This window comes from Phalacrocorax aristotelis, chromosome 3 (assembly GCF_949628215.1).
Source record: "Phalacrocorax aristotelis chromosome 3, bGulAri2.1, whole genome shotgun sequence".
In the NCBI taxonomy this organism is placed as follows: Eukaryota; Metazoa; Chordata; class Aves; order Suliformes; family Phalacrocoracidae; genus Phalacrocorax; species Phalacrocorax aristotelis.
Genome location: NC_134278.1, coordinates 29,496,824 through 29,568,912, shown reverse-complemented (window position 1 = coordinate 29,568,912; position 72,089 = coordinate 29,496,824). Strand labels below are relative to the sequence as shown.

Sequence of the window (72,089 nt, the reverse complement as noted above, 5' to 3'; positions counted from 1 at the left end):
AGTCAAAGCAGATTTGTGGAGTCCTATGGGCAGCTCCAGGTCCTAAGATCCAAGAACCCTCACATTTCAAATCCAGATCTGAATCTTTTGCAGTGCAGACCCAGGCTAATATAGCAATCTTCAGTTTAATGCAGTCAAACCAATCTTGGAATCCACCTTTTTTTTTTTAGTTTTTTTTTTTTTTGTCAAACAGAAAAGAGGTTTATACAACTGTATGTGCTGATGTTACTCGCATATATGGTGATATTCTGAATCCTCCCTAATAACTGGAAAGTCCTGACTTATTTCTATTACATTTGGCAAAATGGTAGAGATCTCAAAAATAATTAAGCTCCAAGTTTTATGCAAAGCAATGAACAGTTAGAGGAAAGCAAGTCTGTTAATTAAAGTCCGCAGTAGAAATTTATAATCTATTAGAATGTGCATGAAAAAGAAGCCTGGAGCCTGGAATGAAAAACTTCATTTGGACAGCACGGTGTGTGAAAAGCAGCGCTTCAAGTGCTCACATCTGGCAAAAGTCAATCAAGTGCAAGGCTCAGATTTACAGGAAACCAAGCTTTATTAGCTTCAATGTTCAGGAAGAGATTTGTTTTGCTTAGTAAATAATTTATTCCTTCATTTATTTTTTTTTTTTTGCTGTCTGCTCTGCCTCTGCTTTTGGCTGGGTTTGAGAGAAGAAATGCAGTAACACTGTGAGAAAGGCCAAGGCATTTCTGAGCCAGTCTAAAGCAGAAAGTCTGGGCAGTCACATGAAAATATATTTGCTATGAAGTTTGCAGCCCAGCTTCTAAATCAAATAGGTTTTGATAATAAGCCTCCATTATAGCGCGTCTTGTTCCAGTCTTTCTTTGGGTTGTTCCTAGATGGTTGTCACCTTAGTATAAGATATATTAATTCTAATTATCTCATCTAAGACTTTTCTCTTTCCTTGATACATCATTTACAAAGCAACCCCTCATTGCTAGGGCTTAAGTCACTTTGTTCCTTCTTCACAAGTCTGACTGAGAAAAAAATGTTTCCTGATTACTATATCAGAACATCTGCTAACTGTGCAACCATGCGTGAGAGTGTTTGCAAGGAAACTGTATAGATGTGCATGTACATTTAGGCATCATAAAGCAAAAAGTCTATGAAATTATGGAGCTCTTTCCAAATGCCTATGTCTAAGGAAACCAACATCACTGAAGCCCAACCACAAGATTGATCAAAGTGTAGTGTATGACTCTGTTGGTATTGCAAATGTACCACTGAGTCAGTTTTCCTACTTTCTCCTCTGTTTCTCTGCAACGCACAGTAAATCAAATTTAATGTTTCTAGTATGCAAATGGTAGCCTCAGTAGCTACCGTTTAAGCTTAAGAATATTTGCAATGGGATTTCCTAAAAGGCTTCATAGAAAAAAAGGCTCATTGTTTGAAGCCCAATTCAACTTTTGGTTAAGACTGATCAAAATAGTTTATACAGATTTTCATAAGCTTTTTGCTCACACTGTGTATTATTTGGCTTAGTGATCACAGCTGAAAAGCATGATTTTAATAAAGAAGTTGAATAAGTAGATTAAATTTGCAGGGGCTGCCTCATTCCAATGGTAAACAAAGTAAACTACTTTAATCAAGGCAAGATAGGTTACATATAGCATGTGTATTATCATTACTTCACTTGTTCACTGCTTTACATCCATATTTAAAGTAGCCAACAAATTACAGACGCTAAGAAAGATTATGTTTTAAATACCAGCTGAGCTCCTTGATATGTTTTTACAATTTCTTCTGATGTAGTAAGGAGAGTTGTAAACTCTAATTCTAATTAGCATCCCCCAAACACCCAGGAATCAATAATTGGTTTACAAGCCCCTATAAGAAATGACTAAGCTAATCACTTTGAGTATATCCCTTGTGCAAGGACCAATCCATGCTCCTATGAATGCCTATGCTAACTACAGATTGATTTTACTGATGCAACTATTTAGCATTAGGTGAAAGAAGTGGTAGGAAAAAGATTGGTTATACTAATATCTCAAGTGATGTATACAATAAGACACATAAATACAGGGTTGAACGGGTTCCCAGGCTTGGATCTGGGAGGGAATTTTGCTCAGGGGTGTAGTGGCCACGGACTGCAAGGATTTTGGAGGTTTTCTGGCTTTGTTAAAATCATGCAGGTGTATTCCACACACTCACATTCCTGCAAGTGCTGGAGGGAAGGTGTTGGTGACCCTGGCTTCTCTTTGTCCCTGCTGCTGTGGCTTGATTCAGGCCTCTGGGACACTGCTCTCTCTGAGTACCCTGTGCTTTGTGGAAATCTCCAGTACATATAAGATTGCAAGTGTGAAAGCATTAGTGTGGGCACGTGATTACTGGCAGCTTTGATGTTAATCAACAATCATACATACCAACTGAACACCAATGACGTTTTTCTGGTGAAGGAACAGTTAATCTTATGGGCAATTTGTATGTAAAGAACTCTACTGCTTTTCCTGTAGCATTTTAAGCTCTCTTGAGTATTTCCGTAACGAAGACTTTAAAAACATTTGACCCCTGGCCAAGGGTCTGGTTGTGTCGCTAATGCTGCAGCCCCAAATATTTGGAAGTGAGTGACTTAGATCTCTCCGAGTGTGAGGCAGAGCAAACGGGTCCCAGTAAAGTAAGATCTGTTTAATTGCATCTCGTATTACTACAATAGTTATGCAGAGACAGTGTTGTATTGTGGTACATTCATTTTTATTTCTTCTAAAAGTGTTTTCCCAGATGAATGACTAATCTCGGAAATCCGTGGGTCGCTTGGGATGCAGGTAACCATGGTTACTTTGTTGCCTAGCAACACATGCCTTATGCTGCTGAGCGTGCTCCTTCTTGTGCCACTTCTGCGCAGCACAGCCCCGTTCCGCTGCCGCCCCAGACCAGCTCCCTTGACATAGAACAAGTTGTTTTGAGTTTATCTTGCAGTCCAGGAGATTAGAGCTGGAGTTGGTGTGTTTATCTGAAAAAAAGAAAGAGCGAGGCAGCCAAACTATGGTCTCTATTATGGCAACATATACCCAGTTGTGGCTTAAGGCAGGATCTGACTCAGCGTGTTGATGTAAAGCCTCAGTTGTGCTGTAAGACACAAGTTTGCACAAAAGTTCATTTGGGGCAGAATTTAAGAGTGTCAATTGTTTTCTTAACCCAGACACAGAACAAATACCAACAAACGAGGGTCTGGCTCCTTTACTGGGTGAAATGCAGCATCACTTCATTTAGAAACAAGTAATGCTCATTTATGTAATTTCAGAAACAGAAAATTCATTTATTTTATAATGTAAAAATACACTTATAAACAGGCTACAAGTCCGATTCTCCCAATTATATCAACTTAATCTGAGTTAATTGAAAATTACGAACAAAAAGTTTTACCAGGCTTGGTTATGAAGGGCTTCTCAAATGCTGCTGTTTTATGCATGCCATGACTCACCAGCATCCAGTCTTGGTACGCAGAGGTCTGCGGTTGATGTCACAGCCTTGGGCTCTGTGTTTCAGAGTGTTTTCTCAGAACAATGACTTGCAACCACTTTTCACCTGAGCACTTGGGATGGTATTGTAGTCTAGCTGGACAGCTTGTACAAACAGGAGGACAAACTGCTTATGTAAACCAGGCACTTTAAGCGCAATATTGTTTGTGTGTAAATAGAGATGCCCTTGTCTTCCTCCTCAGCCTTCCCCTCTGCAGCTCTCAACAAACCCATTGCCTTGCAGTAGGAACAGACAAAAGAAAATCGTTTCTATGCTTAGAGTCCTGATTTTGCCCTTCCAACCAGTGTTCTGCTGAACAAAAGCTCCTTTAGGAGTTTGCTTTCTGGAGTATCAATATGTTTTCTGCCTCTGGCACATACAGACATTCAGTCCAGTTAATGTGCTTTTGCAGTAAGTTCTTGAAAGCACCATTGTTCTCCTTCAGTTAATTCTTGCTCATTACTTCCTTGAGGTTAGTGCTATAGGTGGTATCTCTTACGCTAGATCTTCTGGAGTAATAAGCTCATCTGTAGTGCTAGGTCATGCACCTGGTCCCTGGTTTAGTCTGGATCAGCTCAGACTTGTCCCAACAGTTCTTGGGCACTCCTCGGGAGTTAGTACAGAATAGAAGTTATTCCCTCTAGGCAGTCTGGAAGCAGCTACCACACTTTGAAGAGCAAGAGTGGTTGGTAGTACAGACATAGGACATTCTGGTCTCTCTGTTTTCAGTATCAGAGAGAAGATTTGGGTGTGTTTAATCTTCCGCAAAATAGTGTAGTTCTTTAACTGGTTTGTTCCAACAAGTTGCTTACTTGCCACCTCTTGAGCAGGGTCAGCCTGCTCACTTTTTGCAGAGATACAGAGAAGTACGGGATGCTTATTCTGCTAATTTTCATGAGAACCATTCAGAAAATCAGAAACCTTTAAAAACTGTTGGCAGTCAGGGTGCAGATGTTGGTGGTTTGGGTGCAGATGTTCTTCCACCAATGTCTGTCATGGTGAACAATAATGTCTCAGGGTCCTTTCCCATTTCTAAGAGTATCTTAGACTAGAAAGGATCACCTAGATCCACTGAGTGATGTTCATCTGCATTTATCTGTTAATTCTTGTGTTGTAATTAGACTGTTAGCAGTAGGGTGCTCATAAAGTGCATAGCTAATAAGGTTATGATTCAAGGATGCAAATTAGCTCTACAGTTCAGTAAGGAAATAGCAATGACCCTAGCCAAGCAAGGGACTTGTGTTGCCCAGTGTGCTGCTGGTGTCCTTGTGCAGTGAGAAAAGAAGGGACTTGGAATATTGTCCAGAATCTTTGTAAGTGCATTTCTCCTTTATTTCTATGCCTTTTTCAGGGCCTATTGAAACTTTCATTGTTTTTCTTCTCTTTATTCTCCATTGTAATTACATGTCAGGACTACTCTCAAATTACACCCTTCCTTCCTTTCTGTCTGTATAACCTGTATCCTATGCTTAGCATTAGAGTTGTATTTTCTTCTTTCAACATTCTGTTCCTTGTAAAAGGCTTCCTGGTTTAATATAATTTGTTTTTCTGTGTTAATTTAGGATAATAGTTCCCCTTGCCCCATTTGCAGCCCACATAACTGATGCAACTTCCCCTTGTTTTGTTCCCAGATAAGTATTGCCACAGTATTTTAATAAAATGATGTAGGACTCTGTTTACAAAAGAGTGCTTCTGTGGTATCTTACTGCTTTCACAGGAAGCTTAACAGCTTGCAGAACAGTAAGTGGGAAATGTTTAGTGCAACATTATGCCAACTGGAGGACAAACTGTTCCTCTTAGGAATGTTTTCAGGCTTAAATGAGAGGAAAATCCCCCTTGCAGAATTTGAATTCTTGGAGGGGGCGGGGAGTGACTGCCACTTCTTTGCCTTGCCAGCAGCTCGGTTCTCAAGCACCTTCCAAGGCTTTTTTACATCAGCTGTAGTGTACGCTCAGCAGCAAGGAGTGATAAAGCTGTGACTGGCTTTTCCAAAGGATCAAGGATTCCTCTTTCATGGGTGAGGGAGTAAATCTTCCAGTCTGCCTCAGACCACAAATGTTGGATTGTGCCCACAGGGGCCAGGAGGGTACTGGGGAGGAAGGCATAAGGCCATGGCAAAGCTATTAATGTGAGTAAGCAAAGACTAGCAACGTAGCTGAAAACAATGTGAGGCAGAACAATTCAGAACTTAAACAGTGATGAGTCAGACTGAAATATGTGGCACTTCAGCCACAGATGAGAGTGACCCATCAAGAAGATAAGTGGATAGTAATGAATTAATGATTAGTTTAACTAAACAGTGAAAGGAGTTGAATTTAATACTATTCTCTCTGTTAATCCTCCTAATTGGTAAAAAATCATTGGCAAGCGGGCTTTGCCCATCAGCGGTATTCTTCATCTCTGGACCTCAGTCTCAGGTTAAAATATTCTGCTCGTTTTCTGTGGCTGTTGGGACCTGGATTTATTAAAGGGGAACAGTGCGGCTGTTATATGTAAGTGGATCCAGGACTTCCAGATGCGTGGCTAAGCTATACAGTGTGCTGGAGCCTCATGGCACAAGAAAATGTATTGTGTGTTTTCTATTTTATATCCAATCTTTGGAGCAAGGCAGCACTCAGGTGCTCTAAAGCAGACAGGGTGCTCAGCTGATGCTGTGAATTTACCATAGGGAAAGCACAGTGAGCTGCAACTCACAGCTCTCCAAGCCCCGGCAGTGCCTGAAGACTTTGTAAATTTTAAAAGATTTTCAGCCCTGGATGCCCTAGTCCTCCACCTCAGAAATATGGTCTAATAGTGGGGGAAAGAGGAATAGAATAAAAAACTCATCAGATGAAACCTGTGATCTGATAAAGAAATGCCATTCTTCACTCTAGTAAGAGATGTCTCCAGTAAATCATGGGAAATATAGTCTGGCCAGGAAGCTTCACAGGAGACAAAGCAAGGTAGTAGCTTCTAGACCACAAGGCCCCTGAAGCCATAGTTAGAGTTAGTGTTTCAGTGTTTTTCATTAAAAAATATTTTTTCCATGGAACATTCAGATTTTGCATAAACTGTGTTTGCCATAAAGAGCTGTTTTAACCAAATTCCTCCTTCATGCACATGCATAGTCTTCAGCTATGTCTGATCAAGGGGGATTGTTCTCTGGGAGGACCCACAGCCCAGGTTGGGGTGCTGCTGCCATGCAGAGGGAATGCGTTCTGGCTCAGGTACACAGGTTGCTTTCAGGTGGAAGCTGGGGGGAGCTGAGGCATTCCCAGGTTTCAACTTGGTAAGGATTTAGATAGGGTCAGCATGTGCTTTCAGACCTGCTCACTGGGAGTGTCCCACAGCTTAAACAGCCAGAAAGCAAGGGCAACAAAGCTGGTGAAGGGTCTAGAGAGCAAGTCTTATGAGGAGAGGTTGAGGGAACTGGGGTTGTTTAGTCTGGAGAAGAGGAGGCTGAGGGGAGACCTTATCGCTCTCTACAACTACCTGAAAGGAGGTTGTAGTGAGGTGGGTGTTGGTGCCTTCTCCCAGGTCACTAGCGTGTCCTCAAGTTGCATCAGGGGAGGTTTAGATTGGATATTAGGAAAAAATTCTTTACTGAAAGAGTGGTCAGACATTGGAATAGGCTGCCCAGAGAGGTGGTGGAGTCGCCATCCCTGGAGGTATTTAAAAGACATGTAGATGTGGCACTTCAGGGCATGGTTTAGGAGACGTGGTAGTGCTGGGTTGACGGTTGGACTTGATGATCCTAGAGGTCTTTTCCAACCTTAATGGTTCTATGATTCTACGATTCTATGATAAAGCACCACTTGGTGAGCTGGCCGTGAATTACAAACTTGGTAGGAAAATTATCTTTACAAATCAGCAACAGTGGAAGAATTTCTAGAGAAGGTACACTGGAAAGAGATAGGCTGAGAACATTAATTTACATGACAACAAAAAAGTTCAGAAACAGACATTTCAGTGCACCAAAATTTTATCTTCATGTAGAACTAAATAATTTATTTTTTTTTCCATGAAAAAGAACCATTTTTCTGCAGAATACATTAATCATTCTATGGTTCAAAAGTCACAGGCAAAATTGTTAGGCAGGTGATTTTCAGAGGGCCAGTACATGAAGAAGTAGTAGGTATACATAGAAAGGATTTTAGTTTTTCAAGCACGTAGAGCATTTTGGGGAAAGAAGAACTAACCGGAAGATCCTCCTTGATACCTCTGGAACTAGACTGCAGACATGGAGTTTGGTAAGCTTTTGAGGGATTATTTGAAAAGTCCAAAAGATTCTTTAAATCATGTGGAAATCTTTCTTCAAATGGAAATCCTGCCTTAGTAAAGAAAAAGGAAAGAGCATGGATGATGAAATGTTTGCTTTATATGTAAGAGGATGTACTGAGAAATGTAAAGAAAACATTACATTATGATGCATCACCCATTTTTTTCATGTGGATTTCCAGCACCAACAGCTGTTTAAGGTTTTTTTTCTCTTTTTAGGTGATTAAATTATGCTGTGTTGATTAACAGGAAACATCATAACGAGAACATATGATATGGCCTGTACTTCCCCCTTACATCCTTGGCAGCAGTTAGTCTGTATTCATAAAAAGAAAAGACTGGACCTGAAAATTAAAAACTGGGTTAAAGACCTTCATTATGTGAAAGTGAAGATTAAAAGGACAGTAGCTTTGATTACAGTATTATGTTTCTGTAAATTAATGTTAAATGTCTGAAGCTTCATAAGGCACAAAAATGTCAAAAATGGAGGCATTTTCATAATGTTATTTTGCTCACTAAAAATTAACAGTATGTTTTATTCTCATAGAACATTAATTTCTAACAATGTTTCTTTATTTGTGGCAGTTTTGAAATAGTTGCACCAACTCGTGCAACAAAATGAGAACAAGTCGCTAGTAAAAATAAAATTTATTGGTTTGGGTTTTTTTCTTTAGTATCTTCTACACACAATATTCATATTCCTGCATCCTAGATTTGTTTACACATGACATTAAGACTCCAAAGCAGGATTGCACGAAACAACAGTAGTCTGAAAGCAGCAAATGTTGGTAAGTTTTGTGCTGTGCTGTTCCTTTATAATTTTTATTAGAAACATTTGTGTGAAAGTTCTACTTCTAGCACTCATTTATCTCCCATGTAAAATTATTGTAAACATGTGTGTGAAAATAGTATTTTTCGTGACAGTTTACTGCAATGTCACATATATGTTTTATGATGTTCATGGAAAAAGGATTTATGCTATAGTATTATGGTAGATAGTAACAAGCTAGTAGTAACTAACAGATGTTTTATTGTTCTTCAAGGATGAAAATAATTAAATGAATGCAAGAAAGTGGTGATGTTATGAATAATTCTTAAAGAATAAAAATCCTGTTTTCATGTAGATGTTTATTTTCATAATAATAAAAATGAGAGCCATAATAAAAAACCCCTTGTAACCACACTGTAAAAGGAGAATGCTTTTCTTAAAAAATGTTTCCACAAAGTAACGGTCATTCTCTGAAAGAGCCTTATTCAGTGCACAGTACTGGATTTGTTTCAGATAAACAAAAACAATTACTAATTGTCATTTCTTGAACAGATTAGTTAGAGGTCTTTCTTGTGTGCGGTGGGTTCCCTGTCCCATAAACTAATACAGCAATGAGATAGTATCAGCAATCTGCATGAAGCCACTTCTCAAAAATCTTGATTTTAGTGGGGTAAAGTCATTTCAGTAGCACGAAGGGCTTTGGAAAGGAGGACTCCCATAGGAATCCATAGTATCGCCTTTTAAATTTTGATATTGCAGCTATTTATTAGCTCCAGGCAGGATGTCTGGTGCAAGCCATAATGAAGTCTCGGGGCTGTACAGTGAAAAATCTGTTTTCCTAAATATTCATAAAAGAATTTAATACAAAAGCCCATCAACCAAAATTTTATATCATAATAAAACTTCATAGGTCTCAAATATTTCCCGTGTTCCTTGGTAGCATTGAATCTCCCTGACTGAATAAATAGGTTCACAGGTTAATGACCTCTAAGAAAGCTTTGTTTTTCATCGTGTTCCTGGATTATTTGGTCTCTTTTATGTTCTCACTTTAGGCTGACTTATGAGAGTGAAAAGAGGACCCGAAATGAAGAACATCTGCCTGAAGGCAACCAAGCACAAACTGCAGGCAAACCCAGAAAAAGAGGCTGAAGATATGGACAGACCGGAATAGAAGTAGCCATGACAGATGAGTCACCTAGTTCAAAAAAGAGCAAACCTAAGATTGAGACCACATTAGCTATCCATAGATTGAAACAGAATGAATAAACTCCTTCAGGACAGTGCAAAAAGCTTTCAGGTCTGGTCAGTGGTGTGTTGGAAAGAAGTTTTAAACAGGCATTAAACATAAACAGCAAAAATTAAAGCTTCTTAAATTGCCAAAAGTAAAACATGGTGTCGTGTTTTCAGTCCTTGGAGCAATTGACTGTCAGGGAGAGAAACACAGTGTTCTTTGAGGAGGTTCATCCTGCCCCTAGAACTTCATTAAAACTATAAACAAAAGAGCTGAAACAGGCTAAGTAAACAAAGCTAGAAACAGTTTCTTCTCTTAAAATCCAAATGCAAGTTAAAGTACATTGAGAAAAGAATTTTGTTTCATTTGTTCTCTCCTGTCCTGCCATTGCCAAGTAACATTTTCAAACAGTGCTGGCTACCACTTGGAAACAGAATTAGTAGGAGGATTGACTTTCTTCCCTCAAAGAAAATATTGGCTTTTTGGTGAAATATTGGATGCTGAAGGTCTGAACCTGACCTCATCAATTTTCAACCTCAAACTTTTATGTTTAAAACTATTTTTTTTAATATGTGGAATGCTACTTTCATGCCTTGTGGGAACCGCAGCTCAATTGCTCATATCCCATTTTCTTCCATGATTTTCAGTGAAAATGCAACATCTCACATGAAAAATTATCACATTTTAGTGTTTAGTAGAAACAATTTTCTTCTGGAAAGAAACCAGCCAAATACTGAAGCTTTTCACAAAGCAATGCACGTTGGAGCTCAAGCTCATGATGCATGAAAAGCAAAGACTGCCTCTGTTAGCCACTTGCAAAACTGGTAAAGGACACTCAAAATTCACCTGGCTTTGATGTTATGAGTTCATATAAACTCACATATTAAAAAAAAACTATGCCAAAAATATAATTTAGGATGAAGGGTCAAGCTGCACAGAAGCTAGGGATCACTACACCTACAGTTGCTTCCAAAACCTTAATTTAGTTACCATGCAAATTCATTTTCTACATTAAATGTAAGAGGCAAAAAAGGGGAAGAATAAGATGTGATTACATAATTAAAGAGTATATTGAAATGTAATTGCATGAGGGAACAGTATAAAGGTTGCCAGGAAATAATTTATCTGATGTTTCCTGACTTCCAGTGTCAGATCTCAGTTCCCGACGATGGTCGCACACTAGCTCTCATCTGTACTTTTTAAGTCAAGCAGACTAAAGCGACTAAAGCGGCTGCTAGAGTGACTGCTAAAATGACTGTCCAGGATCTGGACCGAAGCTGACCAATATTTATGTTGCTAACAGCACAAGCACAGCTTGCTTAGGAGCAGCAGCACCTAAAAAAGTAAATGACAGCAAAAGAACTTGCAACCCAAGTAATATTCTTTTTGCATATTAGTTTTGAAGTTAATTCCTTAGTTGTTGGCTTGAAAAGATGTGTGAAACAACTTCTGTTACGTGACAGTGTAAGAATCTCCATCATCAGGTTTGAACCCTCAGTCGTTTTTCACATCACTGATGTCAAAACTTGACAGTTCTGACTTTTGGACAATAGGAGTCTGTTATCTGTTCTGGGAATATGAACCCATGTGCTAGTGCTTAGATGGCCTTATGAAGGAGAAAGAGAAACACAGTGATTCTTCTGTGGAGTGAATTTGTTCTCTATGTGGGACTTCTTGATTGAGGATGGGTAGCTGTGGCCTCCTTTCAATGCATGGGTGAAGGGATCTTGCTCATTTTAGCATATATTTTCCATTCTGTCATGGTTTAACCCCAGCTGGCAGCTAAGCAGCACACAGCTGCTCACTCACCGCCACCCCGACAGTGAGAAGGGGGAGAGAATCAGAAGGGTTAAAGTAAGAAAACTTGTGGGTTGAGATAAGAACAGTTTAATGACTCATATAAAATATAATAACAATAGCAATAATAATATTGTAATGAAAAAGAAAACAACAAAAAGAGAGAGAGAAACAAAACCCAGGAAAAACAATTGATGCAACTGCTCACCACCCACTGACTGACCCCCAGTCAGTCCCCAAGTGGCGATCACTGCCCCTGGCCAACATCCCCTAGTTTATATACTGAGCATGATGTCATATGGTATGGAATATCCCTTTGGCCAGTTTGGATCACCTGTCCTAGCTATGCTCCCTGCCAGCTTCCTGTGCACCTCCTCACTGGCAGAGCACGGTAAGCTGAAAAGTCCTTGACTTACTATAAATGCTGCTTAGCAACAACTAAAACATCAGTGTGTAATCACATTGTTTTCATGCTTAATCCAAAACACAGCACTATACCAGCTACTAGGAGGAAAACTAACACTATCCCAGCCAGAAGCAGCACACATTCCTGCTCCTCACTCGGAGCTGGAGGTCCTTGAGCTCACTGTGTGGTTGTGCTAGCAAGTGTGGGGCTGATTGGTTTGGTGCTGAAGTCAGGCTGTTCACTGGGCAAAGTGTGTTCCGCTTCTTATTTACAGACATGAAAAATGCCCAGCCTGTAAGATGTGGCTCAGCTTCTTTTCACCAGAATTCAGTGATGACTCCTACCTTACAATATTTGTGTGTTCAGTTATTTTAGTATTGCCAAATATCAAAGATTTGGTGGGAGGGATGGTGTGATAAGAAATTCTCAGAGAAGGACATGCAATACTATTTTGTAAGAGTCATGGAGCCACAGCCAGCCCTGTGCAGCAGTATCTCATTGTCGAAACAATCACAGGAAGGTTACTGCAATAACTAAAAAAGTTATACAAAAAAGGAGACCTTGAAAACTAGTTATTTCTCCTAAATACTTTTGAAGATGCTCTGGTGCAGCTGTACAAAGGACTCCTCGACTCTCCGTATGGATGCTGAGTCATCCTGATGTCAAATGCCCAATGCCTGCAGGAAATTACAGGTTTGTTGTTGCTGAGTCATAGTGGCAGGTACATCTCGTTAACTTCAACTGGCATACAGGAAGGACTGATATGCATCTCTCACTCCTCGCATCTCTCCCTGTCCCTCACGGCTTAGGAGGACTGCGGTCTGCTAGGAATACCCTCAGACAATGTTTATTTCCTGGTTGTTTCTTGAGCTCCTAATTAAAATGGAATGCTAGGTGGAGGAGAAATGAATATTATATGGAATGGGTCATTAATGATGGTTTGAACTGTTCTGGTATTTCTATTAAAAGATCCTCTTCCCTGCTTCAATAATAGAAAGAGAAGAAGCAGGGTCAGAACTCTTGTCTGTTGCACATAGTGCTGGCAGCACAGCTTATTATGCACCACTGAAAGTACCAGTGAAGGCAGGCTTCATTCCCGTCATACAATGCTGGTTTTAGTTGTTTATACCTTTTTGAAACACTGAGTTTAAGGCAAAACTTGTCATACCCTTCCCGTGCCCCTGGCTGAATTCTGTAATATTTCAGCCAAAAAATTCATCTCTTTCAGTGAATGAGCCTAGGAACAAAATGCCACTTTGCTCATGTTAGTACTTCGAGGTCTTTTCTTTGAAATGCTCCAGCACCACCCTGCTTTGAAGTAGGGATTTTAAGTTTGGCAGAGGGATAGTTCTTGTGTCAAGAGTAAGCCTTCCATCACACCTGTGAAAATCCTCCCATTTTTTTTCAAAGTCTTAATAATTATGTCAATTGCAATTTGTACATGTTCAGGAAAGATGTGAGAAAGCTGTTACTTTAGGCTTTTAGATACCTTCTAGAGAAACTAAGGATTGTTGCAAATTTCATTTTTACTTTAAGCTGTTACTTTACCCTTAGCTGTCCAGATGTGTTATGTGTACTTTTCCCACAAACTATGCTTCAGTCAAGGACTTTGGGGGAACTCAGGAGAACCTTTCATGTTCTGGGCCTCTTCTACCCCTGTACTGGCTTTCTGTATGTAGAAGGGGAAGGAGAATAGAATAGTGATTGGCTGAGGAAAGAAAGAATTGCAGAAAAGGAAATTGGTGAGAGAGGGTCTGTGGGGAAGAAAGTGAAGGCGGCAGCTGCAGGCACAGCTTCATAATGGAAGCTAAAGGTTTCCTGGAGACTGACTATGAAAAAAGTGGGACCCTCTGTGTTAGGGTCAGAAATGAGCCTGGGAGTAGAGAACGAGGATGACTGGGTAAAGACACTAGAACAAACATGCTGGGTATATAGACTAGGACTAGGAGAAGAAGGAAAGGAGTGTAGTACCTTGAATTATGGAAAGAGAGATAGGTGATAGAAAGAGAGATGTTACAAGAGGAACTTCTTAAAGAAGGAATAGCAGAAAAGTTGTTGGACAATATTTGTCTCCAGAGGTTGGAACTCAAGATGCTAGAGATTGTCCTTTCTCTCGGTACAAACAAATACTTGTGGAAACATAAAGGGAGAAGTTAGGATGTTTTCCTGTAAATGCAAAGAATGTATTATACTACATGTATACCAGAATATCCAATTAAGTCTACATAGAAAACTTTCATTCTAGTGTTATTTAATTTCTGATTTCCTAACTCGGAAAGTTTTAAAATGGTCATCCTGTATCTTTATAGTGTTTTGTCTTCTATGTAGCTTATTAAAGATTTTTTTTTCTATTACCTCAACACTGCAATAAGGAGCACAAGATCAAGCAATTCAGTGAGCATGCTTACATCATTTGCCAGTAGTTAATTCCTTTTTTACCTCCTTTTCAAGGAGCGAATTGTATATTTTGAATGGTGTTTTGTTTTGGTAGGCCTCCCTTACTTGTGTGTTTACGCTGGAGAAGGCAAGGCAGTGGACACCCATCTTGCATAGTGAAGTTTGCAATGAACCTTAGTTTCTGTAGGATATAACTAACAAAACGATCTTTTTTTTTTTTTGTAATTGAAAAAGATTGAATTACACTGCATGACGTTTAATTGTACTGGAATTGTGTTTATTCTGAGGCTTTACCTGATATATTTGCATCATTCCATATACAATACCCAGCTATTACTTTCATGTGAAAAGCATCAGAAAAAAATATTTTTACTAACCAGTATTGTTCGTATATTGGTATGTCCTGGGAGAGAGTCAAAGTGGAAGATTTGGTTAGCATGGAGGATAAGGAGTGAGGTGATGAGTTTTCTACCTAAAATTCATAGTTATAAATCCAGGCCACATAGGTAGTGACCAATGATTTTGATGGTTAGTAACAATGTATTTACCTAGCTTCTAAGAAATAATTTACAAAAACTGCTCTATTTTATATAACCAATTTTTGCCCTGATACAAAGTATCATTGGCACTCATTTGACCCTATTCTTTCTCTCCTAGAACCAGTAAGGAGGGAGCATTCACTCTCCATAGCCCTCCCAACAAGTATCTTCTTGAACCTGCAGATGCTGCGGTGGTGTGTGGTGAGGAGTATTAGGCTCCGGTGCTCCTCTGCAAACAGGAGCAGGGAATTTTGTGAGAGCAGACCTGCGTAGCTTTGGGAGCAGCTGTTACTTGAGCAGAAGTTTCTTCTCTCTCTCCCACATCTCAGAATGAGAATGGTCACACTGCAAACACTCATCACACTAATGATGTGCTTAAGCACCTGTTCCACTCTTCGTGTTAAACCTGTTTCTAGGCAGGTGTAGCCTGGCAGCAGCACAGTCACTGTCTCATTATTATAAGGTCAGGTTACTCTCTGCTGGCTTTGTAATGACTCTTACCTTGGGCTCCTACACCTGGCGTCCTTATGCTTGACTAGATCAGCCTGTTCTATGGATCACTGGAAAAAAACTGTCTTCTAGATTAGACTGAATCAGAAGCAAGAAGTGGGGATTTGGCACCTCTTCTTGCTCATGTAAGCAGGTAGGGAGTCTTTCCTCATACTCTCCCTGGATCCTATTTAGAAGGACAGTCAGGTACTTGCTGGAGATGCAAGCAGGTGTCTACAAACAGTATTCATTAATTATTAAAAGTAGCTACAGGGTAGAGGGAGTTGTTTGTGAGTGGGAGTTTGAACCTATGGACTGGATATGGGAAAGAAGAGCTTGCCTATGATACTGTAACTAATCAGCTCGGAGAAGGCAGAAGCATGGTAGGTGTGAACTGGCCCGATGAGGCAATGAGGAACATCGGTCAGAAATTATATCTACACAAAGCCTTTATTTAGCAATCTATGCCAATGCTGTTCAACTTATTAGGAAGGCTCAAGATTTGTAAAATATGGACTAAATAGTGCTAAATATGCTCTGGACTATGGCACAGGGGAGTGAGTCCCTCACCATTATCAGAGTTGCAGGAAACAATCTGGCAACTGAATTCTTTCAAAGACTCATGGCACAGTTCATAGGCATTTCATAGCCTAAAGGCTGAGGAGCTGTAGGAGGCTAGAACATTTTATAGCCTCCTATGTGCTATACCATCTCTACCTCCTTTTGCCCCATTGGACTGTCAGCCTAACTGTAAACCAGTATATGAATATGACCAAATACAGCTCTTGGATCCTGTGGTTAACTGTAACAGCATGACTCATGCCCTTATGTCTAATCTCTCGTGCCTTCTAAAATAGGTTTATCTAAGTCACTTATTAGCCTGTGCTAAATCCTGAACTGTGCCAAGGCATGACTCAGTGGAATGCCACCTGGCATGTGGGCATGTACCAAACCTGTGTCAGGCTCATTGGTGGAGGAAGGAAGAGTGATAGGCCACAATTAGAGGACCTCTCAAACTGATTTCATTATATGTCTTCTACCTGTTCACCTGTTCTGCGCATGGATGTTTCCATACCGTTGTCTGGAGGTCTGTCAGGGTATGAATCATCAGGCTTGACTAAAAGAGCAGTAATGACAATAAATAAATCTATTTGTGTAGTCTTGAACCAGTGGTATTTCAATGGATAAGGAAGAAATTCTAAGTATATGTATTATGAGGCATTAGACGCCTTAACTTCATTCTGTCCAGTTCCTTTCCTATTATAGATAATGAGTATTTAATTCAGTGGTTCAACCTTGAGGATGTTTGCTTCAAGTATGAAAAATGATAAATGGCATTTGTGGAATTTGCTGATATTGCCTGACTCAAGTACATGTGCAAAATTGCAGCACAATGATGGTAAACATTCATTATATTCTCAGCTGCAGTATGTGCTGCTGTACGTATTAACTACTTTTAACTCAAATGGTTGTTTTCTATAGCCAAATCTCTTTTCTACAGTTGCAGATACAGTCCCAGTAACAGTACACTACAGAAAAAGCCTCTGATTCTGTCCTCCTCCTTCTAGGTGTGGACAGTATTATTACCTTGGTATGGGTGTAGGATATGCACAGGTGTGTGCGAGTAAATCTGCTTTCCATGACTACTGTGGTTTGCTCTACTGAAAACATATCCAGACTACTTGTAACTTTTATAACCTCGAATACTGTGTTCAGTTTTGGGTCCCTCAGTACAAAAGGGACACTGAGTTGCTGGAGCGTGTCCAGAGAATGGCAACGAAGCTGGTGAAGGGTCTGGAAAGCAGGTCTTATGAGGAGAGGTTGAGGGAACTGGGGTTGTTTAGTTTGGAGAAGGGGAGGCTGAGGAGAGACCTTATCGCTCTCTACAACTACCTGAAAGGAGGTTGTAGTGAGGTGGAGGTTGGTCTCTTCTCCCAAGTAACTAGTTTAGATTGGATATTAGGAAGAATTTCTGTACTGAAAGAGTGGTCAGACATTGGAACAGGCTGCCCAGAAAGGTGGTGGAGTCACCATCCCCGGTGGTGTTCAACAAACCTGTAGAGATGGCACTCAGGGACATGGTTTAGGAGGCATGGTGGTGTTGGGTTGATGGTTGGATGATTCTTGAGGTCTTTTCCAACCTTAATGATTCTATGATTATATAAATCTCATTACATCTGCTCTGTAAAGACCCTTACAGACAATAGGAAGGAACTCAGAAAGGCACTTTAAAGTCACCTGGTAACCATTGCTGTCCAAAAGTATTTTCAGCAAGATTTTGCTGTGGTTCTTTGAAAACTCTTTAACATTGATACCAATGCGTTGAGACCATTAGAAAAACTTTTTCTAAGTTCTCTGTTCTTTTGCAACATTTACTAATTTTTGTTTCTGTTATTTGAGGCAAGTTTTTTTTTAATAAATAGATTGGTTATCCTCAATTCAGCTCTTAAGTAGCAATATAAGCAAAAAAACCAATGTGACTGTGTCTTGTAATCAGTCCAGTCTTACCTGGGACAGAAATACTATGATGCATTCAATAATAATTGCATTGCCCTTGGCATGATGTCATCCCAAGACACAGTTAAGGCATAGGATTTAGGGCCTTCCATACCTTAACATGCTTTTTTTACCTAAATCACCTACCCCGAATCATAACTTCAAATGAACATTGGTTTTTTAATCTGGAAATAAACAGAGTGGAAGGATGTTTAACATTACTGAGTCAAATCTTAAAGCTTATGAAAACCCTTCCCACTAACACCAGCTGTAATAGGATTCAGAGGCTGTTTTTACCTGGTATCTAAAATTGCATATTGGGCCCTCAGAAGATTTGTAAAAAAACTTTGTTATCTAAATTCCATTTAAGTCACAGGCTGTTTGGGTCACTTGTCTCTGTGAGCACTGATAAATAGCATGAGCTTGCACTGAGGGGAAATTTGGTATCAGAGGATCATCAGCAATAAGAGCAATAAGATGTATGGATGAAAATTTCAAATGGCATCTATTGCCTTTAGAAATTTGACCCTAACTTCTTAGGCCATGAAAGAGGGGTTACTTAAACTGAGTGCATGAGCTGTTAGGGGGCAATGAAATAGAAAGTCATACCCCTTATGAGTTCCTGAAATACTTAGACAGTTCCCAGCCATCTGTTGATATCTGTTTGTATTTATTTTTTCTAAGTTTGGCAAATCTAAACCCCAGGCTTTCAAGTACAGTTCTTCCAAGAGTTTTCCTCGAGACCAGGAACACTAGTGTCATGAGTCTTGTAAGAATTACTTTCTGATGAGATTCTCAAATGTGACGGAAGACTAACAATATGGAAATAGGACTACAGCCAGCTGGAATACTGTTACAAAAGTATTGAAGTATGTCAGAGTGAAAACATTTTGCAGAAATGTGTTTAAGAATATATAAAGTTTTAATTTCTTCAGGGGCAGGGAACCTTCTTACCCATCACCATTCATTTTCAGGTACTACCTAGAGGCATTGGATATCCACACCTAAGTCCATGTCTTACCTGACATGTAGGTGATTTGAGAAGAGGCTGATCTTAATAGAATTTGAAGTCAGTTGATGTCACCATTTACCCCCTCCTTCATTCCTTTTCTAAAAGTGTTTTAAAAGTTCTGACTTCATTTTAGCAAGGGGAGAACCACACTGTGAAATCGTGAGGAATGTTACAAAATGGAACTGGCAATTTCTCAATTTTTTTGAGGAATTCCTCCATTAATAACTGAAGAATATAAGGGTCCTGGCAAATTATCATAACCCAGCTAAATAAGTTGAATCATAAGTGGGTTTTAGCTATTATTCTTCTGAGAACAGAACCTGTTTAGAGATGGAGAGAGCATTGCAGGTTTAATAATAAGCTGATTACAAAACAAGGTTTACTAGTAAAATCCCTTGGCATTTCTACTTTCCTGCTAGCTATTCCTTGCAGCTTTTTTTTTCAGTAATAGAGATTTCTTTTATGCTGAAACTAAGTACTTTTTTGTGTCTAAACAATGTAAGATGTTCCTGTTGGTTGCAAATCAAGTACCTACTGTATCAAGGAATTTCATACTCAATTTCAGAATGAATGTTTTACAGCTTTTTGATGTAAACCATAAATCTGTGAGGATGGTGCCACCTAATGTAAACAGAGAACATGACAACTATTTTCTGTTTATTGACGTGATTAAATTACGAATTGGGATTGAAAGGTTAGGACTTTAATATTCTTTTATTCCTTCTGCCTAATTATCTGGAAGGCCATTCTGCCAGAGATTTCCATAGAATGACTGAAAATGTCCCATTCCTACAAGATTAACTTATATTCTCATCTTTTTTCATCAATATGTTTTGAACTACTTTACGTCTTTAAAATATAAAATACAGAAAATGTTTGACTAAAAATCTGTTAGGTTTAGCTGCATGCAGCTCTCCTGGCTTCAGTAGGATTAATCTATCACCTGAGAACATTTTCTAACACTGCTGGAGGAGACAGCAGAATTTAATAGATACTCTGCCTGCTGAGAAGAAACAAGGGAAAATGACTCAGAGAAAGCCTAATAGACTAGCAGCTCTCATGTCCTCCATAACTATGTTCTTTCCACCTGCATTGCTGCAGACTTAGCTGTGATCATGCCCAGTCACTGGTGTATACCTTTGTGTGCACTTAGTGCTGCTGTCATTTGCACCAGTGGAGTCAATCCAGATTTTGAGAGTGTGTATTGTAGGTTGCAAAAATTTACCTCTTCTACATTGCTGTAACTTTAGGTATTGAGTCTCAACTCTGGCTGAACATGGTTAAAAATGTGTTTTAAAGAATCTTTTCCATAAGATTCTTCCATAAAAGGAAAAGTGATTTTAAAGTTGTACAAAGGCAAGGAGAGATTATGTACCTACCTTGAAGAAAGGCATTACAGAGACCTGCTTTCAGATGCTGTATTTCTTAGGCCATTTTTTGATAATCAGTATGGAAACTGTGGATCTGATACAAGCTGAGCTGTTTGATACAGTGCTTTACAAGACATAGCACCCTTGTCTTTTAAATTCTGTAAATGGTCTATAATTGTTCACCTTTTCCCACGTAATCAAGCAAGTTCATTCAGTCATGGTGGTTTGGGTGAGGCTGAGTGTCTGTATCAGGGTATTTTTTAGAGCTTGTTTCTAAAGTTATGGTTAGGATTAAAAAACATACCAAGCACAGTTATGAATAAATAAAGAATAAACATTGTGACTGTGGATGCACATTTTCATCAACTAGACAGTCATATCTTCTTTTCACTGGTCCTCTTGCTCTTTCTCTCTCCAGGCTCAGGTGTGGTGATTGTAGACAGCTGAATAACATTTTAGCCACATGACTTTCATTAAAGCTATCAAAAACATGCAGTTAATTCCCTAGCTCAACCTTGAAAACATAAAGGTTACTGTTTATCGCTGCATCTAAGAGCGTGAGCACTTTTAACAGGCTTAGAAACAACCATTGCTTCATGTGGTAAAAATCCCCTTTATATGAGTAGAATCATATTAAATGTTCAACATCACTGTGATATTCTTTGGGTCTTTTGAGCACCTCTTTATAGACACATGAAGATGGATAAAAAAGCACAATATTCAGATGACTGGGAACAGGACATTGAAGAATCAAAAATTCAATCGTTACGCAGCTTGCAGATAAAAGGGGTCCAGTATTATCTATACATACAAGTCATCAGATGAAAGGGATTTTGACACAGCTATGACCTTTTTATGTTATTCGTTGACCCCACTAGTACACATTGCAAGTAGCTTTTCCTTCACATAGAAAGAATTAGCATTTTTATTGCTAAACCAGGCAATTTGCCTGGGGTTTATATTTTGCTTAACATCCTCATATCATTCCATAGTTCAGCTGACCCTGGTACAGCAGAGCTGGCTGTTGTGCCAGACTATAAAATCTAACAGAAGAATTTCTGTCCACATGCAATACAGAGCATGTCTAGCCCAGATCAGTGCAGATGAGGTCAGAGTGGACTAAATAGTGTCAAATGGGCCACTGAAATCAGTGAGGCAGGCCCACTATGTCAATGGCAAGCTGTGTACAACTGAATCTTGACACCATAAAATAAAAGTCATAGCTAAGGGTAGTTTAGTACAGGGTTTTACAAGAAATAAATTAAAATCAAGACCAAAAAAAGTCCGCCTAGACCACGAAACTCTCAAAGAAACTGTTTCCTCTGGTGCTGGCTAGTTTTCAAGGCTTGCCTGAAAACATGAGATAGAAATACATTTTTTAAATGAAAGTGGAGATTCTTAAATTATCTTGCCCAGGGTCACTGGGGCTCCAAGAAAATGCAAAAGCTATTGTGACACTTTTCATAATATTATAGAGTGCTGTTAATAATATGCGTTTACAGTGTTCCTTATGGGAATTCAGGAAAACATAAGAATTACTTGATACTGTTGATTCTCTATAAGTAAATCAGAACCATATTCTGATTTCAGTGATCCCTCGAAAAAACTAGATTTTGGAGGTTAATTTTGTTTAAACTCACATAACTAGGATTACATTTTTAGAGCTGTGGTCAGTTTGCCCCTGTATTCTTATGATTGCTTTAGTTTTCATGTCCTATTTAGGAAAGAATTTGAAGACTATATGTCCAAGTGCAACTAAAACTGGAATGACTTTTTGATTTTCCCTTACTTCTCTCAGACCACAGTTTATGCAGACTGGAAGAGAAAGGTCATTGATGCATGTTTTTCATATAATCATTTAAAAAACTGAACTGTTTGGTTTGGAGTGTAGTTACTAATGTCATCCCAATCATTTCAGCAAAATCCTGTAGATATCACTGGGTTCCTGCTGCTGTGACTGAGATCACAGCGTAATCCCCTTGGATTGAAATAATAACATCCAAACGGAAGGCACCCCACACCATCTATTCTGTGCTAGTAGAATTCAAAACCTGCTTGGCAGAAAAGCAGGTTTTTCCAAGTTTTTTACCAAGTCAGAGATTAAACCTGGTGTTCCCTCTGTCTAGAATTCTTACACTAGTGATATATAGAATTAAGCTTATATTTCTTCTCTTTATCTGACCCAAAAATTTTGTAATCAGTTTACATCAAGTGGAACAAATTTAACAAGGAAGATTATGCACCTTTGTCACCTATTCCTTTAGAAACTGCAGCTGTTGACCTGATGGAGAGGAGAGGGAGAGGGAGAGGAAGAGGGAGAGGGAGAGGCTGTTTCTGTTGGAAGGGACCTACAATGACCATCTAGTCCAACAGCCTGACCACCTCAGGACTGACCAAAAGTTAAAGCATGTTATTAAAGGCATTAAATGGATACAAGTTGCTCTTAATGGATACAAGTTGCTTTTGAGGAGATTCCGACTGGGCACAAGAGGAAAATTTTTCACAGTGAGGACAGTCAACCATTGGAACAATCTCCCCAGGGAAGTGGTTGACTCGGCCACGTTGGACACCTTTAAGAGTCGTCTGGACAGGGTGCTGGGCTATCTCGTCTAGACTGTGCTCTTCCCAGAAAGGTTGGACTAGATGATCCCTGAGGACCCTTCCAACCTGGGATTCTGTGATTCTGCATTGTCCAAGTGCCTCTTAAACACTGACAGGCTTGGGGCATTGAGCACCTCTCTAGGAAGCCTGTTCCAGTGTCTGACCATCCTCTTGTTAAAGAAATGTTTCCTAATGTCAAGTCTGAATCTCCCCTGACTCAGCTTTGAAGCATTTGAACATGATTGTTAAGGGAATTGGTATGGAGGGTAGAATTATATATTTAGACCCATTCAGGCGCAAGTTGAACTGAAACCATATCTACTGTACCCTAGGTAAGTATACTTTATTGAACAAATGAAAAGTACATGCTGCTTTCTGTCTGAACAACACAAATGGTCTACTAGGGAGAGAGGAATAAGTATATATGAATACAACAAGTAAACCAGAGTGTTCTGCGTATGCAAGGAGTATGTGTGCAAGTTCTGTGTATGTAAAGGAGGATTTATTTTCATAGTGGACAGATTTACTGAGGAGATAAAAATAAAGAATACTGCAGTTATAGTGCAATAGCACAAACACATCAAAAGATCTAGGCAATTAGGCTAATAAAGCTGGGGTCATGTTTTAATTAGCAGAACTGCAGAAGTTTAAAGTAAGCATGATCACCCAGTACAGAATTCCTTTCCATCTATAAACTACTATAAATTTTTCCAGAGATAATCTTAAATATTATTTCCCTTAGGTTTGTTTTAAGATTTCAGATGTTACCTGAGAAAGACCCTGAAGTCAGCAGATATAAAGTTTTTTTTAAAACACAATTGTATAATGTGGGCAAATACGTACTTTTTTTTTAATTGCATGCCAGTTTATAATTACAAATTAAGGTAGCAGACAATTAATTTATCCTTATTAATCATATATATATATATGCACATACTTTTTGGACAGGCAATTAGAAAATTCAGAACTGGAGAATGTCTTGCATGTATATTGTTAAAAGTCTCAGATTACATACTCGATTTCCTAATTTTCCTATGGCATAAGTCATTATTTTAAATGATTGGCACAATTGCCTGCTATGAAACCGCTGCTATTTCCTCAGCAAAAGTACTTGACAAGTCATCTACCAGGCAGGCAGAAATATTTGTCCACTGCACAGAGTTTGGATCAGTCTGCTCCTGCTGTACTTGAAGGATGTGTCTCCTTTTGCTGCTGTACTGCCATGGAGCACCTCTCATTGTAATGTTATGCATTTAAATGGCAGCTTGCAGTCTGCTGTTTGGTTTAACCTGGGAGAATTTGGAAGCTGTGTCAGAGGCACATCTAAACTCCATTCCTAAGTTTAAGTGGAAGGCCAAGGCTGCTAAGCGTAATTTTGCTCCTGTTTCTGCATCAGGCAGAGCAATGTATATAGGGGTAACTCTGAAAAAATTGTAACGATTAAGGCATGATAGGCATTTTGTGGTGTTTACCTGGAGGGTATGGTAGACGTGAACAAAGGCAAAGGCTATAAGGGATTGGAGGCCATAGAGGCCATAAGAGGTTGGAGGACATAGAGGCTGTAAGAGGATGATGAATTTTTCTCAACCTTCTGCTAAAATGGGGTTGGTAGGCAAAATGTGAAAAGGCTTTTGAAGACTGACTGGATATGGAAAAGAAAAAGCTGTCGAGGGTGGTAGCAAGTAACAAGTCAAATCATGATGCACTGGTCATGGTCCTTGCTGGCAGCAGGTGGTAATTGTCTAACCTTCTTCCAACATGGGTTAATGGCCTCCTGAATTAGCACAGTTCTGGAATCAATTATCAAAACTTTACACAGGATGCAAAGGTCTGTAGTTACAGGTCCTCAGCCTGTGACACTGCTGTGTTGATAAATCAAGTAAAATCTGAGACCTCTGCCAGGAACTTGCATGGTAAATTAATGTAGAAAATCCATCTCAGCTGCTGCAGAAGATGGAGTTGGTACCTCTGTTGTGCAGTTTCTGTTGTACAGCTTCCTCCAGTTCACCTCAGAGAATGTGTCACAGCTAGACAGCATCACAGCTTACTGTTACTGATGGTCATATGACATATTTTGCAGGAGTAGGAATTCAAGCATTACCTGGATTTAATTTAATCCAGATTAATTGCTAATTACAGTCTGCAGAGCCAGGTGCAGCCATAAGGTTCATTGGGAGGAGTGTCTTGTGCCTTGTTTGTTGGTCTCCCTCCCCAGACATTGTCACACGTTATGCCTCAGCATGGGGTAGGTGTGATGAGCCGCGAGGCAGCCTTATTGCCTGGTGCCATGATGGAGGCTGCATGGGAAACCATGAACACAATTTTCTAGCCGCTGCATGGCTCTGTGGCTGTTCACCCACTGCAACATCTGCTTTGTGGCAGTGTGTGACTGCCAGGAGAGTGAGCATATGTTGCCACCGTGGTGGCAAAGGAGGAGGAGGAAGGTGTACTGGACAGAGCTAGGGGACAGGAATTCTTGTTCTAGCTATGGTCTTATTTTGGTTCCAATTTAATATTCTTCATTGCCTGTCTAAAACCCTTAATATTATTCTGTAACTTTTTTTTTTCAAATTCTATTACAGTGACAGCTGTATGCAGGAGCAAGTACAGTAGCATATGCTTTGCAAGTAAAAGCTGGCCTATGTGGAAAAACTTTTGGCGCAAGGCTCTATTTAATATATGAAGAACAGACTGGCTTCCAAACTGGAAGAGAAATCCTATTTTTGGCAGAGAATGAAAGCAGAAAATAAAGCAATAGACAAAAGAAACAGAATAATTTCCAGTCACTTAATAAGACAGAGGAAGCAATGGAAAGGATGAAAAAATATTTGGATTTCTCTTATTAGGAATGATACAAACTCACAAGGACTTGTCTCTTTGTGTAAGATTATCACTTTGACTCACAAATTGACAGACTCTTTATGATCTCCTCATCTGTGGTTCTTTATAATTTGAATAGTAATTTTAAAATTTCAGTGTAGAAAAGAAATCAAATGTGTTTGTGAGAGAACAGCCTCCTCCTTGGATACAAGGAGTGTTGTATATGTTTAGTTAGTGTGAATCTAAGGGGTATAGTATATGATTAGTTAGCATGAATCTGGATGCTTTCCTTTTTGATTAAGCATTGTTAATAGTTAATCTAAGGCTACGGATGGGGTGTCTTGGCCATCAGCTCACTCATTTAATTAATGACAAGCATTCCTTTTTAGAAGAAAAATGAGAGTTGCTAAGAGAAAATAGCTTTAAGTTGTTTTTATGTAACAAGGGTTAGGAAACCTCATCCGTCAAGATCACCAAAGACCCCTGAAGAGAGGAAAGCAGGCGTGGATGAGTCCAAAGTGGAGCCAAGAAGACTGACTCAGTGCCATTATATAACTTTTGTAGATTAGAATGAATATATATTAGATAGGTAGAATATGTATGAACTTATTGTATAAATATGATTAGGTAGCTGGCTTCGGTGTGCTTGATTTGTGGAAAACCACTGAGCACCCAGGCTTGTGCAACCTTGAAATAAATTAGCAATGTCTCTTTTGAGTGTGTGATTATTGACTCATTGCACACAGGGTGACAGATCTGCTTTTCAGACAACATGTTGGCAAGGGTAAAATAAGTAAAATGTCCCTGCGATTTGTTTGCACATTTGATATGTAAAAGTTCAAGAACTGTGAAAGGTGTAATAAGGTCTAACATTTCATTTTAATTCTGAAATTATGGAAAGCATATATTAAGGCTTCATTTGAAACACAAATAATGCTACAGTTTCAAATAATCAACCTTTTTGACAACTGTAATTATAAAATAAATATATAAAATATAAAATAATCTCTTATTACCTGCTGAGAAGATTTCTTATACATGCCACTGATGTAAAAGTTAACTTCATTAACTTCTAATACATCTTAGGCCAATTTCTCAGTCCTATTCTTGCCTGTGAGTACCATTTTTGCCTATCTTTTGGCACCTACAAATAAAGGAGTGAGCAGCGCTTAGTTGTGGTATGCCTGGTTACCTAACTGGAGTATAAATCACTGGGCAATAAATGGGGGATACTGGATAAATGCAGTCACACATAGGGAAGGTATACTTGTGAGAATGCAGGAAGAGAAAACCATATGCAGAAATTCTAAAAGAGGACCTAGCAAAAAGACAGCTACTCTAACTAGGTAAGGATCAGTACAGCTCCAAGCTCTAATAATGTTTCTGTTGTTTTTTTTTTTAATTAGGTGGCAATATAAACTGGAATTTGACTATCTGAGGTCTCTTGCAAATCTTGATGCTGAATAATATTTTATGTCAGCTGTGAAGAAATGGTGAAGACACTTTGAACAAGACAACCTACAATGTTTTTCAATAATGATGGCAAGGAACAGAGTTAGAGGTAAAACCAGATATATATCCTATTGCTGAAGGAACACATTAGATTAGATTTTCCTGAAGGGATTTTGATGTTTGAATTTCGTCTTCAGGTCTGTAATGCAGCCTCTAGGTATTAGTACAGAATTTTATACATTTATGGTGGTGAGGGAGAGACTTAGTGAATATCTCCTTTTGCTGGCCATGTAATTGCCAGCCTTGGAACTAGGGAGCTCAAGGGTCTTTGTTCTCAAAAGCTCCTGAGATAGGTCTTTAAATAAAGTCCACCTTAGCTTGTATATCTGTACAGTACTGTGTAGCATGGATGTTAGCTGGCACTAGCCAGCTGGCACCAGTTTGGAAATCTCCGCATGTTATAAGAATGCTAGAAGTCTTTAAAAGGCCTTTTATTTTTAAAACTCTTGAAATTGGAGGAAACAATTTTCTATTTGAATTCTTTTCTCTGTTAACCTTTAGTTACCTCCTTTAGCTGTCTTTAAGGTGAGGACTACTTTTGAAGCCAGTCAAGGTAGACAGGTGTCTTTTCGCATACCTGACAGGATAAGAAATGGAGGTGGCCACATCCTATAAAATTTAGGTGATAAAAAGAAGTGATAAAATTATACTGAGAAATTTTCCATGCCTATGAACAGATGACAGGATGTAACCTTGAGGTTCTTCTCAGGTTCTTCCAACCTGAGAAGCATTAGGCACTATCCAAGGCCTATCCCAGCTACAAAATCTGTATCCACTAAAGTTTCTTTTGAACAATTTAGGCATTGAAGGGGATCCACAGAAATCAACAGTTGAAAGTTACCTACCTTAGTGGGGAGAAAAAAATGTTTCCTGGTGGGTGCCCTGAGGCCTGACTCTTTGCTGCTTAAAACAATGTTCATTCAGACTACACAGAAATTTGCCCTTCTGGAAAACCAGTTTGAATGGGAGGAGAGTACAAACTTGTTTTTGGAAAATAAATGAAAAAACCCCTGACAACTGTAGCTGGCATCAGAGGTAGCTCTAAATCACAATGATGGTGAAGTTATGTGTATGAAGATTGCTGGCAGCTTGCCAGCAGAGAGCTCCCCTGAATTGGCAGTTATTTGCCACACTAGCTGTCATCAGAGAAGTTGTATCTCTTTTTTTGCTGCTGAAGAGCTGCTAATGGGATAATGAGCAGTTTGTACTTTCTCATTACCACTTATTCATCATAGACAGTGCATACAAAGTATCTCGAGTTAAAATATTAAGTGATCACTTTTGTGATGTTTGGTCTGTGTCATGTTTCCGAAGTGTCTAGGTTTTTAGATTAGTATTTGATAAACTGTGGTTGAAGCTCAGCATATTTCAATTAAATAATTACTCACACTCACAAAGTCAGTTCTACATTCTAAAAGAAAGGGGTGATTTTGTGCAAACCTCTGCTTCTCCTCCGGAAAACACTCTTCTGGGCTGTTCTTCTGAGGCTCCCTTTCCAGTGATGTTACAAAGAACATATAGCTATCAAAATATTAGACTACATGATACATACCCTTGAGGAGCTGAATTTACTAATAACAATGATAAATATGATTTGTAGGCAGTATAAGCTGGAAAAAAAATTTTAGCACAGAGTTATGCTAATGTTAAGATTGAAACCATCTGAAGGCTTCTTAACAAGGAATATGAACTAAATTTTGCTACACCTACCTGACGGGATTAAAGACTGGGAAAAGTGCTTCTGTAATCAAATGGAAAAGGAAGAGGGGAGGGAAGATGGGAAAAGCAGCTGAAAAAGGAAGAGCCTGAGAGGCAGGTCTGCTGCAGCCCATTCATCTGCCAGGAACCAAGGTCAGTGGGATAAGGGTGGTGCGAATGTTTCTTGGAAGTGTTTCTCTGATCGTGCAGTAGCCATCACTCCATACTCTTTGACCCTTTCTTTGGTGGCCAACACAAAAATTTTCTTCCCACCTTAATTTTTTATGCCATTTAACTTTGCATCATTATGCTGGAGGCTGTTGCCTCATTTAACAATGGCCATGCACTCTGGACATAGATAAGTATAGTTATGAAAGACTTCTGTACAATTATAAACTTTTCTGTACTTTATAATACACTTACCTTTAACAGAAATGCCTCTCACATGGAATTCAGTGATAAATGTAAAATCAACATAGTCCCATTCATTTTACCTTCCCTTCTTTCTGTTGGACAGTAACAGAATACTTCTCCCTCTTAGGATGCCTCCCTCTCTGGAGCTGTTTTTGGAAAAAGACTGTAGAGAGGTGTGTTTTTATGAAACGATACTCCCACATCCATGTGAAAGCAGTTTTTTTTGCAAAAGCTTACTGACAGAAAATGTCTTTCTGAATCCATACAAAAAGCCAGTTTCTTTACAAAACCCTGGATATTCCTCATTCAGATACAGTAGATTTGGCCTGGTTTAACTTATTTGCCAAAGGTGGGAGTATGGTATTACTGAACTAACGGTGCTCTTTGCAGTAGTCCATGTACTGTGGTAGATGTGAAATGGATTTCCACCAGTTTCTGGATCAGATTCTCAACTTCTCTGATCAGCACAGTTCTACTGATACTAGCAGCCTCTCGCAAGCACGTGTTGGCAAAGAACCCTCTCCATGTCCTATTTCACTCTGTCCAGAAAACAGAATGAAACAAAACAACATTCTTTTTAGGGGGATCTAATAGGCACTTGAGATGGAAATAGCTGATCCTTCCAGTGCTGATGAAAAGATTATTCATTAGTAATGGTGTTTGCCAGAGTGGTGCCTCAGAAACTACACTCTTCAAGGCACAAGTTGTTCTTTCTTGGTTTTATGTTCTGTTTAGCAGAACAGAATAAAGTATGGTAAAGATGTTTTGTACTGGCAAAAATGTAATGAAGTTCATTAAAAATATGTAAAAATGAGCCAGATGCACAATCATAGAACAATTTAGGCTGGATAGGATCTGTGGTAGTCATCAGGTTTGATCCACCACTTAAATGAGGGCCAACTTTGAAGTTGTATCAGGTTACTCAGGGCCTTGTACAGTCAAGTTCTGAATATCTCCAAGAATGGAGATCCCACAGCCTCTCTGGGCAACCTGTGTCAGTGTTTGACCACCCTTGTGAGGAATATTTATCTTGCTCTGACAAATAAGATTTTAAACCCAAAGCGTGTTGTTTTCAAAATATGTGCTGAGGTTGTTCAGGTTTGCATTTAAAATGAAAAACTGGAGAGCCAGAAGGCCTGTTTCTGCCTGGCCTCTGCTTCTCAGACTACTTGGTCTGAGTAGTCCTGCTCTGAATTGTTCTCCACTTGGCACAGCTCATCATAACACAGACTGACAAGCAACTGTGCCATGGCAAGATATAGGTCCATAACACCTGTACATTGCCTAAAAAAGGCATCTGTGCAATTGTGCTAACTGTTGTGTGATGACAGTCTGAGGGCAACATTTTTGTAAAAAGTATTCTGCAAGGAAAATGTTGACTTCCATCCTACCTGTCTTGCAGGAGCCCAGTCCTATGGAGTGTGCTGGGTGTTGATTTTTTTAATGTCTGCTTGACAAAATGTCAAGTCTTGTGAGTAAGACTATTTCCTGAATACTAAGAAACTTTCAGTTGTTGCCTGCTCTGCTCTGTGACAAGTGGTGCAGTTCAGAACAGGGGCAGATACAGAAATTCCACAGATGGAGTCACAAAGTAAGGAGCTGTGGCCTTTCAGTGCCTCCAAAATGAAGGATTTTCAGAACCATACTTTGGGACCTGGGCACCTGTATTTATGAATTTCACTGGAGATGCCAAAGATTTTTGTGAACTATAACTCCTAACCCATAGTCATTATTTTGATGGAGTAATTTTAACAAACTCATTTAAAAATTTTTTTTATTTTTTAGTAGTATAAAAAATTGCCAAACCTGCATTTTTGCAAGGTTAAATGCCATTCTTAACATGATGCTTACTTGAGTTTACTGAATGACCAGTTGTTGGGAAGGGCTGCTCTAAGAACACATGATACATTCATCCTGTAATATTATGTCAGCTAAAGGAACTTGAGTGAATGAAAGGTCAGTTAAACATGGTGCTTTGAAGTGATGTTAAATCTGATAAATTAAGAAAGCATAATAAAGACAAATTTAGCTAAGAAAAACAAGCTTAACTATCTAATCTTTGAAATATTTTTAGAGATGTAATACAAAAAAGACCCCTTATCCCAATTATAATGCAACCAGATCCACCAGTATTAATTGACAACATACAAGAACCTAGAATAACAGGCTAGGACTGCACGTTGTTCTTGCAGTGTGCTGTGCCTTTCAAATCCCTGTCCATGTGCCTCAATAACATACTGTTGTTATAATGCCCAATATAGGTTCTACCTCTAAGGAGCCTAACAATAGCTTCTATTCCAGAACAGAAATAGCTTGTTACAGGACAAAAGCCTTTTGTGTGGAGAAAAGTTGAGCAAAACAGTTTTATGCTCAGTTGTCTTTGTTTCCAGACAGACGGGCAGCTAGTAATGTGCATTTGTCAGTTTACTACTTTAACACTGTTCCAGAAAGTGGTGCTCTTGGCCATGACATGTTGGGGTTGTTCTTTATGGTTCATAATCTGCATGGCCTTCTGAGAAAAGAACTGTACAGCAATTCTGTTTTAACTAACCTTTATTGTATCTGTGCCTATAAATACGGGATGTCTTTCTACTAGATTTTTACTAGGCCATTTCTAATGATGACATGAGCTAGAATGAAGAGGACATGAACAAAAAGGAAGATCTTACTCAGCAGGTAAGAGACTGACTGTGAATGATTTCCGAGCAGATATGCTGATATAAAATACTTTTTGCATCCACTTCAAGATTTCAAGTGAGTGAATACTTCATTGTGGATTGCGTGCAAGGCTCTTAATGCATGTTTATAGAGCATGGTCTAATTCTGAAGCAAATGCAAGTCAAAGAAAGGCTTCTTCTTTAAGCCGAAAACCCATTTGCTTTAGGAAACAAACCTGACACATTTTAACTTCCTATGTCTTTCATTTATAACTCTATCAAAAGTAACAGAAATAAAGGTCAGAAATCTGATCCCATTAATATTTGTGGGAAAACAGATTGGCTTCATTAATGTGAATGAAAGCACTACAATCTGTGGACCAGAGTCTGACCTGAATTAAAAAGTAACACTCTTGGTTCAGGCTACTGACCTATGTGGAGCTGCTCAGTTTCTGTAGGAGTGCCTTTTAAAACAGATTCTGGTCCTGAAGTTGTATTATATGCTTTAAATAAAGTAAAAAAAAAAAAAAGTACCTATTATTTTGATTTGTGTCCAGATGATCTCATTGTAAAATTGTGAAATTAAAACAGTTCATTAAAAATACTGAGAAAGATGTAATGTGGCTTGGAATTGATGGTGCAGGCAGACTTCCTGAGGTTACTAGACATTTTTATCAAGGTGAGCAAATAGATACTTTATATGTCAGAGACGCACCTACTTTGAGTCACTGACTGCCTCCTAGACCATCTTTGTATATGAAATGAGTCATAGAAATTAGACATAAAAGTCTTGTAGATCATTAAGTCCATTCCCTTGCAAATGTCTTCCTGAGGATTAGTCAACTGTTAAATGGATCCTGCTTTTAGAACTCATTTACACTGCTGCAAATTGGAGATGACACCACCAGTGTGCTTTTGTGGTCCCAAATCACTGTGAAGGCAGGATCAGCTTCTTCATTTTGAGACTATCTTACTTAGGGATTTTTTTTTACATGGTGTAGGTGGCATAGTCCAAGGGAAAGTATTTGCACATAACCTTGCCACAAGGACAACTCTGCTGCTTTGAAACAGCAAGAGAATCAACGACCTTGAGAAGCTCATCTAATAGTTGCTTATATAGTATGAAGGCTTTGGATGGGAATAACAGATAAAGGCAGACGACAGATGTGAAAATAATGTGAAAATGTGACACAGTATTGTGAGCTAAACTGATTCCATTCATTTTCACATGAAGTATGTTAATAATCTTGAGTATATTTAAAAGTTTCAAAGAAGGAAGGAGACTTTACTTCTGCTCCTAACATTACCACACATCTTCCTGGGACCTACGGTAAGTTTGTGCTTCACCTTAACTGCAGAATAATCACATGTACCTAATGTTTATGCTACTTGCAGGTCCTTCACTGGGAGGTATTTGCGGCAGTATATCACTCTCAAAGAACTGCTTCATCAAACAAGGTCACTACGAGAGAAATTGGTCACAGCAATATCTTGACAATGTGCTGTGATCTTCATGTCTCTAGCTTACAAGGCACCACTGTCTGTTTATCATAGCACACATTGTTTTAGTGCCGGGCAAGAGCCAAAACCTCTCTCTGTGCCTGGAGCTACTCCCTGGAATTGTCTGTGTTGTGCTCCCTATGACTCCATGGGCCAGATTCCCTCCTGGTACAAACCTGGGTAGCTCCAGTGACTCCAGTGAAGCTGCATTAATTCCCAGCAGTAGAAAATTTGTTCCTGCATCCTCTGCTCTTTCACTGCCTGGTTACTGGGTGAGCAGCTGGGCAATGCTTTCCATGCATCAGAGGAAAGGGCAGAGAACGCACTTGGGCACAGGCATACTTGCTTTATGGGCGCTGTTGTCTAAGGTCTTAAGCAAAATCTCTTGTTAAGACATGACTTCTTGTTCTGGAGATTCATTACCGCATGAAAAGATTAATTAAACTTGAACATACCAACCTAGAGGAGCTGTAAAGGGTAACCTGGTAACAGCCAAAGTGGGTCAGAGAAAGTTCCTCAGCATTTACAGTTCCAGAGCGATTGAAATACTTTGAGAAACTGTGTTACTTTTGAAAGTAACAGTGTGAATAATATCACATGTCAATACAATTTGAACAATATCTTTATATTGGAAACATTTTGTTTCAGTTTTTCAGTATTGTTTTATATGATAGAAAAAACAAAGTCAAACCTAAGTGAAGCAGTTTAACTTTTCATAAATGAAAAATTCAGCCAACCAAACCATACATATTTTTGGCTTTTCTGTTTAGGAGGATTTCCCATGTTTTTCTAATTCCTAGTTATACCAGATTTTTATGTTCTTTGCAAAAGTAATCTTTTGTTCTTGAAAAATCTTTAGTAATAAATCAGGAAGATAATCACAATTTGACCTCTTAACAATCAGTTAAAATAATGGCTGAAATAATATGAATAATCTGAAACAAAACAGAAATTGAGAATATGACTGAGACCCCAGTGCATTTTGCTGAGTGGTTGCATCACTGTTCTGGGTAGCCAGTAGCAGGAGCATTGGGTTATCTTGTTGATTAGATATATAAAAGCTCCTGCTAGAGTTGCACCTTGCCTCTTTCATCTTTTTCTGTGATAGAAATCCTTCTGCAGCTATTCATCTACGGTTACTCAGAGCATCTTCTAAACTAACTCCCTTTCTCCCTTTTTTTCCTTTCAAATGCTATAATGTGAGTTTCTTTTTCTTATTTCCCTGTCTCTCTTTGTCAATACATTTTTGAGAGAGGTTTATAAATCCCGATAGCTTTTGCAGTCTTGCCTGAGGTCATGAAGCAAACAAAAAAGGAGAAAAATAGGAGAAAAATAGAAGGTCGTCTCTGCCGCTCTGAATTTGTCTCACAGAATATTACAGATGTATTTTCAGTCACCTATAAAAACCTTTTAAGGCAAAAGTTCAATAATTGCCTTGGATTTTCACCTGTGTTTCACACACCAGAAATCTTAGCACTTATTATTCCTCCCAAAGGCAACACTTTACATTTCCAAATGTTCTTAGCTTGCCGATTGGCAGGTTTACAGATGAACAGCCTTTTGGCAGTGCTGTATTTCATGATACAGTTAACGTTCCACTTCAGAGCTTGTACAAAGCCTAGAAGTGAACACAAACTGATTAAGAAAAATTGCTTTAGAAGTATGTTTTCTGTGTTACCACAAGATATAAAATGTCTGTCAGCTGTAGAAGCCTGATGGCCTGCCAGAAGTGACATGTAATTGGGTTAAGTAGAACAAGCGGTTTCACCTGCATTGTGCTGAAATATTTGCTTGCTGAAACTGTCTTCTATTCTCTCCTCTTCCTGCCCTGCATGGTGCCCTAATACACTGCTGTAATGCGCAAGTGTAGCCCTTATGCTTTGTTGATAGTCATAGATGTCTAGGCTCATGTGTACCTGAAGTGATACAGTAGGATCTAGTGAAGACAAGCAAAGCTGTTATTTGTATAAATTGAGATTATCCATAATTTCCACATCCATAATGGGAAATGAAGTCTGATCCACCCCTAATCCTGCTGTCTGTTGTAGGACTTGCACTGGTCTACCTCTGCAGAAACCTTACCAGGTTCAAACTCCCAGTACAGAGGGGATCAGTGTACTAGCACGAGTTTGCAGCACTAGGGCAATAAGTCCTGATGGAAATCAGAATGTGGGGGTGTACCAATACCTATCAATGATGGTTAACATCAGATACATCTTTTAGAAAGAAAATCTGAAACTCAGATTTGTTGCATAAACTGGCCCACACTTTATATTTTGGACCTAATCCTTCTGGCAAGAATATTTGACTCACCACCCAAGTGTTCACTTCCTAACAAAGAAAAGCAAATTTTGAAACTTTCAAGACCTCTGACTTAGGGTAGCAGTAAATATTTGAAAACAAGCAAACAAAAATTGAATGATGCTGGAACAAGTACTGGCTAAAAGAACTTTCAAGTAGCTTTAGTATTTCCTGTTAAGGTTGCCACGCAGCAACAGAACTGTAGGAACATTCAGCAATGAAATAAAAAATAATCAGAACTTTTGCCATATTAATGCCATGACAGTTTTGCTTTCCTTTTGGCACAGCAGGACAGATGGTTCCATGAAATTAAGTCACAATTTGTATCCAGCTCACTTGTAGTGTAATTCTTTCAAGCTGCTATTTTACTTAATCATCCCTGTCTTCTGTAAACAAAACTTGCTAGAAATAAAATGTTAAGGAGATAATTCTTAAGTACTATCTCCTGGGTGCTCTCCCCCTGTGCACAATACTAGGCCTTTTCTGCTGGTTGACACCACATGAACTAATAAACAGTAAGACTTTGTCATAACTCATGCGTATGACAATTTTTTATATGAAAGGATCCTGTATTTGTACCTTGTAACAAATCTGGCACTGTTTAATTCACTGAAGAAAATATTATTAATGGTTTCTAAACGAAAGCTCATAATTGAGTTTATGTAGAAATGAAGAGTCATTCTCATGCACAAAGTCACGTGTGCCGTGTGCTGAGGATCTTAAGTAAAGCATAGATTGCTCTCTGTAAGATTTTTTTTTTTTTTTATTTGAAGGTAAAAATGATCACTGGTTTTGTTTGAGAGGAATGGCTGCAGTATCTTTTTCAGGTCTATGATCAAAATGCAGTACAATAGTCTCAATTTCCTTACGGTGGATAAACCCTTTGCAGCATACTATAACCTAGTATAGTATAGTAGCCACTATAGCCACATTAGTTATTAGACATCTACTGCAAATGAATGTTTCCATTAACAAGTTTACAAGTGGTCAGTCCTTATCCTACTCATCTCTATTCAGAAGGAATTTGTTTTGGTAAAGCTTATAAAGTGGGGATGGTACCTTGTGTTCACGAAATCATTTAGAATGGCTAATTCTAAGTTCTGCCAGCAAGGCCTCAACTCTGGACATGGGGAGACCAGGCTTCAGGTTATTCAGAGAATTGCTTAGTAAGGTCACCTGGGAAAAAGCTTTTGAAGGTGCTGTGTTCCATCAGTGCTGGTTCTTTTTAAGTACAACCTCCTAAAAGCACAGGATGAGGCAATCCCAAAGTAGGAAGTCAAGCAGGTGAGGCAAAAGGCTGGCTTGGCTGACCATGGATATTTTCCAGAAATAAGGATTAAGAAGAAAGTATATGGCCAGTGGAAGAAATATACTTCCATGGCAGCATGGGAGGACTACAGGGATGCTGTTCACCACTGCAGGGAGGAAATACTTGTGGCGAAAGCTCAGTTAGAGTTGAAGCTGGCTAGTACCATGAAGGACAATAAGAATGGCTTTTTAAAATACATTTACGGCAAAAAGCAGGCCAGAAGTAACACTGGCCCATTGCTTGATGAGAACGGTCACCTCACAAGCAGGGACACAGATGAGGCAGAGACATTTAATGCTTTCTTTGCCTCAGTCTTCAACACCAATGGTGGGCTCAGGGACCCCCAGAGCCCTGGCTAGAGAACCATGACTGTGGGAATGATAAACTCCCAATCAACCATGAACTTTTGCAGGACTTGCTGCCTCACCTGGATCCCTATAAGTCAATGGGGCCTGATGGGATTTATCCAAGGGTACTTAAAGAGCGAGACCTCTCTCAATGACTTTTCAATGCTTTTGAGAATCTGGAGAGGTCTCAGTTGACCAGAAGCAGGCAAATATTGTCCCAGTCTTCAGAAAAGGCAGCAGAGATGACCCTGGTAACAATAGGCCCGTCAGTCTCACTTGTGTGCCTGGTAAAATCATGAGGAAGATTATTTTGGGAGTATTTAAAAAACACCTGAAAGACACCATAGTCATTGGTCCTAGCCAGCACGGGTTCACAAGGCGAAAGTCCTGCCTAACCAAATTTTATTTCCTTCTATGACAAGGTCACCCACCTAGTTGACAAAGGGAAGCCAGTCAATGTGATCTTTTTGGATTTCAGTAAAGCTTTCGATACTGTCTCTCACAGTATCCTTCTGGACAAGATGTCCAGCACACAGCTGGATAAATGTGTAATGTAATGGATGAGCAATTGGCTGACGGGTCGGGCTCAGAGGGTTCTAGTAAATGGGGTTACATTGAGCTGGCGGCCAGTCACTAGTGGGGTTCTGCAGGGATCCATCTTAGGGTCAGTACTCTTTAATCTCTTCATAACTGACTTGGGTGCAGGACTGGAAGGAATGCTAATTAAGTTTGGTGACGACACACAATTGGGAGGAGCTGTTGACACTCTTGAGGGCAGAGAGGCCCTGCAGAGAGATCTAGACAAATTAGAGAGCAAGGAAATCACCAGCCATACAAAGTTTAACAAGGGCAAGTGCCGGACTTTGCACCTGGGGCACAGCAACCCTGGGTGTACACACAGACTGGGGAATGAGAGGCTGGAGAGCAGCTCTGCAGAGAGGAAAAGTGGGTTCTGGTCGATGGCAAGCTGAACATGAGCCAACAGTGTGCCCTGGCAGCCAAGAGGGCCAACCGTGTCCTGGGGTGCATCAAGCCCTGCATTGCAGCTGGTCGAGGGAGGTGATTGTCCCTCCCTGCTCTGCGCTGGTGCGGCCTCACCTCGAGTGCTGTGTGCAGTTCTGTCTTTTTGACCGCTGCCCTGGAAGTTCAGTTATTTGGCCAAATTAGATCCTGAAATTCATTTAAAACCTGTCTATTTTCAGGTTTCACTTCCCATACTTATAAGAATTGCCAATGTTCTGTGTTTCAGGGCAATGAATTTCCTTTATAGATACAAATGCTTTTAATATGAGCAATAATATACTTAAATGTAATCTTTGAATACATTTTTTTCACATTTAAAGGGCACATGTTTGACAAATGATGTTACATGGTGTACAGTGTCTTATATTTTAATCTACTAAATCTGCCTAAAAACTATATTATGAAGGCATTTTCAACACTTTTGTTCTAAAACATAAGAAAAAGAATTCTGTGAGAATTTAAAAAATCAAAATAGCAGAATTTGAGGGTCAGTAAGTGTCTACAGACACCTCTATCAGCAATACGTAATGGAAATGCTACAAGGAAAATGCAGCTGGTGGTAGTACTCCATTGCCATGTTCTGTTTCATTCATGCATGTTATTTGGTTGTATATTTTATTGCTGGTTACAGAACACATCTAAAAGTGACAATGAAGAAGTTGATGGCAACAATATATGTGGTTTCAGAAAGAAAAAGGGAGTCAAAGGTCCTACAAAACATGTTTCTCCTTTAGAAAATGAGAAGATGGAGCTGTCCCGCACCTCAAAAATTCCAGATCCTTGTCATCTTCAAGCAACCACTGGTTGCTCAGAACCACCATCAGACCAGCCGCTTCAAAACCTGACTAGCTTTCCTCCAGTACAAAAGGACAGAGGGGGTTGTGACAGTTCCCACGCTGGCAGTGACATGAAAGAAGGCATGTCTGGAGAAACACGAGAAATCCAGGAAAATGCTGACACTGGGAAAAGAATAATAGGAAAAATGCACAAAGAAATAGAAACACCAACTAAAACGGAGCTACCCGTGGGCGTGCAACCTGCAAGGAGCGCAGGGAAAGCTGGTTGCGCAGAGGCAGCATGCAGGGGAGACGGCAGTAAGAAGGCAGAGAGTAAGCAAGAAGAACAGGGTGAGATGGAAGAAAAAGATATTAAGTTTCACATAACAAAGATGGGGTCACTGGGCAGTACTGCAGCCACACAAGGAAGTGGTACTGCGGAGTCCTTCACAGGGACACCTGACATTTCTAAACAAAGTTTGCAAGAGTCGAAAAACCTGCTGAGAGAAAGTCGTCTGCCTGATTATGGGCCCAACTATGGTGGCAAGGCAGGTGGCCCTTTTTCTCAGAAAAATACGAAGGCCCAGGAGAAAATAGATGACAAGCGGGGCCAACCATTTCAGACTTATAGTCCTCATATTGGAGAGGAGAATCGAAAGTACCGCAACTTCCACAAGGAAGGAGTGGGGCAGCAGAACAAACCTCTCCTGGTCCTCAGCTCTGCTGGGTCTGATCAGCAGCCGCCAGTGGGAAGCGATGTGGAACACCTTATTCTGAGACTACCAGCAGCTTCTACACATTCAGAAAGCATGGCTCCTGAGATTCAGTTTGACTCCTCTGCAGGCTACGCCGGTAAGGATATTTAAACATCACCTGCTGTCCTGTTAAAGAAAATGCTACTGGTTTTTTTTGTGGGGTTTTGTTAAGGTGCAAACTTTAGTCAGAGCTAGTGCATGAGAGAATTGACACCTGTGGCTTCTGCATGATTAGGACAGATCAGAAGTTGTACTCTACACCTAAGCTGCTCGCTTTTTTTTTTTTTTTTTAAAGTAAGGCATTTATGAAGCCCAGCTGCCTGCCAAAAACTGCCATGCACAAGTAGTCATGTCTTTTTCGCTAAAACTGAAATATTTCCTCATTTAAACTGAGCTCAGGCAACATTTCCCAGAGGTCTGCTAGACACTGTAAAGCTCTGATGGCTTCTGGGCTTCTTAAAATTTCCTTTTTGTTAACATTTCCAGCAGTGGAAATTGCTCCCATGTAGGGATGATGTTTTCAATTATCCATTCTATGAGAGGACTGGAATGCAAAAACATCTAATATGAACTATAGGGAAAGAAAAGCAAATGAGGCAGAGAACTCCCACTTATCTTCACGCTGTTCAATAAGTCCATTTTGGAAGTGTTTATGGAGCCAATTAATTGCCACTAATAGTCTGAGGTTTCTTTGAAACTGTAAAGGCTGTACTTCTGGGCTAGCTGGATCAGCAAACTGAAAGCTACTATTAGCTATGATAATGTAATGGGCTTGAGCAGTTCATTGTTTTGTGTCTATTACAAGAAGCACACAAACAACAATTTGCTAGTTGAACAGATATAAGATTAATAAATTTCCAGGAGCATGAGGCTCAGAACATATTATGAGCTTTTCAGTATAGATATCTTACCCTCCAACTTACCTCACTGATACAAGAAGTATGGATCTTATCTCTTCATTGATAAAATACCTTGTCCATCATTAACTGGTAGCAATTAATGGTAGCAATTAAACTTGTACAACAACATTAAGTTATCCTGCTTTTTTTTAAAGTCTTCTTTCAGATGGGTAGAAATATTGCTATACATACTCTGAAAACAGACAGTCTGAATATATCAAATGTTGTTAGCTACAGCAGGATTTCTCAGTAGACATATTGTGTTACCCAGTTTGAACGAGTCTGAACAAGATATCCATGAACATTATCAGTGTTAACTCATGGAACTGCATGAGATATATAAAGCTTTGAAAAGATATTTTGCACTCAAACCACTCTCTCTTCATATCTATTAGAATAAAGGGGTTAGAGGATTAGTTCTCAGCCCACACTTGGTGCTGTTCCCTTTCCAGATTATACTGCTTTTCGCATCACTGAAAGGCTAGTGAAATGCATTGTCAGATTTAGATTACTACTGTTTTCTCATTGTCTGCAAAACCAGCAAATAAATTTTAAAATATAGGAATACCTATTTTTGTCTTAACACCGTTTACAAGGTACTTGGAACTGATGAGATTAATTGTAGATTCCACAGGGAGATTTCAACCTGATTTTAGCCACTTAAAGCAAAGTGGCTAATCTGAGTTTATTACCTAGTCAGTAGAGAAAAACAGGCATTTTGTCTTCAAAGAGGTATTAGGAGGTGATGAGAAATTGACCTCTGGAGGTGGGCATCTCTTTCCACTCAATGGGGAAGAAGTCCCATAATGATTAGTTTAGATTATTTGCCTAAGTCTGAAATACATAGAAGCTACTTGTGGTTAAACCTACTCTGTATCACTGGCAATAACAATGACTGTAAGAGAACTATAGATGAGAAATAACTATGAAGGGAAGTGGGGGAAACTATTTTGTCCCATCAGAAACATATCCATAGCCAAGAGTTTTGAAATCTCATGAAGTTTGGATTCCATTTGGTTTTGACCAAACAAACTGTAGGGTTCAGTGTGTTTTTCCACTAGGAAATGGAATGCACAGAAGTAGTTTCTACTTAATTAGAAATATATGTGCTTGAAATCTAGTTTTCATTGAATACATTCAGTAACTTAACTGAAGAGAAGAAAGTTTTAGATAGCATTCTGGAGTCTTTAACGAGCCTTTGCATAAAGAGTATTTCATTGCTGTCATTGATAATTTATTAAGATTGATAAGATAAAATCCTAAATATTTTATTTTTATGACTAAAATATTATCTTAAATATTTTAGTTACCAAAGTACTGAACAGAAGTCTTGGATCTAAATGTATATCGACACTGAGTAGATCTGAAATACAACCCCTTGTGTTTTGCAAGTTTTCAAGTATTTGAACTTGCTCAAACCAGAAATCTTGATCCAAAAAATTTCCAAACATTTGATTTAAAAAATGCACATAAAGAAGTAAATTGTCCTCTCCCTCTCTTTGGTTCTTTAATATGGAATACAAAGTAAGGGAGCATTGAAGTTATATGACTATACATATATACATAATTATTACATAAACGGTACCCAGTGCATTTAGTCACTATGTTGAGCACTATGCATGCTTGGATGCCACGGCCAAAGCAGGAATATACCTTATTGTTCTAAAAGGGCACAGTTAAGCGATAATCTCTAGAGGGCAGCAGTAGAACGGTGAAGACATGCGGCTGAGCTTTAGTGATCCAGTGTAACGCAGAGAACTGAAATACAGTCGTGTTAGCTACATGGTTAGCATCTCTCTAAAATAATAAATCCATATATTTTTTTTCCAAAATTCTGATTGTAAATTGTGGAAATATTACTGCATGTGCATTTTGTGTATTTTTTGTCAGCTCTTTTGTAAAAGAGGTGATCGGACATAGATAAAAAACAGTAGAAAAGAGGCAGACATACAAGATATTTTGGTCAATATGAAAAATATTACTTAGACAGTGTCAGTGAAACTGGAGCTGAGCTAAAGCTAAAGCTCTTTTAATTTAACTCATTACCATGGAAAGATAGAAACTAACACATGTAGCTAATTAGGCAAATATAGTGACTGCACTAACATGAATTTATGAATTTTATTTGCATAAGTATCTATATATGATAATGGTGTGCACTTTGCAAATTTGTATGTAGTCATTAACAACCACGTGCTTCTTAAGCTGTTCGGTGCCTGCATTCTTGGGAGAAGAAGAGCGAGGCTTCCAAACAGTAAAAATTCAGGTGAAATTTCATGTATGTAGCATTATATAACACTTCATAGCATGTACATATACACACACAAGAATGTGTGCAGGTACTGTATGTATAATATATATAGCACATAGCGTAAGTGTATATTGAGCTCTCTGAACTCAGACCTTATCACATGCTGCTCTGCATGCTACTGAATTGGAACATTTATACTATGGTAGCCAGAGAAGAAGCCAAAGAAAATATTAAAGCAAAGTGAAGTTCCCAGGGTTCATGATACACCACTCTGTTGGGGTCATCTTTGTCACAGCGGGCTGCCAGAGTCAGGGACTGCAAGTGGCTTCAGCAGCCACCTGCACTGCTTGCAGTCAGAGGGACCTGCAGAGCCTGGTGCCACCACACAGGCTTAGAGGAAAGCTCTCTTTTGGACCTTATGAGACAACAGTACCTCCAGGTAGCTGTAGGTGAGCAATGCACGGGAATCAGGCTGTCATCTGAGGCTTCAAATTCCCTTTGTACATCTTGGTCTGTCTCCATGCTTTGATAAGTTTCTGGTATACTTACATATTTATTCCCCAGTTAGGGGTTTTGTAGGAGAGCAAAAAGAAGAGTTAGGAAACACCTTGTTATGTACTTTACTGCAGAAATCAAATACTTTACTGTCCTATCAGTAAACATTTTTGGTGAAACTATTTTTTGGGTAAAGAAAAAGTGAAAATTACATAACATTTTCATCTCAAAATGCTTCTGACCACTATTCATTTCAAAAGTACTGTTCAAATATAACCCAGTACACATTTCTATTTACCATGCTAAAAAACAGATGGAAATAGGAAAGAGAACCTCTAAATACTAGCAATAAGAATGATGTCTAGCACAGGAAAAGCTATGATATGAAGTTTGAGAAATAGAGACTGTTAATGTTTGAAGACAAAAATGAGAACACTAAGTAACACACCGTACAAACCAAGTAGACTGTCTCTTCTTAAATACAAAAACCAGAGTCCTGTAAAGATATTTAAATTAGTACTGATAGGAATTTCCATAGGAGTTAGAAGGGTGTAGATGTGTGATTACCCTGTGGGACTCATTGCCAGTAGATATCATCAGCACAGTTTTTATAAATATTCACGTAGATCTTCAGAGCACCCTGTGTTACATTTCTAAGGACGAAGAAGAAACTAAGAAAAATGTGGATATTGACCCTTCTGTTCCTAACCACAAGACTACCTTTTAGTGAGGAACTGCAAAACCCATTCTCTTTAGGCAGATTGATTTGCAAAGAAAATCTTATCTTTCCTGTTAATAGCCAATACCAAAGACAGCCCTAGCCTGATGAAAAGCTGTCTTGACTGGCAAAGGAATTCCTATGCTTGCAAGGTGTTTTCATTTCCCTACTGCTCTGAGACAGTAACAAGTGCCACAACATGCCACAAAGCACAGGGATGTGTGCTCTGACGCTGCGTGAGACTCAGGTGTGACCAGACCTTGTCTCACAGGGCAGGAGGAGGGTGCGCATCTGCTGCGTGGCTGCAGCAGGGTCTTTTCAGGAGGAAGCACATCTGGCACAGCTGGAGACAGAGTGGGAGGAAGAAACCGGAGGAGGACTGATGGAAACACATCTCCTTCTCCAGTGCACGATTTGTATCTAGAGTCTACCTGCTGGTGTCTGCTGTTATTGCCTTACATTAAATTGGTGGTCGTGTTCCTCACTAAAGAGTTTCCAATATTACTACATTTGTTCCTGTCATTGCCAAGTCCCCTGGCTACATGTAGCACGTTCTTTTAGTTTCATCAGTTTGGCACAGTCTCCTCTTATAGAGCTGAGAAATTGTTTGCTTTAAATGTGGTGTGATTTAATAAGGGACCATGGGAAAGGATTTCTTTGAACAAGCAGATAATGACAGATTGATCTGGGACGTGTGCACTTTCTTCTGTCGTGGCATTTTTCTGTTGCTGAGAAGATAACGCTGATGTTAACTATTTGCCCTAGCCTGACGTCAGCTGCCCTCAGCAATATGAATGATTTCAATATTAATAATCTAAGAAAGAAACCACACTTCCACTAGAAATAATGATAATGATAATAATAACAATAATAATAACAACAACAACAACAATATCATCTGTATAATTTGTAATTTCTGGTAATATTTTTAGGTTTGTGTTATTCATATTTTTAAAATCTGTGAAGATAATATGTTTATATTTGTAGATATATTAATTACAAAAAACCCACAAGTAATACTAATTGTTTCTCAGTGGTAACTTAAATGGGCAATACAGATAGAACTACAGAAAAATGAACTTCTGTGTAGTAGTGATTTGATATAGATATCTAAGAATCTGTATATATCATTCTGCTTTAAGAAAGTTTGGATTTATATTTGTTTTTTAAAATGAAAATCTGAACCAAAATCTAAGCATCTTGTGACATTTACATACATGTTTCCATAACAGATTTTCTGAAAATAAAATCAAGGTGCCATTATTTCTGGAGGCCTGGAGAGCTAGGTAAACAGATATAGTCATTAACACAATCCTCCCTCATAAGAGTGTAATACTTTCAGACTGTCTATCTAAATCCACTAGGCTTGTCTAACACTTACTTACCTACTACCTTATCTCCAGTAACTAATGCTTTGGAAAATGACTGTATGAAAACGGAAAAGACAGTACTCATTTCCCTACTATACCTTTCCCAGCCTTAGTCATCATGGACTTAGTTTGCCAATGATTTATTAAGTGGCTACCAAGAAAATATATTTTGAGACCAGTGCTGGAGAAAAGTAGATGTTGTCAGTAGTTATTCATTAAATATTATTTAAGAAACAACTCCCCTTTCATATTTCCAAAATCAGTCAGAAATATTGAGTCATGATATTTTTTATCACACAATTTACAGAAACTTATTATTTCAATGGGAAAGGAAATCTGCAAATTATGTAAAAGGTGAACTGCCTGTAAAAAGTATGTGAAAGCTATGGCAGTGCTTCTACTGATTCTAACGGATTTTGGATAAAGGCCACTGTAAATTAATAAGTATCAGTCTTTGGACTAGTGGGCTGTCTAGACTAGCATATAGCCTAATTTTAGACTAATATTAGACCAATATATAAGTTTTAGTCTCATCATTTAGAAAGATCTGTCATTAATTATAACAAATGCAACTGGAGAAGATAAATTCTTACTTCTTTAGTTAATAATTTTTTCTTACTTAATGTTCTTTAAAACATTACTTTATGGGATTTTTCTATTAATTTATGCTAATTCATATAATCTAATTATGTATTTATGCATTTATTCAAATAATTTGGAAAACTACCTACCATTGGTAGACATTTAAATTAAGTATATTTGTAGATTTACTTTTTAAACAAATTCATACATCATTAATATGTATGCATATCACATTTGTGTTTTTCTTACATATTGATTTTATATAATTTATTTCTCATAGGAATACTGATGTAAAGGATTATTTGGGTCAGAATTAAAGCTGTTGTCTTTCATGAATGATGTGTTTTTACCTGAAAAGTGTTTGTTCAGTAGATGCAAATTTAACAGGCAACATTTTAGAACATTAGAAGAAATACTTGCAAAATTCACATAAAAGCGATGAATGCTTACCGTAGGAAGATTTTCAGAATCTTTTTAAACTCTAACAATATAATAAATAGCCTCAGTTTATTAGCTGTTAATAAACTTCTAATTGATAGTCAGGTTCATAAAGGGGTCAAATGTGCTAAATGTCAGTAAACGTTGTGAAACAACTTTACGTCATGACTGAAGTGGTATTCAAATAACTGTTACTTGGATGACATACACAAAATAAGGCCAGTTTACATATCCTCTCTGCTTGCTATTGTCTTTTGGCAGCATCTGTAACAGAGTGAGTGTTATGCAAAATAGTTGAACAGGACTTTCTTATTTAATGCACATCTTTTTAAGGACATAGTGCCTTAGTGTTTCTAGAAGACAGAGGAAAAAAGCTGTTTTCATAAGCAGCTTACAGCTGAAGCAGACCAAAGGGAAAGATGTCATAAGGAGAAGTGGATGTGATAAAATTCTTTCTTTCTTGCTTCTACCTTTTTGATTTTTACTCTGTTTTCCTATAGGCTCTTATATTTACTTAAAATTTTGTCCTGTCATTCCTCAGGGACCACTGTTATTACTTAACTTCTTACTTTACTGACCTAAAGTATCTTTGTTGCCTCCTTGCCATCTGAAGCTGGAGGATGCTCCAGTAATATTCAAAGGCTCTGAGAAGTCTATGACTGTGGATGAGTATGCTGCTTTCTCAGGGAATAATCACACAGCCTTGTGCTGGGCTAGCTGGAGAGCCTCCTTACAGCCTCGCAGCTGGCAGTCCTACTTGCCCCTAAGGAGAAGTCAGAAAAGATGTGTTTGTTCCTGCTGGCTACTGCTAAAGGAGATATACTCCAGTCTGGGTACTTTGGTACTGGAGAGATTGAAAGTGCTCCTGCCAACCTGTGCAGTGCCTCAGCATGAAGCTTTTAACTTCTGCTTGAAGGGTAGTGATGAATGCTTACTGTTGGTGATCTTCCATTATGGGTCTGAAAGATTTACAAAAACTCATCTGATCATATTCTCAGCCTTCTTGGAAGAATGGAGGACTTCCATCCCAGAAATGTAGAAAGAAGCATTTTTTCACATTTTTTTCATGTCTTACTTTCAAATGTTACCATCTGTCTAGCTAGTTTATTGTACTAAATGGAAATTAATACCTTAGGTAGTTTAACTCAAATAATAGCAATACATAGACACTCAAAAAGAAAAGCAGGCTGAGAGATCAAGAAGTTTATGAAAGGAAGATACTGTGCCCAGCTCTCTGCTCCATTACAGAATTTATACGCAGATGTTACTGCTTTCATGTCAAGAATTTTATAGAGTCCTACAGCTGCTGTAATATAGTTAAGAAGACAACTCCATAACAGCAAGCACATAAATGAATTAACTTCTCCTAAAAGTCTGCTACCTGTGGTGGTGAAGACTGAAGGTCTCCTCAGGAGGTCTCGAGAAAGTTTTCATAGAAGACAAGTGCCCTTTTTATCACATTTTTGTATCCATGTTCTTTTCAAAGTCAATGAAGAAATATAACGTGTGAATTCTATCAGCTTTCAGTGGGAGATATGTAATCAGCTGCTATTTGTGCTCCTAAAAACACCCAACAAACCAGCTGAGGTATCCCTCAGGAATTCCTGGCTTTACCATGTGATTACCCTGTGTTGTTTTATCAACATGAAAAAACATAGAAGTTATAGGCCATTCCAAAAAATAAGGCATTTTATATAAGTCCTCAGGGGAGAAAAAGTGTGTTTATTTACAGAAATGTTTCATGATCCATATAATTTTCTTATTTTTGTTTTTACACTTCATGTTGTAGTTTCGCACTATCGCTCTTTTTAGGAGAACAGCCTGTATTCCAGCATTCATTATTTTGTTTGATGTGAACATTCCTCTTCACTTATAGCATCCAGCAGAGAGCCTGATGTAAACGGCCTCGGAATTCCAACTCTCCTTCACCTGTTCTCTCATATTGAATTTATTAAGCAGCAGATGGCCAGGGACAATGTACAGTTTGTCAGATTTGAATCAACAGACCTCCATGGCGTGTCAAGATCAAAGAATGTTCCGTCTCGCTTTTTTCACGTAAGTTTTCTGGTTTCTAGCTGTACCTTTATGTATTTTCATGGCTGTGTCCTTAATTTCTATTTTATTTTTTTTTTTCGTAGTGCAGGCAGAAACTCAAACTTAGAAAAAATTATCTGTTCCCCCCACTTGTTAATGTTCCCAAAGGATCTGGATGTTTTTCATCACTGCAATTTTCTATTCCTCTGTACCCCAAATAGAAATCTAATTAAATAAGGTTACTAATTTCATTTCTTTGAATAACCTCTTTCCTCAGAATTATCTTTTCAGGTTCAATGCTTTATAAGATTTTGTTTTACTGAACATCAGTAAATTGCAAAAAGAAAGGAGTAAACTCTAAAAGAAAGCTGACTGATTGAAAATCACTTTAGCTGTGAGAAATTTTGTAGTCATCAATCATATAAGAAAATACTGTTGGGTTGTATGGTGACTTAATAGCAATATTTGCCCTATTGATGATTCAGGAAATAAGAACCAAATTAGGAAGCAATCCTCACTGTGTTTATCCTTGACCTATCAGCCTTTTCAGTATGTTGCTTCTGTGATAATTCATGCACATAACTACATTATACCTTCACTCCCATATCACTATAAATATTTAAAGCTTTACTGAGTAATCACCAAAAAAGCTACGAACATGGAAAGATCTAGAGTACTTTGTTTCAAGTTCTTTCTAAAGCCTAAGCCATGTTTTCATTATTTCCCTTTTAAATATGGATAAACAGCAACTGTATCATCTAGATACAATTTGCTCTTTTGGATGTCATTTGGATTTAATGAAAATAAACTTTCAGTCATTTTAATTCTTGTGCGGGGTGATAGGTTAATTGCAACTTTTGTTTCAGGTGCTATGATCTAGGCAAATGCCTAGATCAGCTTATTCAAAAACGTCTTTTGTGTTTACCTTACCAACTGAATAAATTGGAGCTTTGGATGACAGTCTAAATTTTTGGACAATAAAAAACTGTGTATGTGTACACACACACACACATGTATACATACAGAGTGACTGAGTAATTTCTTTGTTGTTTGTTTTTTTTTTTTTAATACTCTTTTTGGCTGAGGCATTGGAGGAGGGAGAGGTAGTACTGTAGGGTAATCACCTTCAACAACTTTTCAGTGTCAAATGGACAGCTTAGACATCTTGGAGCAGTATTCATCATACTGTGCAGTTTTGGTTATGAGTGTCACACAGGGAGAATTGCTACCACTGGACTGCCACCTACTTAAGAGAAGACAGACTTTGTATTTATTTATTTATTTTAAGAGAAGCCACTCTACGCATTTTTAAGTATTTCAACATTTTTCCATCTGGATAGGCAAAACTTTGGTTTTTTTCAGCTCTGAGCTTGCTCCTTTTTAGGTTTGTTCTGTCTCCTCTGCTCACTCAGGTGGTAATCCTTTCCCTTAGAAAAATAAAGGTAAGATGTAAACATGAGCCAGATTTCACTTCATAGAACTTGACATAAATGCAGTTTTCATCAACTAAAGTTTGAATGTAAGGTAAGTTGTAAAGGTGCTTGTTTGAAGGTAGATGATCCTTCCTTGGGGTCCTATCTACATTTCATTTGCATGAGGAGAATCTCTCTGTTCAAATGGAGAAAAGAGTATAATTATAATTTTATACCGTTTGCTATCTAGAAGGGGAGTGCTGAAATGCACTGAAATTATTCTTAATTTCTTACTTGGAAGTGCTTCCCTGTATTTTATCTCCAAAATTGTTAAGTCCAGAAAGTGAGAATTTTCAGTTAAACTTTGCATCTGAAAAATGGTGAGGCATGTGTTATGGCATTTAAAAAGAAGTCACAGCCTGAATTTGTATTGCTGTGAGTCTTGTGTGGTCACTTGGATCTATGTAAAGCAAACACTCAAAGGATATGAACGCCTTATGGAGTAACTATGGATAGAAGTTTGACGTGCAAAGTTTGCACCTAACTGGTGAAGCCCATAATTGTATAAAGACTATGCAAGATAGATGTTGAATTTTTTTTTTCAGTTTTTTTTTTGTGGAAATTAAAAAAAATGGCCATTGGGATACTTGATACCAGGCTTTTCATATCAATCTTGTAGAAGTTTCTGTTTCTGTAACTGTAACAGTAACTGGCTGCTGCCCTCCACTTTAGTGATCAGGGCATTTTAGTGTTCTTTTAGGAAAAATGCTATTATTATTCGTACTGAGAAACTGAGTTTTATGTTTTACATATATAAAAACACTGTTGAGTTCTTTTCTCATTTGGTAATATGTCATTCTGCTCTGTGTTTAGGAGAAAGCAATTCATGGGGTTGCCATGCCCAGAAGTTATCTTGAGCTGACACTGAATCCAAAAGACAATGAATTGGATTACATAAATGCAACCAATTTTAATTGTGATGTAATCCTGAACCCTGATTTATCAACATTTCGAATTCTGCCCTGGACTGAGCAGACTGCAAGAGTGATATGTGATTCCTTCACTGTGCTGGGCAACCCGCTAATGACCGCACCGAGGCACATTGCCAAGAAACAGCTGAGCCAGCTTCAGGACAATGGCTTTTCTCTACACTCTGCCTTCACTTATGAGTTTTGCATTTATGGCATTACTGAGGTTGTAAATTCGAAGACAATATCCTTTCCTGCAGCCACGATCCTAAATAACCATGACCAGACTTTCATTCAGGAGCTTATTGAAGGAATGTATTATGCTGGTGCCAACATCGAAAGCTTTTCCTCTTCCAGTAGGCCTGGGCAAATGGAGATCACTTTTCATCCAGCATTTGGCATAGATGCTGCTGACAGTGCCTTCACGTTTAGAACAGGCATTAAAGAGGTGGCTAAGAAGTATAACTACGTGGTTAGTTTTTTCTCAGAATCGGGATTCTACAATTCAGGGGCTCTGTCACATAGCCTGTGGGATTTGAATGGGCAGAAGAATTTGTTTTCTGCTGGTTATGGAGTTGAGGAGCTCTCAGATATTGGAAAAAATTGGTTATCGGGTCTCTTGGCACACACAGCAGCAATCAGCTGCTTGATGGCTCCTACCACCAGCTGCCGTAAACCTTATTCTAAGTATAGTAAAGAATCAAAAGAGACCGTAAATGCAAAATGGGCATATAATGATAACACCTGTGCCTTTAATGTCAAATGTCATGGTGGAAAAGGCACTCATATAGAGAATAAATTAAGTTCTGCTACAGCAAACCCCTACCTGGTGCTTGCTGCTACTATTGCTGCGGGTCTAGATGGAGTAAGGAGAGGACTTAGGTATGATGATATGCTCCAAGAAGAAAATCACATTGCTGATCCGAAGCATTCATCAGTCCCTCTGAAACTAGAAGATGCTCTTCTTGCACTTGAGAAAGATTCGTGCATTAAGGAAGCATTAGGCGAAACTTTTATTCGATATTTTATTGCCATGAAACATTATGAGTTAGAAACTGAAGAAATGGATAGTGAAAGGAATAAATGCCTGGGGTATTTTATTTAGAAGGAGCACTCTACAGTAGTGTTGATGTGTAAATGCATACAGTGAATGGCTAAGAATCTTTTAATTAGTAAATATACTTTAAAAAGTTTGTAGTGCTTTGGGATTTTTTTTCCTCTTTTGTATAGCACGTGGTGATTACATTTTATTTTCTGTGTACATTGAGGACAGTGCAAAGCTGATATTAATGAAAAAAACATTAACAGGCTTTTTAAAAACAGTATTTTTTTCTTCAATTTAAGTCAACTGACCTGCTGGTGGAAAGAAGAAAAGAGAAGGTGAAATGGAGAAGAGCAACCCTACAACTGTAATAGGACTGTATAATGTGCAGGAAAGTAAGAATAAGGGGGGTGGTGCGGGGGGACAGGAGAACTGAGGAAGGAGGGGAATTTCTTGTTCAGCATGGTTATAGGATTTCTCCCAGCCTATTCAGTAGCTGAAGGGTTGCTAAACCAGGAGAATCTGAGTTTGAATTAAAATTTAGCCTAGAATGATGAATGTTGGAGAGAGAGAGGGAAAGGACTGAGGCTGTAGAACCTGAGAGTCAGGAATCAGTATCTTAATGGGCATAAGTAAGAAGACAGGAAGAATTATAAAATAATTTATACATCAGGAATTCTGCTGCTGAATGAAGTTTGCAAGAATTTTAGTGGATACAGATATTAAAATAAATAAAATGGTGGCTTGAAGAGGGAATGATTCGTAGAAAACCAAGAGTGTCAGGCCACTGTGCAATACAAAAGGAGATGGTATTATGTCTGTTGATAGTTAATGGGTTAATTCAGAGCTGAATGGCAAATGAGGAAAAAGAGGGAAAGAAGCCAGAGAATTAAGAGCTTAAACTGGACTTTATTGAGAAACCTGATGGTATCAAGGGTGAGGAAGATGACTGTGAAGAAAGGAACAGAAAGAGTAAGTTAAAACCAGAAAGAATGAGTGAAGATGTGAATTCAGAGACAGGAAAATCGTGGTTAAAACAGAGAAAGAGAAGACTCATCCTAAAATTAGAAATGGCAGATGGTGTAAAGACAAATAAATTTTTTTGGAATGGCAGGAGGTGGGTTTTAGATTTGCTCTCTGTTTTTGTTACCATTGCTGCTCTCATCCTTTATTTTTAAAGATAGCTCTTGCATCATACCCCACCTCCATATTAACAGTGATTTCTAACTTTATCTTGCCACAATATTTTGATCTACGTGTAGGTATTTGTGAGTGAAAGTGTTTGGTCGTCAGTGGAGTGAAAACAAGATTCAGTCAATGCCTCTGTCAACTTGCAGAACTAGAAAGTGCGAATCAAAATGTGCTAGTTGTCTACTGATGGACCTTCCACTCTTCCCCTACAGAGGATTCAGCACCCGGTATGCTAAAACTTTGTAGGATTCCAAAGAAGAAACCACTTTATACTTGGGTAGCAAGAGGAAATAAATAATCTAAGGAATCATGATAAGCGCATTCTCTTGTCTCACTCAGTCTGTGGTTGGTGGGTGCATCTGCTTCTCTCCTTTACTCACCTGACACATTTTTTGGGTGCCCCAGATCATGGGACTGTTTTTCTCTGCTCCAGGCTGATTTGCTTTGGAACGTCTGGTCTTGCACTTAAGCAGAACTTCCTATTCTGAAATAATGCTTCTCTTTTGCTGCCCCAACACTTCTTCAGAGGCTCTGGAAATCTGTCTTTCTTACTTGTCTTCTGTTTTCTCTTTCTGGTTATTTCCCACTCTCATCTTCATAAGTTCTTGGCAGAAAACACTCATAAAAATACTTTCCTTGCACAGACAGTTTACTTACCATACTCATTATTTAGTTCCAACAGTCACCCAGGTTAATAGCTTTCCCTGTTCTTCATCTGGCAAGGATGTAATACAGCACATTACTGCATGCATGATGTGTGTTAATGTGATAGGATTTTTGTATGGTAGCAAATACCCTGGCTAAATAAAGGTCTACCAGAAATGACTATGGAACCTGTCTTAAGCAGCTACAGGCATAACGATCTTAATTTTAAAGTTTATCTAGAAGGTGATTTTGAAATGGAAACAAATTCCCACACTGGAGTTTCTAAAATCCAATTTCAAATTGGTATCTTTTTTTCCACAAATTATTTTTTTAAAAATAAAACATATTAAACAAAGCATAAGTTAACTCAACCTTCTCAGTTAAATACTTTATAAAAAGGAGTTACACTGCTTTTTCGTTTCTTTTGGGACTTGGAAAGCTACCCTGGCATAACACCGACCACATTTTTAATTTGAAATCTCAGAAGATATTTAGGTTCACATTCTACATTATAATTCTTCTGGACCTGATTATAGGGATGGTAAATGAATGAAAGTATCAGATAAAAACATGTATTTTTCTCTTAATATTTTAGATACATTAATAGGAAGCCATGCTGCTGCTTACTATGCTAACTTTCAAATAAATTTTTGTGTATGTTCATATGAAACTTTGTCATCTTGGATTTATAATTATGTGTTACTGTATACAGTCACTTCTTAAGAGACAGTATATAATGAACACCTATAACTGAATTTAATAAACATTAAGTTCAGTATATATATGTATTATCCTTACTGTTTTCTTATAACAACATTGAAGAAATAAAACGTCAAACCTAAACTTTTTGCCTTATACATCCTACTGTCTGATTAAATTCGGTTATAGAAAGACATTATTTACAAACAAAAACCAACTAGAGTTGATGTTCTACAGGTTATCTTATAGCAAGGTAATATATGAGATATATCTACATGATGTATTTTCTAAGTAGTCCTCAATGACATAGGCTCTGAAAAGACAGTGACTATATGATTAAATAAAAATATTTCATGTATCTGGCAAATGAATGCTTTTTTTTTTTTTTTTTAAATAAGGTTAAAAAATGCAGCTTGAAGCTTGTGTGTCCTAAATAAGCAGTTATGATTTTTTAAAGTTGTATGCATCCCCAACCAAATTTTCGTGCATATTTTTTAGAAAGGCAACAAGAAAAAGATAACTACTTCGTACTGGTCAACTGAAATCAATTACTATTGACTACTATATTGGTAACATTTCATCTTGAAGTGTTGTCTGAAAATACTCTTCACTGTTCTACAGGTTCAAGATGAATGTTTTGAGCATCTCTAGTTAGATAATTTAGACTTGTGCAGTGCTATACATTAAAAAGATGTTTGAAATCTGTAGTTCTGCATAAGCGCTGCTGATTTTCCAGCGTGCTACAGTCAGATGTTGCAAAGCTTTATATAAGAAATTTCTGATATTAATAAAGCATATTTAATCTTTTCAGCTTTAAGCAGACTATATCTTTGTTGACAAAGTGGTATTACTTTTGACATTGTGTTATGTCATGACTGCTTTCTTTTTCTACATGTCTGTCCATTCCAGGCCTTGGTTCCTGGAGACATGGAGACGAATTACGAGGAACGTTGCTATAAACTCCTAAGCCTTTTAACACACATTTTGCAATGCCAGCATGGTAAAAGCTTTATGGTAGTCTGTAATTCAATATATGCAGGTAAATAAACAGTTGCTAGGCTAGCTATGCTTTTTGATCAATACCATTAATAATCATTAAATAAACATTCCTTCAAAATAGTGAAAGGACTTTTTCTATCAGAAAAGTTAGAGAACTTTTTTATCATTATTAGCTAAGGCATATAGGCTTTTATGGAAGAATATTCCATAGTGCATAAATTGTATAATGTATTTAGAATTTGCATCATTACTATACATCAACAAATCTTTTCAAAGAAAATAGAATATAGATAAGTGCTCTGAGTTATTATTCATTAAAAACCTGGGGTACACTTTCTGTGGAAAAACTCCCACTTCATATTATAAGCAAGACTATAAGTTTGATGAGAGACAGATTGTAAATTTAGGTGATACTTTAAAAAAGTAACTTATTAACAAGAACAACAGCTGGTCTGAGACTAGTAGCAAGCATGAAGATACTTCAGTGTATAATTTCAGTGGAACAGCAAATGAAGTAAATTTCACAGAAAAATCTAAAAAGAGAAATGAATAATTAAAAAAGTTTTGCCCGTAAAAATAGAAGGATATATAGAATAGGATTTGACAGGCATCTGTCCTGGAGTCCATTGTTCATTGTTTTTCTTAATCACCTGGCGAATGAAACAAAGAACAGGCTTACTGTGTTTGAAAGCACCAAAATTGGGGGTTTTTCTCCACTTATGTTAGAGGACAAGATAAAAATGAAAAATGGTGTTAACAAATTGGAGAAATGTTCTGGAAAAAAAATGTACTTGAAGAAGAGTAAGTGCAAGATACTACTTTGAGACAAGGATGTGAAGAGCCTAAGTACATGTTTGTTCAGCGAGGAGTCTGGGCTGTGTTCCATTTCACCAGCTCAGCAATTTGAGGCAGATCAGGAAATATAAACAAGGGTATAGCTTGCAAGAACCAGAAACTGATCCTTTTGCTCAATTAAATTCATCTCAGGATTTGATAATGAGGTGCCACAGTTTAAACACATGTAGAATAGCTGGAGAAAATCAGAGGGGACCAGAGCAAATGATCATAAGTCTAGGACCAATTTACTAGGAAGAAGTGAATGACTGTGTTTAGCTTAGAAAGAGGAGACAGGGTATAGGGGTTAATAATGGTTTTCAAGCATGTAAGAGATGCTGCTAAGAAGCAGAATATAATCTTTTCTCCCTGTCCATTGCAGTTAGAACAGACTTGTATCAAGGAAGGTTTAGACTAGGCAATCTGGAAAACTTCATAGTGTTAAGGAGAATAAAGCAACAGAATTGACATTTAGGAAAACTGCAGAGTCTCCAGTACTGGTGATCTTCATGTCACCAACATGCTTTTAACAGGTACCAGGTGGATGTTAGTGGCAACTGGCAGAATTTTGATAAAGGACACTGAAGTGTAATTTATGATGTACCAAGATAGTACGGTCTTAGATGCATGATGTTTATGAGTATAATAAGCTGGGGTCTCATGTTGCTGTGTAATTGTGGAACAGACTGCTAGACTGTGCTCATAACACAGAACACAGTGAAAATGTATTGAAACACTGTGCTATCATTGCTCAGGTAAATTTTATGTTGTGCGATGAACAATGAAGGTATCTCACTCAACTTGTTACACATCATGTCTTGATCTATTTTGTGATATAGTGTCCGAACATAACACAAAACCTACAGAGTGCTCTATACGGTAGCATATTTTGAGTTTGGAAATGCCATGCATCTAAAGGCTTCAGGTTTTGTGAGATATGAAAACAGAATTTGATTTACTAACTAACATTTCTCCAGCATGTCAAGCTTCTGGCATTGTGTACACAGATACTCAGTCTATCCTTTTTCAGCCTCCAGCCAGAGGGCAGCAGTGTACTGTGCAACTTTCCTCTGGGAATCTCAAGCTCTCATGCTGTGCTGAAAAATACCACATTAAAATATACCTATATATTTTATATATGTACTTATAATATTTTTAAAAAAGGGTAGTATAACAGCTGAAAGCTAATACATAACTTTGTAATTTGTTTAATTAAACTTAGTTAAATTTAATTTTAACTTTAAGCTAAACTTAGCTGCTGAATTTGTGCAGCCTTTTCAGTAAAGGATGCACTATAAGACTCAAAATATTATTTTCGTTCTTAACATTATATAAACCTTAATCTAGTAAAAGGTGTATGTCTATATGTGTGTGTGTATGCATATGTGTATCATCTTTATGTAGTCTTTAACAACATTGCAACAAAAACACAAGTAATTTAATGGCAGTATTCAGTATTTGTAATTGAATGTATGCTGCCACTGGAAGTTCTTTCATACTTCCAGTATATTATTAAAAAGCTTTGGGAAGCCTACTTGCTTCTAGGGACTGCCATTTTACCAATACCGATTCCCTTCCTTTCGAAGTAATTTTTTCCTGTCTGCTGAAGAACAATCATATACAGCCAATGAATGCACCCTAGACACACCTATTCCAACCAGCTTTCTATTCTTGAGCAGAAACCTAACTTTACCCAAAACTTTTGGATTAATTATTGGGATTTAGCTATACAGTCTAGATATCAATCATCACATGGTGTAGACACTTTTAAAGTAATTTTTGACTACATTTATGTATATGGCTTTGCTCTGCAAGTCTGCTTCCCCACATCACATTTTTCATGTATTAAATTTCTTCACAAAGTTACAGAAGCAGCTTTAACAATACACTTCCTGCAACCGTTTTATTGCAATATATTCTTGATTTTTTTAAAGAGCTCAAATATGTTCAAAATTCTTTAAATGTTTCAAAGAAAAATTGATCCTGCAAGGTTGTTGCAAAGCATTAATTTACTTGGTCTGAAACTCTGCTGTTTTGAAGCATTTTTATACACTATCTGTGGAAAACAGACTAACGTGGTCCCAGGATATGGCAGTAAAGAAAGTAATGGATAGAGGAACTATTTACAAGCAATTCCACTACACATGTAAGGCTAGAGCAGGGGGAGAAAGATGTGAGGAGGGTTGAGTCAGTGAGAGTGCTCTGTGTAAGTTCTAATTCATCACCTAAGAAAAATCCAGAAAGTAGTGGTCAGGAGACCAGCTCCTGGATGAATAATGATTGGTTGAAGGTGAGAAACCACTTTGATGACTTTGCAACTACAGAGCAATTTTCTTTGATTGAAGGTATGCAACAATTGTTCAATTTATTCCGTAATTTAAGAGTGCTTTTTGGTTGCTTTGCTGACACTAAACTCTCATCATAACATCCACAAATAGTGCTTTCTACCATCTCATACTGCCTATGATATTCCATCCTGGTAAATGTTATGTCCTCAGTTTTTCACTGCTTTTTTTTCCATTTGGCTCATAAATCTACTCTATACCTGAGATGGACCCTGTTACCACTTACATGATTGCAGTTAATACAACATTGTTATGTGCTCTCCCATACACATTCTACTAGTTCTTTCTGTAGAATATTAAGTTGAATTCAAAGCTATTTGGCACAGATTAATCCCACTGAATTTTAGGCACTTAATTTTATACCTCAGTTAGTGATGTGGTTTAACCCCAGCCGGCAACTGAGCACCACACAGCCGCTTGCTCACTCCACCCTGGTGGGATGGGGGAGAGAACAGGAAGGGTAAAAGTTTGAAAACTCGTGGGTCAAGATAAAGACAGTTTAATAAGTAAAGCAAAAGCCACATGTGCAAGCAAAGCAAAACAAGGAATTCATTCACTATTTCCCATGAGCAGACAGCGTTCAGCCATCTCCAGGAAAGTAGGGCTCCATTACGTGTAACAGTAACTTGGGAAAACAAACGCCATCACTCCAAATGTCCGCTGCCTTCCTTCTTCTTTCCTCAGCTTTACTTGCTGAGCATCATGTCATATGGTATGGAATGTCCCGTTGGTCAGCTGGGTTCAGCTGCCCCAGCTGTGCCCCCTCCCATCTTCTTGTGCACCCCCAGCCTGCTCGCTGGTGGGGTGGGGTGAGAAGCAGAAAAGGCCTTGACTCTGTGTAAGCCCTGCTCAGCAGTAGCCCGAACATCCCTGTGTTATCAACACTGTTTTTGGTACAAATCCAAAACACAACCCCATACTAGCTACTACGAAGAAAATTAACTCTCTCACAGCCAAAACCAGCACAGTTAGGAGCATAGCTCTCATAGGTCCCAGGTTACTCAGTGGCAAGCGATAGACATCTCCAAAGAGCAACTAAAATATTATATTATTTACTTTGTCGTGTTGTTTAAGTTCTGTTGCAGTGGCTTTAAAGTTGAGGCTAAGGACAACCTTACTGAAACTTGCTTTCTTATACATTGTTCAACAGTGTGCTGGGTCTGGCTGGGCTGGAGTTAATTTTCTTCCTTGCAGCCCATATGGTGCTGGGTTTTGGATTTGTGTCTAAAACAGTGTTAGTAACACAGCAGCGTTTTAGCTACTGCTGAGCAGTGCTTACACATAATCAAGGTTTTCTCTGTTTCTCACTCTGCCCTGCCAGTGAGTAGGCTGGGGTGGACAGGAAGTTGGGAGGGGACAAAGCTGGGACAGCTGACCTGAATCGGCCAAAGGGTTATCATGTACAAGATGATGTTGTGCTCAGCAATAAATCTGGGAGGTAGTCTTTCCAAAGAAGCCATTGCTAGGAGATTGGCTGGGCACTGATCTGCATGTGGTAGGTGATGAGTGATTGCCTTTACAATGTTTTGGCTTTTTTTTCCCGCTTTCCTTCACTTGTTAAACTGTCTTTAATGTGACCCAAGAGGTTTTCTTGTGTTTGCTTTTCCAGTTGTCTTCCCCATCATGATGGGGGGTGGAGGGGTGAATAAATGGGTGCTTAGTTGCTGGCCACAGTCAACCCACAAAGAGTTATTTGCATACTTGTGCCCCTGGCCCAAGACAATCCTAGGTGAAAGACAGTGCGTTAGCTAAAAATCTTGGAGTTTTTTGAGGGGAAATAATGATGAGTAGCATTAGTAATACTAGGATTTTTGTGGAAAAGGTGGAAAAGTCTGAGGGTTTTGAAAACTGGGAGATGTGAAGCACACATAGTACACTGCCTATGTCTGGGAATTAGATATCTTGGAGAAAATTATCTTTCCTGTATGACACCTTATTAGTGGATTGATTAGCAGCAAATGTGTTTTAATCCAGTGCTCTAGAGGCTGCTTTTTATATTTAGACATTTCATTGGCTGCAGGCATCCTTTGCTACATGGCAGCATCAGTGGATTGTTAAAGTCCAGCCTATTCTCCAGCAGGACTCAGTGAGCATATCATTAGAGGGTCACAACAGAGCTGCACAGTGAAATCCCCTGTGCCCCTAGTAAATCAGAGCGTTTCACACTGAATTTACAGTTACAGCTGCATGATACTGGAAGTAAGAAGAGTCTCACAATGAAGCTACCATAAGATTCTGTATACTGTACAGCAAATCAATAGAAATTTACAACAGAATTACATGCTAAGCTTCTCTTATACGCTAAAGTATACGCTAAATCATGGAGATTCACAATAGGGTTCACCTTTAAGCTCCCATGTAATATATGATAAATCACTAAGTTACAGCAAGGTCTATCAAGCACCTTTCTTTATTTGGTCTATTATTATTGCTGCAATAATATGGTGGCATCTGTCATTGACAGGTAAAGTTAAGGAAAACGGCAAATCACTTTGACTTTGAGGATGTACATGGAATGTGGCCACCTTTTGTTGATTCAGATTTGTGCTTCCTTTGGGATGCTGACAACGCTGCTTGGAAACATGGTAGCTTTGCACCACATGGAGACATATTAACAAAAGAATTTTGAACATCCAAGGACAGTGAGATGGTCTCTTTAGTGTAGGTATTCTGCACATTGCTCCATCACTGCTGACCTCACTTGACAGTGAGGATGAACTGATCCTGGGGATCTGTAGGTTGCCTTAGCAGCATATGCATTCATTAAGTAAAAAGTTGAAAGTAACTTTCAGTTCTCTTTTGGGGATACTTTCCATTCAGTCAAGTCTTCTGGCAAAACAGTACTTGCGAGACACACTGTGAAAACATCAGTTTGAAGCTTACTTTAATTTTGTCTTGATGAGTAGTTTCAGATCATAGTCACTAACATTTTCCTCTCATAATAATGTCATTGAAAACTTAGGGGATTACTCTTAAAGATATATGCTTGCAGAAGTGTTTGCACTGTAAGTTTGATGTACTGGGGGTTGGAAGGAGAAAGGGAAAATTCATGCAGCTAGACAGGCACCAATAAAGCCAGCTGAATGAGAAAGAAAAGCTGATGTTGATAATGAGAAAGCAAAAGAAACCAATGAGAGATCATATGGCTGTTTCAGCCAAAAGGGTTCATCCTTCACCCAACTGAATACCTGGCATGAGACCAACCAACAAAGAAGTGGGTGGGAAGGATGCACCTAGTTTCCAAGTGGAAGTTATTTTGGATATGGCTTGCAAAGCTTTGGGAAGTTCAGTATGTTGATAGAGCTTCCCCACTCAGAGCATGTTTTTGACCTTGAAGTACACATCACCAACGGTGTCAAATGACATCATTGCGCTGAAACACCAAATACTACTATAGAAGCTACATGGTTACTCAGCTCCTCTGGATTTCCCTTACGTGTAAATGACAACTTAATCTATTGTTTTAAAACAGATTTGACTCTAAGCACTGGAAGAGACACTGCATGCTATAGGACTGTGATTTATACCAACTCAGCGAAGAGTCAATAAAGGCAGGCACTACAATGGCATCCTGCAGATAGCAGTTATTCGTCTGCTCAGCTGCTACTTCAGCTGAATCATGCTGAATCTGAGAAGCCAAAAGCTTCCGGCTTCATCCCATGGGTGTTGCCTTGCAGCTGAAATGCTGCTTCCATCCCCTTGCCTCTGTGCTTGACTCCAGGAATGACAGTGTGGTTTGTCATTTGGATCAGTACCCAGCCAAAATCACTTGCAGTATCTATTGATCTATACATTGTTTAGTTTATTTATCTTTCATATAAAAGAAAAAGGGATTAATGTATTCTAAAATCTAGACTCCATACAGGCCATTTCTTGTAGCCTACAGGTATCCTTCTTTATACCAAGCATTTTGGATGCCAGTAACACCTGTGTCTTGTCATTTTTCTTGTTGTACCACACAAAGTGAATGCTCAGTGCTGATTTCAGAAGCAACTCTGTGGAATGACTGGGGAAATGCCAATGTCACCTAGCATCATTTTCATTTGGTCTTTAGATGCCACAAAGTATCACTGGATTGGTTTTGTGGATCTGGGCTACTTGCCCAGAAGGAAGTATATACTTGGAAAGTCTGCTATCCACCTTGCTACTGTAATGAACAGAAATGGATGTTGCCACCATCGCTTCTCTTGATAGCAGGGGAACAGGTCTTTGCATCCATCCTGTCAGAATACACCATGCAGCTCTTACTGGTTGTAAGAGATACGCTGTCCATTTATGTACCTCCTTGTGCATCTTCAAAAATGGCAGCATGCAAAAGCAAATCCTGTTTGGTTTTGTTGAAACCTGTTGAAACATCATGCAATATCGGCCCATTTTATCCACTGTTTCAAGCCACAAATCCTGTGAAAAGACAGAGGTCAACTATTATTCTTCTGTGATAGCAGAGGGTGCTGTGTCTCCCTGGGTGCACTGTGTGAGCTGGCAACATGTTGCTCCATAAAATTGTGGAGTTGTGGACATTACATTGAAAGAGATCTTGAAATGTTGGCTTGTTTGTCACAGTCCTGGGGCTGGGGACTGTGCTGGCAGACTCATGGCAGAGGTTTATTTGTCATGTGTCTAAAAACTTCTGGGAACAAAGAGAATCCCAAAGGCAAACCCTACTAAGACTTTCTGTGCTTCCGTACATCCTCAGTGTGGCACTTCCTGAGGCTGATCAGCTACCAGATACAAATTAGTTTCTGTGAACAATGGCATATATGTGTCGTGCTAAAAGCTCATCTGCACACCCTTAAAGCAGCACAGAAAGGCAATGGCACATGAAGGGGAGCCCAAATAATACAGTGCTCTGGGTCCTCCCAGGCCCATCCTAGGAGCTATCAGCCCACCAGAGGCCCATCTCCACAGAGCACAAAGGCAGGTGGAAACCTGTCACGGTTTTAGCTGGGATAGAGTTAATTTTCTTCACTCTAGCTGGCATACCGCTGTGCTTTGGCCTTAGTATGAAAACAATGTTGATAACACACCGATGTTTTGGTTGTTGCCGGGTAGCGCTTGTACTAGTCAAGGACTTTTGCAGCTTCCCATGCCCTGCCGGGTGCACAAGAAACCAGGAGGGGAGGGGGCACAGCTAAGAGAGTGGATCCAAACTGGCCAAAGGGATATTCCATATCATGTAACGTCATGCCCAGTGTGTTACCTGGGAGAAGCTGGCTGGGGGGAGGGGGGTAGCAATTATGGCTCGGAGACGGGCAGCACCAGTCGGCGGGTGGTGAGCGGTTGTATCGTTTGTGTTTCTGGTTTTTTTTCCTTTTTTCCCTTTTCCTTCTTATTATATTATCATTATTGTTATTATCATAATCATTATAATTATTATTTTATTTTAATTATTAAACTGTTCTTAACTCAACCCACAAGGTTGTTTTTTGGTGGTTTTTGTTTTTTTTTTTTTTCTTTTCTTTTTTTTCTTTTGCTCTTCCGATTCTCTCCCCCATGCCACAGCGGTGGGGGAAGTGAGCGAGCGGCTGCGTGGTGTTTAGTTGCCAACCGGGGCTGAACCATGACAGAACCCAAATTAGGGGTTCAAAGGAAGGGATACTCTGTCCAGGCCTCTCTCAGGGATGTCTGAGGAGATTTGTATGTGTGCTCTGCATGGGGGTCTGTGTGCCTACTGGGTATATATGTTCAGCCTTGCTAGTGGTTGGACCTGTGGCATGGAGCTGTGGCAGCATCACCTCCGTTGGGCTGCTGGATTCAGCACAATAGTTTCCCCAGACATCAGACACATAATTCCTTTTAAAAATGAGGTTAGAGATTCTTTTTACAAAGTCACATACAGGACAAATTCCCATAAAAACAGAACAAAATAAATAGAAGGAAGGTCCATACAGCTTGCTCCTGTCACATCATATCTTATTTTGAGGACAAGAAATATTTAGATAATCAAATCTAAATTTGACCAGGAAACTCCAAACAGCACACATCCAAGTTAACAGTCAAATGTTGTCACCATCTTAATTTTGTCTCATTAAGTAGATGACTATTCCAGCAGTTCTGTGCAACCTGCCACCATGCGAATATGCCTGTCTGGCAAATTTCAGAGTCAGTGTACAATTTCTGTAGCAACAGAATGTTTCCCAAAAGCTCCCATGAGGTTTATTTCTTTGATGTGAGATCTAATGGAATGACGATACAGTTTGATTTTTTGTGGTTTTTACTGGCCCAATTTCAGAGATTAAGGGAGAAGACACACACTTTTTATGGCATTCACATTTGTATCCAGCTTAGTTTATTTGGTGGCTACAGGTGTACCTCTATGAGTCGTAAAAAGAGAAGAGGCTTTTATTTTAAAGATTTTTGGGTAATAGAAGAAATTAGTCTGAGGTTTAACTTTGCAGTGTCTCTTGCTGACTTGCAAAACTTAAGGTACTACTAATATTTAAATAGCTTTTTTTTAGTAAGGCCAAATTATTCAAGCGAGCCTGTTTGTAACAAAACCATTAAAATATTTTTTCCTATAGCAACGTTACAAGCGGGGATGGGAACATGAAGAAATGCATGATTAAGCAGCAGAGTATCAAGCCTAAAACAATCATAAAATTTAATTGCCACCTATTAATAAAGAAAAGAATTTTAAGATTGTTTTTATTCTCATTGATTTCCTTCTATTTTTCTGGATCCTGGTCTTGGAAAAAAGAAAAATAAAAACAGTATTTTCGTAGTCTTTTGTCTGTGGACCACTGTGTCTTATGCATGCATTTTTCTTCCATTCAAGAATATAACTTTTTAATATTTATGAATTCTCTTATACCAATCAAAATCAGAGCCATTATCATATTTATAATTAATTATACTGTTAAAAGTTATGTAAAATTAAGAGGTTTTAAAATATCCTCTTTTAATCATACCTGCTTGTCATTTTTTCTTTTAAGAGCTATTCTGCTGAGTGCATAATAACTGACTACATTTTTTATCTTTGTTCAGGATTTTGGATGAGTGACTCTATAGCCATTCCCCTCTACAGAGTGCAAGCAGAGGTATCTTACAGTTCTGTTTGAAGCAAATGATGCTTTTTTTATTTAAGAAAAGTTTCTTTCACCTGTTATAGTGTAGTTACCAAGTATGTGTATTTAATCCTAAAACCTGTTTGAACAGACACTATAATTAAGAACTTCAATGTGGAGACTTCAGAAAAAAAAAGTAAGATTCTTACAGAAAGCAACTCTCACCTCCAGTGAGATAGACGGAATCTTATTTATTTTAGTGCAGCAACCCAAAATAATCACAGCATTCAGTTCCTTGATTTCTTTTAACCTGTAGGTTTCTTTTCACCTCTCTAGGCTATTGCCTTGCAAGATTTAACATTTCTAAAGACAGAGGTGAAAAACTCCCCACCCTTCTGATTTTTTCAAAACCAATGCATCATTTTGCTGAGTAAATTATAACAATGAAAGCAATTATTAGCTTTAAGAAGATTTATTCTAGCTCATCTGATGCTTTAAACATGATTTCTGACATAGTAGGCTATGGTCTCAGCTTTTTGCAAATCAGACCTTATACTGTGAAAATCCTCTCTGATCTGTGTAAGGGTACTATTTCTTCAGGCCTTTTTTTTTCAGAATCCTCACCTGAATGCCTTCATTTTACACTGTACTAACCAACAGTGGGAAGCCTCCTTAGTGTTTGGAGGCTTGTCCCTTGTTTTACTTATCCTTATTTTACATCAGTTTAAATCCACCTACTTGAGTAGAGCTGCTCTGTACATACACCATGGCAATAACTGAATTTAACTAAACAGTTCTGTCCTTAATTTCATCTTCATGGATAGTCACCTTAGTTGTTTTCTTCTACACAGCAAACTGAAGATACACCATCAGATCTTCAGGTGAGTCTAGTGCAAGGGATGACAGTCAGGAAGGACAGGCTTTGCCATACTCGCTCTTTATAGCACAGACTCTTATCTTTTATGCTGCTGCATCGTTGAGGGGTGGCTCTGGGTCTCCAGAAACAGCATGGAACAAATACCAGCTGTAGTGTTATAAAGTGTTGTTGACACAGTGATGTTGTCAGAGGTGTGACAAGGAGTGATTTTTGTGCTTGCTGGCAGAGTAGATTACATTTTCCCTATTAAAAGGTAAGTGAATACGAGTCATGACTCATATATATGCCTGTGTTTACAAGAGTTAAAAGGACAAGAGTCCTTGTTCCCTGATCATCCAGAATGGGAAAGGGTTAAAACATGCTTTGGTCCCTTTCTGGCAGAGGATGCCCAGATTGCCATCCCACAGAAACTGAGATGAAGCAGGATGAGAGGGAGCTGGTGTACATCAGTATACATCCCAGTAATGATAACACAGGGTGTGGCCTAGGAACTGGTGGCTGGAAGATGTCTTGCAGTTACCAGTTTAGATATAGCACTGAAGACCATGCCTATGGGACGTTGCTAGATGTTCCTACATTAGCATATCTGTCTTAGAGAGAGGGTGGAATCAGATATGCTAGTTTTTCCATATAAATTGCAACTCAGAACTGTGCCAATACAATATATCCTCTTCCACATGTACACTGAGCCTTAAAGAGAGAGTTTCTTTCCTTTTTCCCCTTCTCCTCATTGCGGAACAATTTCCTGTTCAATGGAAGGGGTTCATTCCCTACCATGCAATGGCTCCCCTCTATCAGCGTATTTTAGACAGGGACCTCTTGTCTGATCTCCCTTTGGCAGGCTGTTCCTGCTGATTCATTGTTACTGCCCTCTTGGGATTGCCTGGGCTCCCATAACGAATTACATCCTCCCCAGCTGCAGTCTGACTAGGTGAGAAAGGGCTTATATCTTCTGCTATACCTTAGATATATGGCCACTGTCTAAAGCCTACATATTGCCTCACTGACTGCAGCACTCCTGAGCGTGTAACTTATTTCACATGCTTGCCTAGGCACTTTATACTGCTCTGTATGACTCATTATTTGTATTGCAGGGCTGCCTACAGCAGTAGTCTGCAAATCAGGAATTACAACTGGAAGCAGAGCGATAGTAGGAGATATAAGGGAGTGTTATAAGAAATGCAGTTGGTTTTTACTGTATTTGCAGTTGTGTGTCTGGAGGCGAGCAAGAAGAGAAGCTGCAATCATAAACAATTTGGGAATGAAGCCCATGGTTTTTAGTAATGACTAAATCCTAATAGGCAACGTACAATAGAGATAGCACCTGGAGACAGAAATATACGGCTTACAGTCTGTGTAGCTATTATATAATTCAAAAAGGTGGGGGTGAAATGGTATCCCTTCACCAATATAACGAATCATCATATAAAGGTCTGAGAAATAAATGTCAAAAATGTTTCAGCCGAAGACCAGAAACTCCATTTTTCTGGGAGTTCCTAGTGCAGGTTTTCACAATGGTGAAGATAAAATTTATCTACACAGACACATAATAGTCTGAGCCTCCATTCAGGAGGCTGATGCATTGCAAACTGTTAAGTAGCAGTGTTGCAGTAAATCAAACAAATGTCTAATCAGTACCTATGCATTATGCACAGCTACTTCATGTTGTCAACAAAAGGATTCAGGATTTGTAGAGGCTTTTGCACTCTTTTTTCTCCTAATTGAGAAGAAATAATCTGATGGGTTAATTCCTCATTTTCAAAGGGTCCTCAGGGTGTAGCCACAACTATGCTAGTTACAATTCAATTAAGTGACAGTCTATGCAGAATAAATTACTGCTATCTACTTATATTTAGAATTTTAACATTATTTGTAAAACTCCACCAAAGAATAAAAATGTCTTAGGAATGTTGGAATTTTTCATCAAAATAGATTTCTAACGTTTCCAGCTTTACAACCCTTCCCTATGTTGTAGAATTTTGACTGTAAGATCATTGAATTGCAAAACCGTGATAATATTCCTATTTTCATTCTAGCTTTTAATATTAATTAGTTGCTTATATAAACCTGAGAGTATGAATATGTATATGTTTTTTGGCTTAGGAAGCAAGCTAAATCAACAAGATCTGAATGCGTGTACAATATTAGCAGGATAGATAAATATTAGTATTATTAACAATATTACCACATGTTAAAGTTGATATGATCCCTATAGACATCGGTCTTGCATTAAACAGAACAGAAATGTTCGCACCCCAGCCTAATAGCATCTTCACTGTAGTAAATTTTTTTCTAAGCATCCCCTCCCAAGATAGCACTGTGCTCTCACCAGTCTTTCTCTAACATTCTCTTCGGCTTCAGGCAAAACCAATAATTAATGATAAGACTTGAGTGGTGTACAACTAAGTACTAAGCCAGGCTGCCTCTTCTCATCTCTGCCAGTTACTTGCTCTCTAATCTTCAGCGGTTCCTCAGATTGGTGAAGAGAAGGCTGTGGGGAGACCTTATTGTGGCTTTTCAGTACTTAAAAGGGGACTACAGGAAAGATGGGGGCAACCTCTTTAGCAAGGCCTGTTGTAACAGGACAAGGGTTGATAGTTTTAAATTAAAGGAGGGTAGATTTAGACTGGATATAAGGAAAACAACTTTTACAATGAGGGTGGTGAAACACTGGCACAGGCTGCCCAGAGAGGTTGTGGAGTCTCCTTCCCTGGAGACATTCAAAACCCGTCTGGATGTGTTCCTGTGCCCCTGCTCTAGGTGTCCCTGCTTAAGCAGGGGGGTTGGACAAGATGATCTCCAGAGGTCCCTTCCAACCCCTACCGTTCTGTGATTCTGTGATTCTGTTGGACGGGGCTCTGAGCAACCTGACCTAACTGAAGATGTCCCTGCTCGCTGCAGGAGGGTTGGACTAGAAGATCTCTAAAAGGTCCCTTCCAACCCAAACCATTCTATGATTCTGTGATTTTGTGATTGGTTGTAGGTAAAACTGCATGTTATGAAAACTGTGATGTATATGTCTACTGTTTCAAAACAGGTTAATCTAACTCATATCTGTGGTTCCATGGGACTCTCAAGATCTTTGGTCTAAACAAAGGTCTGCTAAAGCTCATTAAGGATTTTAAGGTAAAATTTGCTCTACAGGAACCATTACCTCCACTTGAAAACCTTTCAGAGTGTCTATAGTTTGAAAAACACTAGGGAAAAAAGTTTAAAAATACAGATTTAAGGCAAGGTCCATGCTAGGATCTTTTTCTGAAATGGTGATACTAGTTACAGGTATTAGTGTTGTATCTGTGAGGGTATGAACTCTGGGAGGAGAAGGGATATCTTTGTTAGATAAACTTTTATACTGAAAATAATGATTCATTTCTGAAGATAAAATTTGCCTATTTTTTGTAAGCTATGTCTGTTGGTCTAAAGAAATCACCTAAAATAAATCACAATACTTAGCAGTACAGTTTTCTGTAATATTTGTAGTTATAAATCTTAAAGTAAATGTAACTATGCCAGGGGAAAAAAAATTGCTAATGCTTTTTAGTTTGTTGGAGTGCAGCTGGATATGTTATATTGCCAGAAGACACATCTAACTTAGAAACATCTCTTGTCATAGCTGTACAATAAATCTTTTTCTAATGTCAGCTAAGTCTATGATCTTTCATTTCCCTTCACTTCTCTTTTCCTTTCCTGAGATAGTCCTGGTTTATTTAGATTTGAGTGGTTCTCATTGCAGTTACACTTCCAAGAATTTTACAGCACCAGTCCTTCGCTGATATCGCAATGCATCAAGGATTTGATGGCTTCTCAAACTTGTTCTAGATTGAAAGCCTTTCTGTGGGAAAGTTAAAGAAAGTTAGTTAAAATGTTTCAGTAGATCAATGCTGTGGCAGTGCGCGAAGTTTCAACTATAGAGGGATTTACAGATCAAAACAAAAAGCAAAACATTGTGCAGAGTTAAACAAGAGTCCTCAGAAGAGAAACACTTATTTCTTACTCCAGTAAACAAGTTGGCAGCTACATTCAGCACAAGTATAAGTTTCTTGCAGGCTTTAAAAAATAGCTCATGTGGCAAACATCTCATTAGTTTATTTTGGAGGCCCCAAATATACATAAACCTGTGCAATGCATGACAATGACAATGAAATGGTACAAGAAATCCAACAATACTTTAGCTCCCACATCCTTTAGTGTAATAAATACTACGTTAAGAACTGAGCATACTTGCTTAGGAGGATGTAGAGAGACCTCACATGAGATCTCATTGGACTCCTCTTGCTTTTATGAGGGGACATGTCAACTAGTTTCAAATTTAATGAGAAAGGTGATTTTTTCCCCCAGGACATTAAAGGATCCCTTACTTTGACCAAAGTCTTACCTTCTCATCCCACACCAGGCCTTTTTCCATCCCTTGAGCCCACAGTGAGGGTTGCTCTGCATGGCCTGACCTTGCTGTGCTCCAGGCACAGAAACCCACATGCACATCCTCCTGCTCACACAAGGGTTTGTAGGAGTAGTTGGAAGCCTGGGCTGGATTTGCAGCTAAGTTTCAAGAGGGTCTCTTAGCATCTAATAGACATGTCTAAACATTTTCATCTCCTATTGTCTTTTATTGTGTCTGTGTAGGTATAATATATCAAAATGATGCAAAAGGATGCCATATTAAATTGCCTTAAGAAAAGTAGAAAAAAACCCTCCAATTATTTATTATATTTGTATTATTGACATAGTCATGACATTTATGCAAGACTGTGTGGAGGAATCAAACAATATCTTTGTAAACAAAGCATTTATGACCGTATACTAGTAATGCAAGAAAAGAGAGGAAAAAAGATAAAAATAATACTTTTGGAGTGTAGATCTGATTTGGTCCAAAACATAAACAAGTTTGGTTTAGCTCCAGAGAAGAACTTGTGTGACTAAAAAAGTCCTGGTTTTGTCCAATAAAATCTATTGCTTAATAAAATACTATTTCTTTCTATAAACCCACCTCACTATTATTTGTTAAGACCTATCTTTTGCATGGGGCAAGGAGAGGAAAACAGAAGTATTCCTCTAAAATAATACAGCCAGTTATGCTAATGTTTGAATGCATTGATAGACGTATAACTAGATTCAAAGTGAAAAGAGAAGGTCTTTATGTTACATTCAAATATGCAAGCAAAAGCACTAAGCAACTCTTAAAAGAAAAGCAGTATGCGCCTTTCCATCCACTAGATAGAGCTAAGGGACTTTATGCATCAGTGAAAAGTTCTCGGCATGGCATGCTTGTTTCTTCTGCCAGGAGACCTGGTGCTCCTCTGTACTAGCTTGGAAATCTAAACAAA

At 38.6% G+C, this 72,089-nt stretch overlaps 1 protein-coding gene across 2 annotated transcripts; it reads left to right on the top strand.

Moving 5' to 3' along the window:
- Positions 1-31,940: 31,940 nt before the first annotated feature.
- LGSN (lengsin, lens protein with glutamine synthetase domain) lies at positions 31,941-52,474 on the top strand. Of its 2 annotated transcripts, XM_075089842.1 has the most exons (4): positions 31,941-31,970; positions 39,063-40,059; positions 48,592-48,770; positions 51,035-52,474. In XM_075089842.1, exons 1-4 carry the CDS (start codon positions 31,941-31,943, stop codon positions 52,232-52,234), a joined length of 2,406 nt encoding a protein of 801 aa, XP_074945943.1. In that variant the 3' UTR covers positions 52,235-52,474. The 2 variants fall into 2 exon arrangements, with proteins under 2 accessions (XP_074945943.1, XP_074945942.1); XM_075089841.1 differs by lacking the exon at positions 31,941-31,970 and having other exon boundaries at positions 38,979-40,059.
- Positions 52,475-72,089: the final 19,615 nt, after the last annotated feature.

Bases quoted from the DNA above. Each gene is read 5' to 3' on its own strand.
- LGSN (XM_075089841.1), top strand. From the start codon at position 38,979: ATGCAGCTGGTGGTAGTACTCCATTGCCATGTTCTGTTTCATTCATGC. The intron at 40,060-48,591 runs GTAAGGATATTT...CTTCACTTATAG, and splicing joins CTCCTCTGCAGGCTACGCCG to CATCCAGCAGAGAGCCTGAT. The intron at 48,771-51,034 runs GTAAGTTTTCTG...CTCTGTGTTTAG, and splicing joins TTCCGTCTCGCTTTTTTCAC to GAGAAAGCAATTCATGGGGT.